The sequence below is a fragment of the Elephas maximus genome, chromosome 25 (genome assembly GCF_024166365.1).
Source record: "Elephas maximus indicus isolate mEleMax1 chromosome 25, mEleMax1 primary haplotype, whole genome shotgun sequence".
Taxonomy (NCBI): Eukaryota; Metazoa; Chordata; class Mammalia; order Proboscidea; family Elephantidae; genus Elephas; species Elephas maximus.
The window spans coordinates 65,255,378-65,327,466 of record NC_064843.1 but is presented as its reverse complement, the minus strand read 5'-3'; positions in this window follow the sequence as shown (position 1 = coordinate 65,327,466).

The window sequence follows — 72,089 nt, the reverse complement described above, 5'->3', positions numbered from 1 at the left end:
GTGAAAGTGACAAGGTGAGAGGCTAGCCCAATCAATCACTTCTTCACTGTGTTTGACATGCCTCTTAGACACAGTTCAGTGGTGTCATGAACCTGAGGCCATGGGGGAAAAAAATGTCCTGTGTATCTCTGTGGATTCTTGGAGTTCAATTTGCCTTTATGGAAAAGACCAGTGATTCCCTCCATGTATGCACCATTTTATGGTCTGCCAAGCACTATTAAATGTTGTTCCTATTTGATCTTCACAGTAAGCAAGGAATGTAAGTGACATTATTCCCATTTGCTAGAAGAGGCAACCAGGCTCAGGATGCAGATAAGACCTGCTCACAGGCCAAGACGAGGAACTGGGCCAAAATATTCTCTTGAGCGTCAGCAACCAGACATTGCTTGGCAGGTGATCAGTGCCAAGTAAATGTCTAAATGGCTCTTGGACTGAGCTGTTGTTTAATCTAGGCTTTTCCACCAGGGAAGATCGTGGGTTGGTGTTAGGAGATGAAACCTGACAGGCAACAGGAGGAGACTGCATCTGAAAGCTCATCAGATGCACTTTAGGGCTTTTTCCTCATCATTTAGGATGTCTTGGGAAACGTTTCTGGCAAAAATCAGACGAAAGTAGATCCAAGAGTTATAACAGCAAACCTAACATTTGTGCCATATTTTAAGTGTCCACAAATGCTCCCATCCACAGACTTCATTTGTTTAGTGAAGGAGCTAAAATTCACAAAAAATGGTCATTTCTTAGATGTACAAAACAGTGACTTACTCCAGGACTGTACAACAGGTCTGAGGGCATAGAGCTGGGCTTAAATCCAATTACCTAACTCTAGGGGATGGTGATAGTTCAGAAGTAGAGCTCTCGCTTTTCACATAGGAGACCCGGGTTCAATTCCTGGCCAAGGCACCTCATATGCAGCCCCCATCTGTCAATGGGGCTTGTGTGTTGCTATGGTGTTGGCTTTCCTATGGTAGGTGGTGGAATTTTGCTCTAGTTCTAAATTTTGCATTTCTACAAACATCTGCCCAAATAACATCTTTCATAACCAAAGTGGAAAAAAAAGAACTGTTTGACCTATCTTCGTTATCATGGTCATAATGCCAAGCCACAGTAAGATAAATCTTGACTTTCTAATTTTGGAAACTGCCAGAAATGCTATTTGGATTAATTTTTATTTGGGAGTTGGCTAGAACTGACCACATTCTCTTATACCTCAGGATAAAACCGTAGAATTGTCATATAAATCTGTATTCCCCAAATTAGGTTAAAATAAACCTTTTTGGGAGGGGAGGTTTTTTTTTGCAGATTACTCCCCAAATATATTCAGACACAACAGTTCAACCTTTCTTTCTTCCATATTCAATGTCAATTAAACTAAATTTCTACATTTTTGGTATCATATCAACATTCTTTAGTTACATATAAAATTCAATTAGTATTTATTTATAGAGCTTTTAATATCATACATAAGTTAAAAAAAAACCCAAAAAACAAAAAAACCCATTGCTGTCAAATCAATTCTGACTAATAGCGACCCTATAGGACAGAGTAGAACTGCCCTATAGGGTTTTCAAGGAGTGGCTGGTAGATTCAAACTGTCAGCCTTTTGGTTAGCTGCCGGTCTTTTACCACTGTGCCACCAGGAGCCCTGGTTAAAGAAAAGAATATTTAAAATGAAATTTTTATGCTGTGTTTCATTTTAGTTGGATCACAATCAAAGCCCATGGAAGGAGCAGTGAAGAATCGAAAGATATATTGTGTTGAGCAAGTCTGCTGCAAAAGATCTCTTTCAAGTGTTAAAAAGCAAAAATGTCACTTTGAGGACTAAGGTACACCTGACCGAAGGCATGGTATTTTCAATTGCCTCATATGAATGTGAAAGCTGGACAAGGAATAAGGGAGACCAAAGAAGAATTGATGCCTTTGAACTATGGTCGTGAAGAATATTGAATATACCATGGACTGCCAGAAGAATGAACAAATCTGTCTTGGAAGAAGTACAGCCAGAATGCTCCTTAGAAGCAAGGATGATGAGACTTGATCTCACACACTTTGGCCATGTTATCAGGAGGGACCAGTCCCTAGAGAAAGACATCATACTTGGTAAGGTAGAGGGTCAGCAAAAAATAGAAAGACCCTCAAGGAGATGGATTGACACAGTGGCTGCAACAATGTGCTCAAATATAGCAATGATCGTGAGTATGGCACAGGACCAGGCAGTGCTTCCATCTGTTGTATATAGGGTTGCTAAGAGTCAGAACTGACTTGATGACACCTAACAACAACATACAGTACAAGAAACAACCGACATTCAAGTTTTCAAAACTAACTCCGCAGTATAATCAGGGTACATCCATAATGTCTTCTCCTAACAAAATACGTTCCAATGCAAATTACCAAACCAAGCCTGTTGCCTTCGAATCGATTCTGACTTATAATGATCCTATAGCACAGAGTAGGAATGCAAATATAAGTAAGCCTTATGCTCTATAGTAGATTGACCCTCAGAAGTTCTGTATACAGTCTTCTTCCATGGCAATTTTGGGGTGGTCACAAGAATGAGTGTCCTGAGATGGCTGCTGGGGCATCTGGAAAAGTTTTTCTCATTCTTAAGAAGGAGTCACCTGAGGAGATGACCCATTTCTGTCCCTGAAAACCAAAAAAGCAGTGGCATTTGAGTGGATTCCAACTCCTGGCGACCCCAAGTGTATCAGAGTAGAAATGTGCTCCATAGGCTTTTCAATGGCTGATTTTTAGCACCTTGGAAGAAAAGCCTGGTTAAGTTTTTTTTTTTGAGGTAACCAGGCTTTTCTTCCAAGGTGCCTCTCAGTGGACTCAAACCTCCAGCATTTGGGTGAGCAGCTGAGTGCATTAACTGTTTGCACAACCCTGGCACTGGATGTTAAATGTCTGGATTTGATACCTAGAGCTCCTAGAGTGATTTTACATCTAAAAGGGAGCCAGTCTGGGGGAAAATTCAGCCTACAGAAGATGGCATAGCGGATGGGTGGAAATAATTTTTGTCTCTGATGACATTGTTGGCTGCTGAATCAACCATCCCAGAATTCTGCCATAGCCTGAACTTTTATTTGATATAATAAATTGCCTTTTTTGGTGTGCAGTTGAGAAGAGTTTTCTTTTGCCTGCAGTAAAGTAATTCTAGCTGATACAAATGAAATTAGGAAAGTTAAAGATTTCATAAAACCAATATTTTATTTGTTTCCTGTTCATTTTAATTGCACATCTTTTAAATAGGCTTGTGTTGAGTCATTTATAGCAGAAAGATGTTTCTGCTATATTATTAAAAATTCTCCCTAAACCATGAGTTTCCTTGTTTGAAAGGTATTTGTATGCCAGGTTCTTCTAAAATGGGGCACATGTTATCGACTCAACAGCAATGGGTTTGGGTTTTTTTTGGTTTTATGTATTTGCTTAATTGGATATTCAACATGGGCCACATCTTTGCAATTTATTTCTCTTTTCTTAGTGTCCTTTAAAGTGACAAGTGGAAAAGGCAGTAAAAATGCAAGCCTCAATATTAATTCCTACGTATGAATGGATTATTTGTGGTAATTGAGGTCTGATATGCTACACGCTTTGTTAATATGTGTGACACAATCATACTATCACTCTGCCAGAAGAATTTCCTTAATTTGAGCCTGGGGATCTAATCCTAAAACTGGAAACTTGTGCATGTGTGGCTCTTTTGCTCACTGTGACCACTCTTTCCCTGTTTACATGGTGCATAAAGAATGGGTTTCTTTTACCTCCAGTTGTTTTCCATCTTTCCCGTAGTATCAACACTATTTCAAGGAAATGCAGGGTAATTGGTCCTGCAGGAATGTGGGAAAATGCAATAGTAGGGTCTGAATTTTTTTTTAATGTGACGTTTTCAAATCTCTTGTCTTGTTTGGCATGTGCTCCAAATTTGGTGTGTTTATTTATTTATTTATTTAGCTTAGGAACTACAGTCAAGTAAGTGTTGGAGGAGGGACACTCACCTTACCTCATATTTAAACTGGATCACGTTAATGATTTATACTATGGCTGTGGCTGATGACCTCTTAGGGTAGGAATGTCTTTATATTTCACTAGAAGGACTCCCAGGACTCGCTTAAAACAACTATACTCATGGTTACAGTTTATTACAGGGAGAGGATACAGGTTAACATCAGCAAAGGGAAGAGATACACACGGTAGAGTTTGTAAGGTACAAATGCAAAACTCCCCTTGTCCTCTTCTCATGGAGCCAGAACACTGTGCTTTCTCGGCACTGATGTGTGACAGGACAACTGGGGAAGATCCCTTGAGCCTCAGTGTCTTGAGATTTTACTGGAACTCCGTTAAGTAGGCATGATCAATTGATTGATTGCCCAAGTAGTTGAACTCAGTCTCCGGTTGACTGATAAGAAGTGACCCAAAGCCTCCACCCTAAATCACACTGTCAGGCTGTCTTGCATTACCCAAGGCTTCCAGGCAAGCAAAGACACCTTATCAGGCACGACATTCTGAGGGCCTAGACATCATCTCCAAGAAGCTGAGCACAAAGCCCAGATTTTCTCTTGGGGCAAAGCCAAATATTTTACTACACAATTATCTATCCTGCCTTCCTGCTACCATCTGTCCTGCCAGCTGCTCCCAGGGCCTCCAGCATCCTTCACTGTGTTTTGAGCATCCCACCCACACACTTCACCATACAAAAGGAATGGTGTCACTGTCTGGGCCCCTTTCCCTGTGTCTCATTGTCTCATGGGATTACACATCCATTCTGAAACCAAGACTCACAGGGGGATCTCCATGGCAAGGAGACCAGAATGGCTGTCTTGTTAGATGGAAAGCCACCAGACCCATCCCCAAAGCTGCTCCCCAGTGGAGGAGGGGTGGAATGGCTACTGAAAGAGAGGCAGAAAGTGACTCTTCCAGTGGTTTTCTTCAGATCTGTGCCATATAGAGCCACGCCTGCAGTAGAGTTTATTAGAACATAACATTCTCTAAGTTTAAGATAATGTTCGCCTTTGAAATCACTCACTCAGAGGGTTAGTCATATCAATGCCTCTGTATACGCCTTCCCTTGGGTCCACATACTCAGAGCCTCAGACCTTTGCTCCATCCTTGACTGTCCCCAAACTTGGTGGTTTCACAGGATCACTCGAAGCAAATACACAAACTTACAGCACACTTTTCATGCATCACAGCATGAAGACAATGAAGAAATATAAGTAAGACACGGAAGCCACAAGCTGGAATCGTATTATACCATGAAGAATAGAGAGGCACCATGAACACATAGGGACATGAAGACAACACGGGAGAGTTCATGGGAAATAATAATCCTGGGTGATGGTCTGAGGCATGTGAGCATGTGAGGACACATGGCTGACTGTCGCTCCACAGCACAACGTGGGCCACATGCCAGGTGCCAGTCACCGTTTACCCATCCTTGGCCAAAAGGCCATGATGTTTTCGCCCTCACTGAAGCCCTCTGCCTAAACGGTGACTTTGCCCCACTGCTTTGCAGAAGGTATCCTCTCTTGGGCTGGTGGGCCCAGGGCATCTGAACCTAGCAGTGTGAGTCCTCTGCACGTTCTCCTCAGCCAGCCCTGATGCCAGTTTCTTCGCAAGAATCCCCAGAACTTCACAAGAAGCTCAAAGCTGCTGTGGTCACAGGAACTCACACAGGCTACCAGAATCACTGCTGCCGAAAGGCACTTTTTTATTTATTTTTTGCTTCAAAGATAAATTTTATTTTTAGTTTGAAAGTAACACAAATTCACTATGAAAAGCATGGAAAATACAAAAATAAAAAACTCGTCACAGAGAGAAAAGTCCTGCCAACATTTTGTCAACTTGATAAAAATTAATGCTTATTTTTCTTCTCCTACCAGTTTTTTATGCACATTATAGACATAGATAAATCTTTTTATAAGTGCACTTTGTCTTCTGTTTTTCGGTTTGCCTTTAGACTGTGGAGTACAAAACTTCCATAATCCTGGCTTTACTGTCATGTATTATTTTATTGTGTGACTGGGACACCCCTGACTTGGCTGTCCTGTGTGATAAAACAGGTAGGTATTTGCTGTTGTTTCTATTGTATAAGTGTTACTTTCTACTTAGGGAGCCCTGGTGATGCAGTGGTTAAAGTGCTCGCCTGCTAACCTAAAGGGCAGCAGTTTTTATGGTTGGCGCTATTTCTTTTTGGAGGGTCGCACAGAATGAAGAATGGCTTTTGGTGACTTACTTTTTGGTGACTTACTTCAGAGTAGTGGTGGCACTTTCACCATGCCCTTCATTCCACCTCCCCACCTCCCCACATGCTCACATCTCACATGCATATATGCTCATACACTCGTACTCACACACATGCATGTATGCTCGCACATACATGGCCACACAAGCTGACATAGCTCACACACACACTTATATTCAGTAGAGCTGCCTGATAAATTACAGGTACAGAACACCCAGTTAAATTTGAATTTTAGATGAACTGGATAATTTTTTAGTATGAGTGTGTTCCAAATGTAACTGTATTTTCATTTGCTAAGCCTGGCAACCCTAACATTCACACACGCACACATGCTCACGCACACCTCTTTTTCTCCACCATCTACATCCAGTGTATTTGCTTATTTTAATATAAATCAATACCAGAAATCCTCAAATAAGCAAATTTTACAGTAGTAGCTTAATATATCCTTTAAAAAGCTTTTAATAAAACTACAATTAAACCCCATGACTTACAGGCAACCATATTAAAGTGTTGGAGATTGAATCCTTTGTGTCGGGCTTCTAGTGTCAAGATGATTTAAAAAATTCTGGAAGCATCACAATATCCACAAAGGAGAAAGCACATAGGCCACCTTCAGACACCTGACCACTCTACCATGGCTCCAGCCCCTGCCGAGAAGCTTTCACACTGTCCTGTAAACATTTCCCTGTGAACTTCCTAAGTTCTGGACGTATTTATGTTACAGATTTGTTTAGAAGGGAATGCCTCTTGTCTTTCTTTATCAAAATAACTTGGTGTCTTTGTGTAGCTGTTCTGGACTGTCCAATTCAGTGTGTGGCCTCACCCTTTCCTAGGTGTGCTCCTGGAAACAGTTCACAAAGCCTGTCTGGTTAACCTTTTGTGTGCACTGTTCCCCAGCTGTCTCCTGTAAAATTCAGGCTCCACACCACTGCCCCCCTCTTGGTTTTCAGCGTCCTCCAAAGTGCTGGATAAGGATTCAGCCTTAGTCTAACTTTGATGAATAAGTGAGTGAATGAATGAATAAACATGAGACTGGATTCAACTTTTTTGATCTATTTGTAGCTTATAAGTCTCAACATGCAGCAGTAAATGTGATAATTTAGTACCAAGCATCTCTTCAAATAAACATGTCCATCATGATCAGAGCATTAGTAAAATCTTAATTTTGTATATAATTCCAGGAATTACTTGAGAACAATTCTACTTACCTGCAATATCAGATGAAGGCTTGTGATATAGTAGTGAGCCAGACCAAGCAGCAAAAAGACTCATTCCCAAATATTTGCAAGCACCAGCTTGCTTCAATGAAGTGAAGGCAATGGAAATAAAGGAATCTCAGGCTGTTAAGGGCAGAGGTGGTTAGTAAATCCATGACTTCCAGAGGGTACCGGGAAGGGTGAATACAGTCTAGCATTGCTGAGAGGAGATGGGGCTAAGCACAGTGTTACAGTTTCTCTAAGGGCTTTTTATACCCACAAAGGTAGTGTAATTAACTCCTTTACTTGGACCTCCCCATTTCCCTCCCACTGAGCTGAAGAAATTGAGGACCGTAGTTGTGGTGCACAGTGAAGGATTGGTATCACACAAACAACACTTTTTCAGCCCAGGGCTTTTCTTTCCTCCAAGGAGTACAAAGAACTTTCTAAACACTTATTTCATTAGTCCCAAGAAGAGCCTGGTGAGATAAGGACATACCAAAAATGCTATTTACACACCCCTTTCAATGGGAAACAGAGATCTGCAGTGGCTGAGTCAGTGGACTAAGATCCATGCAAAGAAAACCGTGACCTGAGAGAAGAACCTGATGCTCCCACCCGGCGCACAACTCCAAGTCTCAAATTTGTCCTTCTCAGGCTTTCAATGCCCGAATAGGTGGTTTAGCTCAAATAAACACATTCGAGCATCTAATAACATTCTGATATCCACATCTAAGTGTAAGTCTGACTTTTATGACCATGGGGGCACCCTAACACATTACTTTCTTGTAGAAAAAGCATTGCCATGATATCATAGACTTTTTTTCTGTGAAGAGACAATTGTTTTATCTTAGAAGGAAGAGTGTTGGGAGTATCAAGGAAGACAATTTGACTTTTGTCTTTAAGTGGTGACATACATACAGAGCAACATCTACTCATCTATGGATAGATAGCAAACTCAGCCATCTAAATCAGTAGTAAGTGTGTAAAAATAAAAACAAAAAAATAAAAAAAGAGGGAAAGCCTCAAGGAGATGAAGCCTAACTCTTGAGTGTGAGTTGTACTTTGTGATTTTCTTTCAAAAAGTAGAATATAGAAAAGGAGAACAATAGCTTCAGAGTGGATTTACCTGGCAAACACTCAGCCAGGGTGTCAAGGTCAACATCAACAGGGATAAGTTATGATGATAGCATCTACTGCCAGTATGATGGAATGGAAAGTACACTTCCCTTGTGGTCTTCCTCCCTAAAACCTATGTTGTTGTTTGTCTTAGTTATCTAGTGCTTCTATAACAGAGACACCAAAAGTGGATGACTTTAACAAAAAGAAGTTGATTCAGAATTCAAGGCATCAGCTCCAAAGGAAGGCTTTCTCTGTCTGTTGGCTCTGGGGGAAGGTCCTTGTCATCAATATTCCCCAGGGTGTAGGAATTTCTCAGCACAGGGACCCAGGGCCCAAAGGACACACTCCACTCCTGGCTCTTCTTTCTTAGTGGTATGAGAGCCCCTGTCTCTCTGTTCACTTCTCTCTTTTATATCTCAAAAGAGATTTACTCAAGATACAACCTAATTCTGTGGATTGTGTCCTGCCTTATTAACATAACTGACAGCTCACTCCCAAATACAGTCATAACCACAGGCATAGAAGCCAGAATTTACAATACCCAGGACAATTACATCAGATCACAAAATGGAGAACAACTGCACAATACTGGCAATCATGGCTTAGCCAAATTGACATATATTTTTGTTGGACATAGTTCAATCCATTACATTGTTGTTAGTTGCCATCTAATCAGCTCCAACTCATTAGCAGCCTCATGTATAACAGTAAAACCTTGCCTGGTTCTGTGCCATCTTGGTGATCATTGGTATTTTTTAGTCCATTGTTTCAAATCTTGTGTCAATCCATCTCACTGAGGGTTTCATGAGAAAAACATTAGACAGACCCCATCTGAGGGACATTCTACAAAATGTGTGTCCAGAGCTCTTCAAGACTGCCAAGCTCATCAAAACCAAGGAAAGTCTGAGGAATTATCACATACCAGAGAAGGGTAAGGAGACATGATGATTAAATGTAATGTGTCCTGGACGGGATCCTGGAACAGAAAAAGACATTAGGAAAAAACTAGTGAAATCTAAATAAGTGTAAATTTAGTTAATAGTACTGTACTTAGTTGTAAATGTAAAATAATTATAGTGAAGAAACTTGGTGAGGAGTACACAGGAAGTTTCTGTACTATCTTTGCAACTTTTCTATATATCTACAACTATTCTAAAGTAAAAATATTTTTAAATAAAAATAATAAAAAAGTATGGTCTTGGCTCAGGAGGTCTCAAAAGATCTGTTAAGAAACACATTCACTTGATTTTTAGAATTTGGAATAAAATTAAGGTTCTTGAGCTTTTTCTAAGTTAAAGTAGACACGAAAGTTTTGAGTGAAGTTGGTGATAAAATTTCTCAGGGAAAAAATAATCACTTCATGCTAAGAAACACAAACAGAAATACCCAATACCAAAAGATCTGAACTCCAAACCCTTGTTATAATTTGTTTTATAGGTTTGGATCCTCGTGAGTCAGTGTCACTTTTTAATATCTGGTGGAATATTTATTGAGACTGTGCAGAGTTAACTACAAAGATTCCATGTGAGTGGATTGGCCACAAGCTTTCATCTTTACTCCCTACCAAATTTACCAAGGTATAATAAACTTATAAGGACTTACGTCTCCCCCTTACCCAGCAGTAACAAGTGGTGCTCTTCCCTCTTCCCTTACCTGAGCTAAAACAGAAATAGAAAGATGATCCAGAATCCTGTAACATTTAATTTAAAATGTAAAGCTTTCGAATGAAAATTACTTGTCATACTAACCATGAAAACCTCAGTTTGAATGAAAGAAGACAATTAAGAGATGTCAATATCAAGATGACAGAAATGTTAAAATTGTATGACAAATATTTTAAAATAGGGATCATAAAAATGCCTTACTGACTTGAAACAAATGAAAAATGGAAAATCTCAGCAGAGAAATAGAGAATCTTAGCAAAGAAATAGAAAATATTAAGAGCCAAATGGAAATTTTGTAAACGAGAAATTTCAATAACATAAAAAAGCAAACAAACAAAAACCTTAATGCCTGGACTCAACAACACAATGGAAGAGACAGAGGAAAAGTCAGTAACTGAAAGATACAACAATAGGAATTACCCAATCTGAATAACATGGAGAAAATAGATTGAAAAAAACAATAAAGAATAGAGCCTCTGAGATATGTGAGGCTATAAAATAAGACGTAACCTTCATGTCATTGGAGTCTAAGAATGGGAGGAGGAAAAAGGTGGCACTAAAAATGTACTTAAAGAAATATGGCTGAAAGATTTCTATATTTGGCAAAAGATACAAACTTAAAGATTCAAGAAACTGAGTAGACCCCAAACAGGATAAATCCAAAAAAAAAAAAAAAAAAAGCACACCAAGGCATATCATAGTCAAACTAAAGGCAAACAAACAAACAAACAAAAAAACAAAGAAGCAGGAAAGAGACAGAATTTTACTTAAGGGGAAAAACAAACAAATGACAGTGGATTCCTTATCAGAAACCAGGAAGGCTAGAAGGAAGCGTCAGGATATTTTTCAAGTACTGAAAGAAAAGAACTATAAACCAAGAAGCCTATATTCAGGAAAATATTCTGTAGTAATGAAGGAAAAATAAAGACATTTTCAGATGAAGGAAAACTAAGAGAATTTGTCAACACCAGTCCTAACCTAATGGCCAGAAGATGTTCTCTCAACCAAAAAAAAAAAAAAAAAGATAAAAGAAGGAATCTTGGGACATCAAGAAGGAAGAAAGAACACGTTAAGCAAATAAGTGTAAATACAATAATTTTATTTCTATTGAGTTTTTTTTTATTGTTTGATGGTGGAATTAAAACTTATAACACTGCTAGATGTGAATGTAAATGTATGTAGAGGAAATATGTAAGACAATTAGATTATAAATGAGAGAGGATAAAGGGAGGCAAGATTTCTACACTTCACTCAAACTGATAAAATTATGATACTAACAGACTGTGATAAGTTAGGTATATATAATACATATAGTAAGTGCTAAAGAAGCTATACAAAGACATACACTCGAAAATAGTACAGATAAATCAAAATGGAACTCTAAAATATGTTCAAGGAATGCACCCAAAACCAGAAAAAAGAAAACAGAACCCCCCAAAATAGAGAAAGATGGCAAACTTAAGCTTTAACATATCACTAAATTGACCTGTTGCTGTCTAGTTGATTCCAACTCCTAGAGACCCTATAGGACAGAGTAGAACTGTCCCATAAGGTTTCCAAGGAGTAACTGGTGGATTCAAACTCCTGACCTTTTGGTTAATAGCCAAGCTCTTAGCCATTGCCCCATTGGAGCTAAACATATCACTAATTACATTAAATGTAAATGGTTTAAATACGCCAAGTAAATGACAGAAATTGGTAGAGTTGATTAAAAAAAAAAAAAGAAATGACCCAACTAGATGCTATCTATAAGAAATTCATTTCAAATATAGTGATACACTTAGGTAGAAAGTAAACAGATTGAAAAAAAGTATACAGACATCAATTTAAAAAAGCAGGAGTGGCTATATCAATATCAGATAAAGTAGACTTCAGAACAAAGTACCAGAAACAGAGAAGGACATTATATAATGATAAAAGGATCAATCAACCAAGAAAACATAGTAATCCTAAATGTGTGTGCAACAAATAATAGATCCTCAAAATATATGAAGTAAAAATTGATAAACCAAAAAGAAATAGAAAAATCCACAGTTACAGTTCGAGATTTCAACTCTCCTCTCTCAATAACTGCTAAAACTACACAGAACATCAGCAATAATTTAATTAATAATTTAATACCATCAACCAAAAGGATTAAACTGGCATTTATAGAACATTCCACTGAAAAATAGCAAAATACACATTCTTTTTAAGTTTCTATAGGACATACACCATATGTATGGGTCATAAAACAAACCTCAACATATTTAAAAGACTTTAAATCATGCCAAGTTTGTTCTTTGACTGCAGTGAAATCGAATTAGAAATTGTTAATAGAAGAATAACATGAAAAAACCTGAACACTTGGAAACTAAGCTACATACTTTTAAACAATCTGTGCATCAAAGAGAAATTTTCAAAGGCTATGAAAGATACATTGAACTGAATGAAAATGAAAATACAACATATCAAAATTGGTGGGACATAGCCAAAGCAGTGCTGAGAGGGAAATTTCTAGCACCAAATGAATGGATTAGAAAACAGAAAATGTCTTAAACCAATAATCTAAGCTCTCACCTCAAGATTCTAGTAAAAGGCGGAGCCAAGATGGCGGACTAGGCAGACGCTACCTCGGATCCCTCTTACAACAAAGACACGGAAAAACAAGTGAATCGATCACATACATAACAATCTACGAACCCTGAACAACAAACACAGATTTAGAGACGGAGAACGAACTAATACGGGGAAGCAGCGATTGTTTCCAGAGCCTGGAGCCAGCGTACCAGTCAGGTACGGCACAAGCACAGAGACCTGCTCCACCCTCCTGAACTAACCCCGGGAGGGGGACCAGCCGGTTCCACGGGCGGCGTGGGATGCAGCCGGTAGGAGAAGTCCCCGGGAGGCAGTGACTGGTCTTGGAGCAGAAAGAGCAGCGTCTGAGCTGGGGAACCGTCCCGCAGGGATTTGGACTGGACGCAGATTTTCTGGAAAAACTAGTTTCCCAGTGATGGCTCGGAGACAACAATCCATATCAAACCACTTAAAGAAGCAGACCGTGACAGCTTCTCCAACCCCCCAAACAAAAGAATCAAAATCTTTCCCAAATGAAGATACAATCTTGGAATTATCAGATACAGAATATAAAAAACTAATTTACAGAATGCTTAATGATATCACAAATGAAATTAGGATAACTGCAGGAAAAGCCAAGGAACACACTGATAAAACTGTTGAAGAACTCAAAAAGATTATTCAAGAACATAGTGGAAAAATTAATAAGTTGCAAGAATCCATAGACAACATGTAGAAATCCAAAAGATTAACAATAAAATAACAGAATTAGACAACGCACTAGGAAGTCAGAGGAGCAGACTCGAGCAATTAGAATGCAGACTGGGACATCTGGAGGACCAGGGAATCAACACCAACATAGCTGAAAAAAAATCGGATAAAAGAATTAAAAAAAATGAAGAAACCCTAAGAATTATGTGGGACTCTATCAAGAAGGATAACCTGCGGGTGATTGGAGTCCCAGAACAGGGAGGGGGAACAGAAAACACAGAGAAAATAGTTGAAGAACTCCTGACAGAAAACTTCCCTGACATCATGAAAGACGAAAGGATAGCTATCCAAGATGCTCATCGAACCCCATTTAAGATTGATCCAAAAAGAAAAACACCAAGACATATTATCATCAAACTCACCAAAACCAAAGATAAACAGAAAATTTTAAAAGCAGCCAGGGAGAAAAGAAAGGTTTCCTTCAAGGGAGAATCAATAAGAATAAGTTCTGACTACTCAGCAGAAACCATGCAGGCAAGAAGGGAATGGGACGACATATACAGAACACTGAAGGAGAAAAACGGCCAGCCAAGGATCATATATCCAGCAAAACTCTCTCTGAAATATGAAGGCGAAATTAAGATATTTACAGACAAACACAAGTTTAGAGAATTTGCAAAAACCAAACCAAAGCTACAAGAAATACTAAAGGATATTGTTTGGTCAGAGAACCAATAATATCAGATATCAGCACAACACAAGGTCACAAAACAGAACGTCCTGATATCAACTCAAATAGGGAAATCACAAAAACAAACAAATTAAGATTAATTAAAAAAAATAAATAAAAATACACATAACAGGGAATCATGGAAGTCAATAGGTAAAAGATCACAATAATCAAAAAGAGGGACTAAATACAGGAGACATTGAACTGCCATATGGAGAGTGATACAAGGCGATATAGAACAATACAAGTTAGGTTTTTACTTAGAAAAATAGGGGTAAATAACAAGGTAACCACAAAAAGGTATAACAACTCTATAACTCAAGATAAAAACCAAGAAAAATGTAACGATTCAACTAACATAAAGTCAAGCACTATGAAAATGAGGATCTCACAATTTACTAAGAAAAACGCCTCAGCACAAAAAAGTATGTGGAAAAATGAAATTGTCAACAACACACATAAAAAGGCATCAAAATGACAGCACTAAAAACTTATTTATCTATAATTACCCTGAATGTAAATGGACTAAATGCACCAATAAAGAGACAGAGAGTCACAGACTGGATAAAGAAACACGATCCATCTATATGCTGCCTACAAGAGACACACCTTAGACTTAGAGACACAAACAAACTAAAACTCAAAGGATGGAAAAAAATATATCAAGCAAACAATAAGCAAAAAAGAAGAGGAGTAGCAATATTAATTTCTGACAAAATAGACTTTAGACTTAAATCCGCCACAAAGGATAAAGAAGGACACTATATAATGATAAAAGGGACAATTGATCAGGAAGACATAACCATATTAAATATTTACGCACCCAATGACAGGGCTGCAAGATACATAAATCAAATTTTAACAGAATTGAAAAGCGAGATAGATACCTCCACAATTATAGTAGGAGACTTCAACACACCACTTTCGGAGAAGGACAGGACATCCAGTAAGAAGCTCAACAGAGACACGGAAGATCTAATTACAACAATCAACCAACTTGACCTCATTGACTTATACAGAACTCTCCACCCAACTGCTGCAAAATATACTTTTTTTTCTAGCGCACATGGAACATTCTCTAGAATAGACCACATATTAGGTCATAAAACAAACCTTTGCAGAGTCCAAAACATCGAAATATTACAAAGCATCTTCTCAGACCACAAGGCAATAAAACTAGAGATCAATAACAGAAAAACGAGGGAAAAGAAATCAAATACTTGGAAAATGAACAATACCCTCCTGAAAAAAGACTGGGTTATAGAAGACATCAAGGAGGGAATAAGGAAATTCATAGAAAGCAACGAGAATGAAAACACTTTCTATCAAAACCTCTGGGACACAGCAAAAGCAGTGCTCAGAGGCCAATTTATATCAATAAATGCACACATACAAAAAGAAGAAAGAGCCAAAATCAGAGAACTGTCCCTACAACTTGAACAAATAGAAAGTGAGCAACAAAAGAATCCATCAGGCACCAGAAGAAAACAAATATTAAAAATTAGAGCTGAACTAAATGAATTAGAGAACAGAAAAACAATTGAAAGAATTAACAAAGCCAAAAGCTGGTTCTTTGAAAAAATTAACAAAATCGATAAACCATTGGCTAGACTGACTAAAGAAATACAGGAAAGGAAACAAATAACCCGAATAAGAAATGAGAAGGACCACATCACAACAGAACCAAATGAAATTAAAAGAATCATTTCAGATTAGTATGAAAAATTGTACTCTAACAAATTTGAAGACCTAGAAGAAACGGATTAATTCCTGGAAAAACACTACCTACCTAAACTAACACATTCAGAAGTAGAACAACTAAATAGACCCATAACAAAAAAAGAGATTGAAACGGTAATCAAAAAACTCCCAACAAAAAAAAGCCCTGGCCCGGACGGCTTCACTGCAGAGTTCTACCAAACTTTCAGAGAAGAGTTAACACCACTACTACTAAAGGTATTCCAAAGCATAGAAAATGACGGAATACTACCCAACTCATTCTATGAAACCACCATCTCCCTGATACCAAAACCAGGTAAAGACATTACAAAAAAAGAAAATTATAGACCTATATCCCTCATGAACATTGATGCAAAAATCCTCAACAAAATTCTAGCCAATAGAATCCAACAACACATCAAAAAAATAATTCACCCTGATCAAGTGGGATTTATACCTGGTATGCAAGGCTGGTTTAATATCAGAAAAAACCATTAATGTAATCCATCACATAAATAAAACAAAAGACAAAAACCACATGATCTTATCAATTGATGCAGAAAAGGCATTTGACAAAGTCCAACACCCATTCATGATAAAAACTCTTACCAAAATAGGAATTGAAGGAAAATTCCTCAACATAATAAAGGGCATCTATGCAAAGCCAAGAGCCAATATCACTCTAAATGGAGAGAACCTGAAAGCATTTCCCTTGAGAACGGGAACCAGACAAGGATGCCCTTTATCACCGCTCTTATTCAACATCGTGTTGGAAGTCTTAGCCAGGGCAATTAGGCTAGACAAAGAAATAAAAGGTATCCGGATTGGCAAGGAAGAAGTAAAGTTATCACTATTTGCAGATGACATGATTATATACACAGAAAACCCTAAGGAATCCTCCAGAAAACTACTGAAACTAATAGAAGAGTTTGGCAGAGTCTCAGGTTATAAAATAAACATACTAAAATCACTTGGATTCCTCTACATCAACAAAAAGAACACCGAAGAGGAAATAACCAAATCAATACCATTCACAGTAGCCCCCAAGAAGATAAGATACTTAGGAATAAATCTTACCAAAGATGTAAAAGACCTATACAAAGAAAACTACAAAGCTCTACTACAAGAAATTCAAAAGGACATACTTAAGTGGAAAAACATACCTTGCTCATGGATAGGAAGACTTAACATAGTAAAAATGTCTATTCTACCAAAAGCCATCTATACATTTAACGCACTTCCGATCCAAATTCCAATGTCATATTTTAAGGGGATAGAGAAACAAATCACCAATTTCATATGGAAGGGAAAGAAGCCCCGGATAAGCAAAGCACTACTGAAAAAGAAGAAGAAAGTGGGAGGCCTCACCTTACCTGACTTCAGAACCTATTATACAGCCACAGTAGTCAAAACAGCCTGGTATTGGTACAACAACAGACACATAGACCAATGGAACAGAATTGAGAACCCAGACATAGATCCATCCATGTATGAGCAGCTGATATTTGACAAAGGACCAGTGTCAATTAACTGGGGAAAAGATAGCCTTTTTAACAAATGGTGCTGGCATAACTGGATATCCATTTGCAAAAAAATGAAACAGGACCCATACCTCACACCATGCACAAAAACTAACTCCAAGTGGATCAAAGACCTAAACATAAAGACTAAAACGATAAAGATCATGGAATTAAAAATAGGGACAACCCTAGGAGCCCTAATACAAGGTATAAACAGAATATAAAACTTTACCAAAAATGATCAAGAGAAACCCGATAACTGGGAGCTCCTAAAAATCAAACACCTATGCTCATCTAAAGACTTCACCAAAAGAGTAAAAAGACCACCTACAGATTGGGAAAGAATTTTCAGCTATGACATCTCCGACCAGCGCCTGATCTCTAAAATCTACATGATTCTGTCAAAACTCAACCACAAAAAGACAAACAACCCAATCAAGAAGTGGGCAAAGGATATGAACACACATTTCACTAAAGAAGATATTCAGGCAGCCAACAGATACATGAGAAAATGCTCTCGATCATTAGCCATTAGAGAAATGCAAATTAAAACTACGATGAGATTCCATCTCACACCAGCAAGGCTGGCATTAATCCAAAAAACACAAAATAATAAATGTTGGAGAGGCTGCGGAGAGATTGGAACTCTCATACACTGCCGGTGGGAATGTAAAATGGTACAACCACTTTGGAAATCTATCTGGCGTTATCTTAAACAGTTAGAAATAGAACTACCATACAACCCAGAAATCCCACTCCTAGGAATATACCCTAGAGATACAAGAGCCTTCATACAAACAGATATATGCACACCCATGTTTATTGCAGCTCTGTTTACAATAGCAAAAAGTTGGAAGCAACCAAGGTGTCCATCAACGGATGAATGGGTAAATAAATTGTGGTATATTCACACAATGGAATACTACGCATCGATAAAGAACAGTGACGAACCTCTGAAACATTTCATAACATGGAGGAACCTGGAAGGCATTATGCTGAGCGAAATGAGTCAGAGGCAAAAGGACAAATATTGTGTAAGACCACTATTATAAGATCTTGAGAAATAGTAAACCTGAGAAGAACACATACTTTTGTGGTTACGAGGGGGGGAGGGAGGGAGGGTGGGTGGGTGAGGGTTTTTTATTGATTAATCAGTAGATAAGAACTGCTTTAGGTGAAGGGAAAGACAACACTCAATACATGGAAGGTCAGCTCAATTGGACTGGACCAAAAGCAAAGAAGTTTCCGGGATAAAATGAATGCTTCAAAGGTCAGCGGAGCAAGCGCGGGGGTCTGGGGAACATGGTTTGCGGGGACTTCTAAGTCAATTGGCAAAATAATTCCATTATGAAATCATTCTGCATCCCACTTTGAAATGTGGTGTCTGGGGTCTTAAATGCTAACAAGCGGCCATCTAAGATGCAGCAATTGGTCTCAACCCACCTGGAACAAAGGAAAATGAAGAACACCAAGGCCACACGACAACTAAGAGCCCAAGAGACAGAATGGGCCACATGAACCAGAGACCTACATCATCCTGAGACCAGAAGAACTAGGTGGTGCCCGGCCACAATCGATGACTGCCCTGACAGGGAGCACAGCAGAGGACCCCTGAGGGAGCAGGAGATCAGTGGGATGCAGACCCCAAATTCTCATAAAAAGACCAAACTTAATGGTCTGACTGAGACTAGAGGAATCCCGGCGGCCATGCTCCCCAGACCTTCTGTTGGCACAGGACAGGAACCATCCTCGAAGACAACTCATCAGACATGAAAGGGACTGGTCAGCGGGTGGGAGAGAGATGCTGATGAAGAGTGAGCTAATTATATCAGGTGGACACTTGAGATTGTGTTGGCAACTCTTGTCTGGAGGGGGGATGGGAGGATAGAGAGAGAGGGAAGCAGACAAAATTGTCAAGAAAGGAGAGACTGAAAGGGCTGACTCAAGAGGGGGAGAGTAAGTGGGAGTAGGGAGTGAGATGTATGTAAACGTATATGTGACAGACTGATTGGATTTGTAAACGTTCACTTGAAGTTTAATAAAAGTTATTAAAAAAAAAAAGATTCTAGTAAAAGAAGAGCTAAATAAACCCAAAGTAAACAGAAAAAAGGATAAAACAAGAACAGAAATCAATGAAATAAAAAAACAGAAAAAGCAGCAGAGAAAATCAGTGAAACAAAAGGCTGATTCTTTGGAAAATGATCAATAAAGTTGACAACCCTCTAACAGGACTGACAAACTAAAAAAGAGAGAAGATGCAAATTACCTATATTAGAAATGAAACAGAGATAAAACTACATATCGCACAGGCATTAAAAAGATAATAAGGGAATACTGTAAAAATCTCTACACAAATAAATTTGACAACTAAGATGAAATGGATCAATTCCTTGAAAAACAAAAATGACCATACATTTTCCAGTGAGACTGTGGCGCTTTTCTGACGCTTGAAACTGATTGCACATAGATAATTCTCTAAAAAAGCCAAATGTCTAAGGCAAAACGATCTCTGCTAAGCTGCTTACTAGGCTATTGTTTGTCTTGAAGGTGACTTTAGGAAAACAGTTCCTTAAAGGTTCAAGGTTCAAAAGGACATCTAAAGGCAGATGGTCTGAGTGGGTCACCCCAACTTCATGAACCCAGAAACCTGGATTCCAGGAGCATTAAAAAAGTTTTGTCATTCCCTCTTTTTGATCATGGTTTATCTATAGAATCTTTTCTCACGCATGTTCAATAATGGTATCCAAGTACTATCGGAATTGACTCGATGGCAGTGGGCTAGTGGGTGTAAGTACTAACCATCCAATTCTTCTGGCCCTGTGGCAAAGGAGTCAGCTGTTAATGGAGGTAATCAGACATGGAGTCTAGTCCTTCCACCACCTGGATTTCCTTTCTTCTGCTGTTCCAGATGAACAGAGATCAACTGTTGCACCTTGGATGACTGCCTGCAAGCCTTTAAGACTCCAGACACTACACAATGAACTAGGAGGTAGAAACAGAAAAATTAAGAACAATATTAGGCTAATTGCCTGAAATGGTCCGTAAGGTGTTTGTTTACACATAAGCAGCATCAGTAACTGCTTTTCATGTGTTTCAGCAGCAGCTACATTCTGGAAAACCTCAGATTCCATATTATTAATATAAATATAGCAGTGTTCATCTATTAAGGCACAAACTCATCCTTGGGAGACTAACAGGAAATATTATGCTATTTTGTAAAATCATAACTCGAGCTTCAAATACATAACTAGATAACTAGTGATGGTCTTTACAACTTTGCTAAATTTATCAATATAAACTTCTAACTCAAGAGTTAAACTATTTAAATTCATTTAAAATCTTGACATAACTCTGAACAAACTTGCTGTGTTAAATGTGAAAGTAAAGAGTTTTATTTGAGGAATAGAGCACCTTAAGCTGGGCAACACAGTGTGACAGTGTGGAGTCACAACATATTCCAACATTCTAAGGTAAGCTTTTTTTTTATACAGAAAAGTGGTGGAGTACTTGACCACAATCATAGGGGCTTGGGATTACATATATTTACAAGACAATAGCAAGTTAAAATGCTACAAGGTTAGCTAATCTATTCTTCTAATATAGACTTCCTGGAGCCAACCTAGCAATCAATTTTGTGAAATATCTACATATGCATTTTTCCTGGGGCGTGTTGCACAAGCATTCTCCCAAGTCCATCTTGATAAACTTTTCCTGACAAACATTTCTTCACAAACCACATTCTTAACCTCTCAATTGTTTGCTGAGGGTGGCTAAAGTTGTTCAAGAAGTTACATGCCATAAGGTTCTAAATCACAGGCACTATTCTTGGGAAAGCAGAAAGGAGGACTTAGGACAAACTAAGTTTAACTCAGAAATGGAGCTTTGATTCAGACCTAGGTCAGTTGTTTTCAATCATTCCAAGCACCTCAGTTGTAGAGGGCTCTCACACATTCCCCTTTTTGATTGTATCTCTATAGCGATTCCTTGATCACCATTATAGAAGTGCTTTCTTCTGTATAGACTTCTAGCTGGAGCTTTGGATGGCTGCTCATCAAGCTTTTAAGAACCCACACACTACCTATCATTCCATTCCACCTAGAGGAATGGTTATTATTGGCACCCAGGCACCATAGTTAAGTGGACTCTTCACTATGCCATAGACACTGTGCTTCTGTGAACTTTTGGTTAGGGTATGTGTAGAGTAAGGCCACATTTAGAGGAACAACTTAGCATGAAGAAAAGGCTAACTCAAAGTGTGAGATCAATCTCCTTTGAAAGGTTGGTTCTTTTCTAAATACATGATTTTTTGTATGGCGAGGGGGTTGTTGTAGCAAAGTTGCAAACATTAGATAAGAATTTCATAGCACATTTGATTATGCATACAATGGTTATTATGATAATTAAGGTGACTATTCCAGCTTGTAACATGGAATGCAACCAGGAAAAAACGCTTTTGGGTAACCAGCTAAAATCATCAAAAAGGGGAGAGCCAGACATGGGAGGTATTGAATGTAACCAAACAGTCTTTTGGTGAACTTTTGTAATGTCCTTTTCCACTTCTTCTGTGGTGTTTATCCAAGTACAACAGAAGGTGTTAGCAATAGCACCAACTCCTCCTCGTTGAGCTAAAAGAAAATGAAGAATTATTCTACCGTCTAATACTACTTTAACTAGAGAGTCTAAAGATCTCCATTGACCAGCCATTCCATCTGCAACATCGTCAGTGATTTGAGACATTGTAACAGGTTACAAATGGATTTCTCAAGTTGGGTAATACCATGTTTAGGTAGAAGTGCTCAAAGGAATACCCAACCCATTCCAAGTTTGTCAGCTATTGGATTAGAGGAAGGCATATTGTTCCTTTGATTCCTATTGAGAATTTTCAAATCACTGGTCCAATGCATATTTTCATTATAGGATTGAATATGTAGGGGAACTCCTCAAAGGCCTAACATACATTGACCCTGTACTCTCCAACCATCTAAGCACGGCCAAACATAGGGCTCATCACTAGGGTTAGGCTCTCTTATGGTGCTATAACTGAATCCTTCACATAAAAATATATATCTATGGGGAGTGCAAATCATCCTGTTTCCAGTATAATTATCTGAAAAAGGAATAGTTCTGTTAACCTGCTTGAACCAACTTTCACCAAGAGGATTGTCACAAATGAGTAATTGTCCTAATGCCACTGAGTTCCAGAGCTTAGTATGAAGAAGGGGCATATTATTAGAATCTGTCTGGCTTTCACTTAGGAAATATGGCAATTGAGTCTCATGCAGGGACAAAGTGTTGAAATACGTAGGGGGATCAGCAGCTTGGATTGCGATATCAGTTTGGAAATACTGTGGTAATATACTAAAACTGCGATACAGATCAGGTAAATTTTTACATCTAGAACAATTCGCTATAGAACAATTTAGTCTCCTGCTTACAACATGGCTTAAATTTAAACATGGTGTTTGTTATGGATTAAATCGTGCCTCCCAAAAATGTGTATCAACTTGGCTAGGCCATGATTTCCAGTACTGCGTGATTGTCCATCCTTTTGTGATCTAATGTGATTATCCTATTGTTGCAAATTCTACCTCAATGATGTCAATGATACCTTGAGTCAACCTCTTTTGAAATATAATAGAAAGAAGCCAGCAGAGAGATGGGGAACCTCATACCACAAAGAAAGTAGAGGAAGGAGCAGGCTGCCTCCTTTGGATCCAAGGTCCCTCCACAGAGAATCTCCTAGACCAGGGGAAGATTGATGACCTTTCTCTAGAGCCAACAGAGAGAGAAAGCCTTCCCCTGGAGTTAGCACCCTGAATTCGGACTTCTGGCCTACTAGATTGTGACAGAATGAATTTGTTTGTTAAAACCATCCACTTGTGTGGTATTTATTTATAGCAACACTATATAATGAAGACAGAATTTAGTTCTGAAAGAGTGTGGTGCTGCTCTAACAGATGCCTAAAATGTGGAAGTGGTTTTGAAACTGTAAATGGGTAGAGACTGGAAGAATTCTAAAGTGCCTAACAGTAAAAGCCTAGATTGCCTTCAAAAGACTGTTGGTGACATTACGGACATCAAAGAAAATTCTGGTGAGGACTCGGAAGGAAGTGAGGGGAACTATTACAACAGGAGATGACGCAGATGGTGAGAAGCAGCAGGAGAACCAGGAGACCAGCATGAGACAGTGCTGGAGCCACGGAGTAAGAGAGCCAAGTGCCTTCCATCTGAGGTTTACTGGCAGAGTGGTGCCTCCAGGCACTTACTGGTGGAGCTAAAGAGCTTTGGAACATTTGTTCCAGCAGGTTAGATGTGGACAGTGAGGCCCGAGGCGCTGAGAGGCCAAAGTACCAGGAAGCAGAGGCTGAAGAGACAAGGAACACAGGAAATAAAAGCTGAAGAGACAAGGAACACAGGAAGCAGAGCTGCCTCATCTCAAAGGATAGGGCCACGACCTCTGGGGTCTCAAAGGGTGGAGCCGTGGCCTCTGGGATTTCAAAGTGTGGGGCCATAGCTTCCTAGGTTTCAAAGAGTAAGATTTTCACCAACTCAGTTCTGAAGTGTAGGGCTGCCATTCATGAGTGCCAGCAGGATAGGGCTGGATCTACTGACCAAAGCTGAGGGGACAAGGATGTCATGCCCAAGAGGCAGAAGAATGAGTCCTGCCAGGGCCAATGGCGTAGGGTCTTTAATCAGAAGGACTAGGCGAATGGGGCCACCCAAAGCCAAGGGAACAGAGTTGATGTTCCACTGGGCCTGGAAGGTGGAGCTGAAGCCAAGAGCTGGGATTTCCACCCAGAACCTGGAGAGTGTGGCCAACACCCAGAGACTGTAGAGCAGAACCATTGCCTAAATGGTATCAGAGAACAGAGGATTATTTTCAAGCCTTGAGAGCTAATGTAGCGTGCTCTGATGACTTGCTTGATGCCTGTTATCCCTTCTTTCCCTCCAATTTCTCCCACTTGTAATGGGAATGTCTAACTTACACCTGTTCCATCATTGTACTTTGAAAGCAGATAACTTGTATTCTAAATGAAGAGGAATTTTTTTGATTTGGGGCTTGGAGTTAATTTAAGATTTTTGCTATGATATGATGGGGTGAACATGTTTTACATGTGGCAAGGACATAAATTTTGGGAGGCCCAAATGGTAAAATGTGATGGATTGAATTGTGTTCCCAAAAAATGTGTGTCAAATTAGCTAGGCCATGATTCCCAGTATTGTATGGTTGTCCATCATTTTGTGATCTAATGTGATGATTCTATTGTAAATTATATCTCTGTGATGTTAATGAGGCAGGATTAGAGGCAGTTATATTAATGAGGCAGGAGTCAATGTACAAGATTAAGTTGTACCTTGAGTCAATCTCTTTTGAGATATAAAAGAGAGAAGCCAGCAGAGAGAAAGGGGGACTTCATACCACCAAGAATGAAAAACTAGCAAGGGAGCACATCCTTTGGACCTGGGGTCCCTGCTCTGGGAAGCTCCTAGACCAGGGGAAGATTCATGACAAGGACATTCCTCCAGGGCTGACAGAGACAGAGCTTTCCTCTCGAGCTGGCACCCTGAATTCAGACTTCTAGCCTACTCGACTGTGAGAGAATAAATTTCTGTTTGTTAAAGGCTTCCACTTTTGGTATTTCTGTTATAGCAGAACTAGACAATTAAGACAGTACCTGAGCTTGAGCCAACAACCCAGGGCGATGCCATAGTCTGAAATGTATGGTTCATTTAAGGGTACCATTAATATTACAGTTTCAGCCTCAAGATTATAATTTGATGTTGGAGACACTAGTGGATCTGAATTTTCATGACCTGATCATGAATTGGGGTGACAAATCCAACATTCTGTCAAATCACTGACACTCACTACTGTTTGGACAACTTAACAAAAGCATTTTCATCCCAAGCCTCAGATGGAATCAGTATGAAGAGAAGAACAAAACTTAAACATAATTTCATGTTGTACAAATCTTACCAGGATAGTAAACCAGTCATGTAACAAAACTAGTAGTATTAATACTGACAATTATTAGGCAAAGTCCACAAAATTCAGCAATATGTATGCAGTCTTGTTCCATGATCTTGGAACTAACTGTCTACCTCAGATATTGTCTGTTTCTGGCCACGAGTGCATTTAAGTATGGCCTTCAAGTCCCTGGAGGGTTGACTAGTCCATAGGGGCATTTTAGCCCTTTTCAACTACAATAAAAGAACCCAGGGTTTGACTCCTTCCAGTTTGGCTGCACAAGGGTTAGTGAGGATAACCAAATATGGCCCCTTCCAATGAGGTTCCGAAGAGTTCTTTAATTGATTTTTCTTCTAATACACATGTTCTCCTGGGGAAATATCAGGCAGGATTCAGGTTTCTGAGTTTTGCTTATTAAAGTCTTCCTGCACTTGTGAAAAATATTCTGGAGCCAGCATAGCATCATTAGTTACTGAAATAGCTGAAGCTACATTAAAAAAATGAAAGAAGGAAATGGTTTCTTGTACCTAGATAATAGAACTTTGAACATCATCAATATTCTCATATTAGCCTTATGGTTATCCTTTTAGTTTACCCAGGCCCATGTAGTTAATTTTGGTTCCATGCAATTCTGAATCAACAGCAATCTGAAAACATGGTCAGCTTCTACATAACAGTTCTGGAAATCTTTTTAGCTCAATTATATCACATTTGAAATATAACCCTCTTCACGGGTTAACTGGTTCATAAGTTTGATATAGCACATTTTTGTTGAAGCTTTTTCAGTGAATCAGCAAGATAAAACTTACCTGCAGATGACAACTTAAAAAATTCCATGGTTAACTTATAATAGTAATTCTTAAAAGTGAAAGGCCTGATGGGAATTAATTATATAAGTAATTCAAAGCCAAATAAAGTCAATTAAAAAAATAAAAATTTTAGAACACATCTCTAAACATAATGATTTACCTTATTTACAAATACTAAATAGGATATAAGAGTATACCAAGATTATTAAGTCTCTAAGTATCTGAATAGAAATAAAAACTCCATGGATAAATGATGTGAATTCCCTGGTTAAAACCATTGGCTTTGATGATGCTAGATTCAACGGAAACAAAGTTCCAACTAAGTTAGCAATTGAAATGATAAAATTATGACATATTACGAACTTGTCTAATATCAGACAAACATTACTGACACATAGATTTTTAACTCAAGGGAAATTTGATGCTTCTGATTTAACAACACGTTTCATGTAATTCTAACATATTAAATAAAGCTTTTTTTTTAAATAACTTTTTATAAAACAGAAACAAATCCTTTGTGGCTTTCCACGAAGTTTGAAAATTGTCAGGAGTTTATCATAGGTCACCAAGATACAACACTTATTTAACCAAAGATATTTTATTAAAGGCAAAAAACCTAGCTTTTTTCAAAGCCACGTGCCTTGTTTTTTGACACAGGAATTTATTCTAATGAGACATCGAACCCTTATCTTTGAGGCAGATTACACCAAAAATTAAAATTAACTCATTAACCTAGTAATTAAAGAAAATTTTAACATTAAAATTTTAACTGTTATTTTAACAGTGAGAAACCCAATTACTTGCTTTATATGCTATTTGATACCAAAAAAAAAAACAAAAAAACCAAACCCATTGCTGTTAAATCAATTCTGATTCATAGCAACCCTATAAAACGGAGTAGAACTGCCCCATAAGGTTTCCAAGGAGTGCCTCGTGGATTTGAACTGCCAAACTTTTGGTTAGCAGCTGTAGATCTTAAAAAATCTCATAAATTAAACCATCAAACTTTAGCCAGACAGATAAAAACTTTGACCATATCAAATAAATTCCCTTTTTAATAAACATTTTAAACTTTGTCTTTGTTGCATGTCTGTTATAGTACAATTCTTTAAGTGGCAATAATGAACATACTCATCAGCAGGCCCAAATATATATCTTTTCTCTGTGGCATAAAAAGTAAATTTACTCAGTTTAATATCAGTAAACCCAGTGCTGTGGAGTCGATTCCGACTCACAGTGACCCTGCAGGACAGAGTAGAACTGCCCCATAGAGTTTCCAAGGAGCACCTGGTGGTAAGTTACTTAAAGATCTTGGAAACCATTTTAAGCCTATATATCATTGTCTTAGTCATCTAGTGCTATGACAGAAATAACACAAGTGGATGGCTTGAACAAACAGAAATTTATTTTCTCACAGTCTAGTAGGCTAGAAGTGCAAATTCAGGGCATCAGCTCCAGGGGAAGTCTTTCTCTTTCTCGTCAATCTCCCCCTGGACTACAAGCTTCTCTGTGCAGGAACACCAGGTCCAAAGATACACACTGCTCCTGGTGTTTCTTTCTTGGTGGTATGAAGTTCCCACTCTGCCTCCTTCCCTTTCCTTTTATCTCTTGTAAGATAAAAGGTGGTGCAGACCACAGTCCAGGAAAACTCCCTTTACATTGAATCACGGATGTAACCTTAGTAAGGGTGTTACAATCCTACCCTAATCCTCTTTAACATAAAATTATAATAAAAAAATAGAGGACAGCCACACAATACTGGGAATCATGGCCTAACCAAGTTGACACATATTTTTGGGGTCACAATTCAATCCATGGCAACCACGAAACATAATTACTGTTAGAACAAAATTTGTTTAAATAGTCTATATTTTCATTCAACCCTTTTTCATTTCCATATTTTTCAATTCAACCTTATGTTTTATTGATTTTTTTCCTCAATGTCCACATTATTTACCTTATTTTCTTTTTCTTAAATGGTCTCCATCTAGTTGGGAAGGTCCTTCAAAAGATTCCCTGGAGCTGCATGGTCTTAGAGGCTGTGGGCTGGGGAGGCCTGATGCTGCCCCACCCTCCCTATCTTTTGGCTAATGGCCAAAGACAAAAATCAATCATCCCAACTCATTTACAATGTTTAAGTTGGCCTAGGTATTTTGAAAGACAAAAGATAACCAAATTATTTCCCTTTTATTCTTTACTATTCTCTTTTTAGTAAGCAGTTTTGACTTCTCTTTATCATAATGTAATACCTAACATAAGTTACTTAAAAAGATTTTGCTTTTAAAATTTTACTTTCGATGTTGACATAAACATAAAAACCTTTGCTAGAATGAATTTATTTTTATTAATTCCTGGAAATATCAAGACCATTTAATTTATGTAAGCACTTGTTTATCATTAAACCAATCAGAGTAAGTTTTTTCAAAAAATATAATCTAAATTTAATAATATCATTGAGGTAGAAAATTATTTTATTTTCATAACTCTGCCTTTTGCATGCTTTATAGGATAATTTAGAGAAGCAATTTAGAATAATTTGTCCTTTTTCAGTGCACTTTTTGAATAAACTCATTTATATCAAAGTTTCTCAGAGTAGCTACTGAGGCCCGGGCACAAGAAATAGTTTTTGTTGGAAGAGGAAAAAAAAAAAAAAAAAGGCCAAAAACAAGGTTTTGGGCAGCCACATGAAAAACATCAACCATGGCCTTCAACCTGATACAAGGCAGAAACTCATACACAATGCTCTAGACTAGAGGCAAGCTCTCAGAGCAAAATGAAACAGAAAAACCACTGAAATTCACTCGTCTATTATGAGGCCAGCTCAAAAACCAGGCTTATACAATACTATATAATACAAACAACCTAGTTTCTTAAAATGTGTACAGTAATTTTCTAGTAAGATTGACTCAATTCAACAGAAAAACCAGTCAGAGGTAAGCTGATTAAAATGTGTACAGTAATTTTCTAGTAAGATTGACTCAATTCAACAGAAAAACCAGTCAGAGGTAAGCTGATTAGCTTGCTAAAATCTCAGATGGAGGGCTATCAGACCCTCTGACAAAACCTGAGTATCAAACAACAGTTTCCCAGAGGAAAGAAAAGACAAGGCAAATGGGAACTCATTTTCCCAAATGGAAGGAAGAAGAACAGATAGAAACTCATTTTCTCAAAGTGGTTATTTCCAGTGTATTCAGTTCATAGCATTTTTGAGCATGGACCTCAAACCAATGTCTCGTAGGGGAGAAATCCAGGCTTATATATCAAGGATGTTAAGAATAGGTTGAAACTTTGGTCTCCCAGAGTCAAATAAAATTCCTAGCAATGAGTCTGCTGTGGGGTTTGGTCTTTGTTTTGTTTTGTTTTACAGTGTACCTCCATTACGTGAGGGGTTTTTTTGCAGCTAGTGGGCAGCTAACGCTCTGGCCCATCTCATGTCCCACTTATCCTTATACAAGTGTCTTACTGTTGGCGGTGAACGTCCTAGAGTCCCTTAAAAGTTCTCTAGCTTGTGCCCACACATTTTTTGGCTTAAAAAAATGCTTGGCTTCCTCTTGTAACATCTATATGAAAGGTAGTTTCATTCTTTCTGAACCTAGTTCATTCTGCCAGCTAGGGACCTTACAATTTACAATCAATTTTTTTTTGAAACAATGTCTTTCAGAGAGGCTATTTTTAGAATCCTGAATACATTTAGAAACCTCAGAATGTTTCTGTTTGGTTTTAGCACCATGGTTTTTTAATTTAGACCTTAAATATACTAGTCTTTCCAGTTGGAAAGTATTCGAAAGTGACCACTGATTCGAAAAACTGTTGTTAGAGAGCTCAAACAAAAACACAAACAAGACCACGACCCATAGTTCTTGGTCGTGTAGTGAACTGGAGTTCTACTAGGAAAATACATTACTTTCTTGGATTTGGCATACCCCATTCTGAGACAATCCTAAAAGCTACAAGATAATAAATTTACCAAACTCATAATAAATATTGGATTCAATCTCAAAACACAACAAGAGCAGGGATTAAGAATCTGTGAGGGCTTACCAAGATGGCCTCCAGATGATCCATGGAAACAGGAGCTGAAACGGTTTTGTGGGTACCACACCTGTGTCCAATGAGAGCTCTAAGAGGAAGTAGTCAGCAGCTATGAATCCCACTTCTGATGCCAGGAATTGTCAAGACCGTAAATGCACAGAGCATAACCAAAAATAAGTGTAACAGAATATATTTATTGTAAGTAGATACAGTTCAAAGTGGCCAGTGAAAATCTGAATGTACCAGGAGGGTGCTCTGAAGAAGGCACAATGAAAACAGGTTCTATAGATCATATAGTCATGTTAATTTCTCAGAAGATTACATCAGAATACATGCAAGGTTCCAAGGTCAGTCAGTTGGAGAAACAGAGTCACTAAGGACATGCCATACATTTTCCAGTTGGACCCTGGGGTTCCTGATCCTTGAAACTGGCTGTACATAGGTTATTCTCTAAAAGAGCCCAATGCCTAAGGCAAAATGATCTCCACTAAACTGCTTACTAGGCTATTGTTTGACTTGAAGGTGACTTTAGGAAAACAGTTTCTTAAAGGCTCAAGGTTTAAAAGGACACCTAAGAGTAGATGGCTTGAGTGGGTCACCCCAGCTCCATGAACCCAGAAACCTGGATTCCAGAAGAATTAAAATGGTTTTGTCAAGGCTGTCGTTTTTTGAAAAAAGAGTGGGAAACTTCCAGAAATCCTGGGTATGGACTCTGATACTTACCAGGAAACTTGTAGAGTTTTTTTGGTAACAAATACTTCTATATTTCCTTCCCTCCTGACCCCACTGAAGTTTATCCCCAGGGGTAAGTTGAGAGGCAGTGTCTTGGTAAGCTGGATAGACATGCCTACGGCAACCCTAGTCCCAGCTTTCTGAGGCTGGCCCAATTTCCTGAACTCTGCTCCTGCATTTCATTAGTGTGCTGGCCAGACCACATGCTCTGATGGTTGATTTAGGGCCTGCAGTGACTATCCTATGGCTCATGCCCTGGTTATGTCGACCCTTTTGCAACCCTGATAAGCTCAACATGATACTTTTGGGATGGTGCTAATGTCTCCCTGTAGCTACAATTCTATTTCTCTGAATTTCTTTTACTAAAAAACTATCTTGAAAAAGTTGCGTGTACTTGTAGTCTTCATGTCCATATTGGGTTGATGTAAAGAAGGAAATTGAGTATAATACTTGCATGCCTGTGTTTTGGACTAAGACTGAACTTTTCTCATTTGTATATGTCTGTCTCAAGGAGATGCTGTGATTTGCTATAATCAATAGCAACATAGTGTCCTCCACATCAGGCTTCTTTGGAACCTTTCACATGGTGGGAGGGGGAAAGGAGATAATGGAAGAGTGTGCAGGATACTTTAACCTATCCATACCACAAGTGGATGGCTTTAACAAACAGAAGTTTATTCTCTCACAGTCTAGTAGGCTAGAAGTCCAAATTCAGGGCGTCGGATCCAGGGGAAGGCTTTCTCTGTTGGCTCTGGAGGAAGGTCCTTATCATCAATCTTCCCCTGGACTAGGAGATTCTCCAAGCAGTAACCCCACCTCCAAAGGACATGCTTTGCTCCAGGGGCTGCTTTTTTGGTGGTAAGAGGTCCCTCTGTTTCTCTCTATATTTCAAAAGTGATTGGCTCAAGACTTGTAGCTTGAGTCCTGCCTCATCAATACAACCATCACCCATCCCACCTCTACCATCATAAAGGTAGGATTCACAACACACAGGAAAAGCACACCAGATGATAAAATGGCGGACAATCACACACTACTTGTAATCATGGCCTAGCCAAACTGATACACATATTTTTGGGGGACACAACACAATCCCTGGCACCATTATAGGAATTTAAGTTTTATTTACCTGCATCACTCTATAGTCGGGTTTCTCAACCCTGGAACTATTGACATTTGGGACAGGATAAATTTTTGCTACGGGAGACTGTCCTGTGCATTGTAGAATGTTTAGCAGTATCCCTGGCCTTTACCCACTAGATGCCAGTAGTGCCCCTCTACCCAATTGTGACAACATAAACTGTCTCCAGGCATTGCCAAATGTCCCCTAAGGAGCAAAATTGGCTTCGTTGAGAACCACCGACCTAGAGACTCTGGATCTGACTGGTTGTCATATTTGCTTCTTTTGAGTTCCACAGAGAGCTAAAAAGGGTCCATAGCAGTGGTTACCTCCCCCAGGACCTTCTGCCGGGGGTACCCAACCAGCAACGGCAAGATATTGTGTGACCTTAGCTCTCTGGCAGCCTGGCCCAGCAGCTGTTTTTAATCTAACTTAGAGCCCCTGGGTCGTGCAAATGGTGAATACCCTACGCTGCTAACTGAAAGGTTGGAGGCTTGAGTCACTCAGCTGTGCCTTGGAAGAAAGGGCTGGTGATATGCTTCGGAAAAATCAGCCACTGAAAACCTTATGGAGCACAGTTCTACACTGACACACATGGGGTTGCCATGAATTAGAATTGACTTCACATCAACTCTTTTTTCTGGTTTTTGTGCAACTCAATCTCTTTGACTTACAATTTAAATTTTCTTCCTTTATTTCCTCCTAAGGTGGTAAAAAATAATTGTGAACCATTTGAATTCAGAATCCAAAGGTAAAGCCTGTAGGCCCAGCTCAGTCTCTAGCTAATTTTACTGGGCAAATAATTACTGTCTGGGGCTTTATTTTCTCATTTCTAAAAAGAGGAGAATTGACAAAAAGGAGTTTGGGGCCTTGTTCGCCATTATGTATTAACTAGGACAACCTTCCATCTTCTGATTTTGCTTCAGCATATTATATAAATTCTAATTCCATCCGTCAACACTTGTCTTCACAGCTCTTCATGGCTTTTTCTGACATTGTCTCAAGTCTTTCAAAAACCTCAACTATTCCAAGTCTGACTTTCAAGATTGCTACCTTACTTAACTAAACCATGTGCTGTCCAGTACAGTAGCCACTGGCCACAGGCAGCTATTAAATTTTAAACTTTTCAATTAAATAAAATTTAAAATGCAAGTTCTCTATTGCACTAGTCAAGTGTTCATTAGCCACATATAACTAGTGGCTACTGCATTGGACAGTGTAGATATTTGCATCATCCTATTTTTTTTTTTTTAGGGAGTTTTAGTGGACAACCACGAAAGATAAGCACGTCAAACACTTTGTCTTCATACACCTATACATATTTGCCTATTTTATTAAGCTGATTGTTTCATACGTCTGTTATTTTTAACTTTTCTTTCTCTCAGCCATGCATTACCCAATAGTGGTTTATTCTTGGATTTTGACTTGTCTTTTTCAGCTTCATGGCATCATTTCTAAATTTAATCCAGTAAACATGGGTGTAAAGGTAATGGACTGAATGCACACTTACTTTTCAGCTGATATGGCACAGGGGCTTCTTCCTGTAGAACAGGAGAAGGCTCTGGGCTGCTTGTTTCTTCTCGGACAGAGCACCCTGCGAGGGCCCAATGTGGATCACTACATCCCTCGTAAGCGCATGGGCAGGTAAAATGCTCTCTCTAGAAGTACTTCTTCCATTGCTTTGTGCCTCTTTGATTGCAAAACTTAAACAAATAATGCTGTAATTCCCAGATTCCAGACAGTATAGAAAGGTTTATTCAATAGTCACCTTTCTGATGTGAGAGCAAATGCACCCAGGATGCCAGGCCATCATCTGGAGGTCATATCTATGTCTTTATAACCCCTCCAATCTGAAACTAAAACTTTATCTTTTTTCACATCCCAATTCAAGTAGCTTTTATTCCGTTAATCAGGATTTTCTTATCTGTTCAGCAGGGATAATAATAATCTCTCACAGGTGATTGTAGGAATCAGTTCGCTGAGGACATTGGTAAAGCTTCTAGCACAGTCTAGATATGAGTCTACACCAAGTGCTCCCTCTAACTCTGGGGCTTCAGGTGGTTATGCTGTGTGTGGTGGTGGCTTTTTTTTAATGCGACCATTCTTCTTCCTGCCTAGGTTACAACCTCATTAAGAAAGGGGAGCAGCTTGTGTGTTTTGATGAGTTTTGTATATTGAGAACATTACCTGTAGGCAAATATTTACTAATAGAATGTAGGAAGATGATTGCATAGTTAATTTCTGGCATCAAATGTGTCTTTATTGAGTAGAGAGGCTGGCTAATAGGCTGAGTATCTTTGGAAGACATGTCACATTAATTGTACAGCTAAATAAGCATTGTGGGAAAGAAAGAAATATAGCTTCATCCCTGCCCATGGAAAGAATAAACTTTCAGCATAAGACACTCTTTAATCTTGGTTTCTCAAGAATGAAACATGGCTAGATTTCACAGGATACTTTTGTGGAATGAAGAACTTGGAAGACGCCCTGGGCCATCAGTGGGGTGTCAGGAGCCTGTTCCCAGACCGTGGTTTGTTGTCTGTAAGGGCTTGTCATGATTGTGCCATGGTTAACCTTGGATCTAAGTTGCACTTGATAAAACAGCTGCATTTTGTGTTGTGTCTTGTTTTTCTTGTAGAATGGAGCAATTGGAAAAATGCTGAACCCACAGTAAGGATGCCTGCGTTCCAGCCTAGGTCTACCATTTAGAGGTCAGACTGGCCAGTAGCTGAGTCTCTCCAGCTGCCACATCTTCCACTAAAAGGAGGAACAACTCATTTTCTTCCTCTCTAGTACAAGAATCACACAAGAAATGAATGTGCTAATGGTTTGAAAGTCATGAGATACTACAGAAACGTATGTATGTAGTTTTTCCTTTGGACAAATAATATCTTTCCTGTTCCATGTGCAAAGTAAGAATCATAGTATTTATTCCTCTCTAAGTGCCTACTTTTAAGAACATAAGTAATAGTTTTAGGAGAAAAGGAAAGAAAACCAATTTGATGCTGGTTAGTATGGGATGGAGTCAGGTTTCTAACACAAATGTGACCAACGATAAAATCTCAAATTCTACCAGCAGAAGCTCAGTAATTCCCATTATCTGTCTTTTGCAGGCAAAATAAGTGAGATTCGTAATGGACCAAGAGTCGGCCAGTTGCTGTCGAGTTGACTCTGGCTCGTAATGACCCCCTGTGTATCAGAGTAGAACTGTGCTCCTTAGGGTTTTCAATGGCTGATTTTTTGTAAGTAAATCACCAGGTCTTTCTTCTTCTTTTTAAATTGTATTTTAGGTGAAGGTTTACAGAGAAAATTAGTTTCTCATTAAACAATTAATACACATATTGTTTTGTGACATTCATCGCCACCTGAAGGATATGTCAACCCTCTCTCCTTCTCTACCTTGGGTTCTCCCATTACCAGCTTTCCTATCCCCTCCCTGTCTTCCTTTCCTTGCCCCTGCTCTGATGTGCCCATTTGGTCTCGTTTTGTTTTATGGGCCTGTCTAATCTTTGGTTGAGGGGTGAACCTGAGGGGTGACTTCAGCACTGAGTTAAAAGGGAGTCCAGGCGCCATACTCTCGGGGTTTCTCCAGTCTCTGTCAGACCAGTAGTCTGGTCTTTTTGTGTGTGTGTGTGTGTGAGTTAGAATTTTGTGCCACATTTTTCTCCAGCTCTGTCCAAGACTCTCTATTGTGATCCCTGTCAGAGCAATTGGTGGTGGTAGATGGGCACAATCTAGTTGTGCTTGATTCATTCTGGTGGAGGCTGTGGTAGATGTGGTTCATTACTCCTTTGGCTAATCTTTCCTGTGTGTCTTTGGTTTTCTTCATTACCTCTTGGTCCAGATGGAGTGAGAACAGTGAAATATCTTAGATGGCTGCTTTCAAGCTTTTATGACTCTAGACTCTACTCACCAAAGTAGGATGTAGAACATTTTCTTTATAAATTATGTTATGCCAATTGAGTTAGATGTTCCCTGACCAGGCCTTTCTTCTGAGGTGTCTTTGTGTAGACTTGAACCTCCAACCTTTTAGCTAGCAGTCAAGCACATTAACTGCTTAGACTACCCAGTGATTCTGCATCAAGAACACTGGCCACTTAATACAGAAAAACAATGTTGAGCATGTAGGAGTCCTACATGATGTTTTTTCTGACTAGAAACGATTTGACACCTTAGGAAAATTTAAGATTTATTTTAGTTCAGAGCTTATTTTTTAAGATTCCTCTGTTGATAACTACCTAGTGCCTAAGAAAGCTTCTTTCTCATGAGGCAATTTTGTGGTTGTGTGTGCATTTTAGAAGTCTGGTTAGTCAATAAATCTATAAAAAAGATGTTCAACCTATTTTCACTAAGTAGATGTAAATCAAAACAATAAAGAGTTCGGATTATTAGATTGATAAAGAGCAAGTTTACAAGAGCAAAAATACTACCTTGAGTATATCACACTTGAATTTAGTGACCATCTTTAAAATAGATGCATTGAACATTAATCATAGAAAAACAGAGAAGTTGTAGAATGACATCAAAGGCATCATACATGAAGAAAGCAGAAGGCCATTAAAAAGACAGGAAAAAAGATCAAAATGGATGTTGGAAGAGACTCTGAAACTTGCTTTCGAGCATAGAGTAGCTAAAGTAAATGGAAGAAATGATGAAATAAAAGAGCTAAACAAGATTTCAAAGGGTGGCTAGAGAAGACAAATTGTTGTATTGTAATGTGCAAGGACCTGGAGTTAGAAAACCAAAAGGGAAGAATACTCTCAGTATTTCTCAAGCTGAAAGAACTGAAGGAACAATTCAAATAATATTGAAAGATCCTACGAGGAAATACCAATCAAAAAAAAAAATCAATAAAGGAAGCATCAAAAGAAGATGGAAGAAATACACAGAATCACTGTGACAAAAAGAATTGATCGATGCTCAACCGTTTTAGGAGATAGTATATGATCAAGAACCAATGACACTGAAGGAAGAAGTCCAAACTGCACTGAAGGAAATGGCAAAAAACAAGGCCCAGAAATACCAACTGAGAAGTTTCAACGAACTGATGCAGTGCTAGAGGTATTCACTCGTCCATGTCAAGAAATTTAGAAGACAGCTTCCTGGCCAAGCAAGTGGAAGAGATGATACTTGTGCCCATTCCAAAGAAAGGTGATCCAGCAGAATGGGGAAGTTATCGATATCACAAGCAATCAAAATTTTGCAGAAGATCATTCAAAAGCAATTGCAGCAGTTCATCGACAGTGAGCGGCCAGGAGTTCATGCCAGACTCAGGAGGAAGTGGCACGAGGAATATCACTGCTGATGCCAGATGGGTCTTCGCTGAAAAAAGAGAATACCAGAAGGATGTTTCCCTATGTTTTACTGACTACACAAAGAGATTCAACTCTGTGGATCGTAACAAATTATGGATAACATTGCAAGCAATGGGAATTACAGAACACTTAAATGTGCTCATGAGGAACCTGTACACAGACAAAAAGGCAGTCAGTTGAACAGAACAAGGGGTTACTGCATAGTTTAAAATCAGGAAAGATGTGTGTGGAGGTTGTATCCATTCTCCATGCTCATTCAGTCTGTATGCTGAGCAAATAATCTGAGAAGCTGGACTACATAAAAAAAACATGATGTCAGGATTGGGGGAAAACTCATTAAAAACTGGCAAAACCGTCATGAAAGGAGAGACTAGAAGGAAGGAGCGGGCTGACTCACTAGGGGGAGAGTAAGTGGGAGTATGGAGTAAGGTGTATATAAGCTTATACGTGACAGACTGACTTGACTTGTAAACTTTCACGTAAAGCAAAATAAAAATTATTAAAAAAAAAAAACCTGCAACATGCAGATGACACAACCTTGCTTGCTGAAAGTAAAGTGAACTTGAAGTACTTACTAATGAAGATCAAAGACCACAGCCTTCAGTATGGATTGTACCTCAACAAAAAGATAACAAAAATCCTCACAACTGGACCAATAAGCAACTTCATAATAAATGGAGAAAAGGTTGAAGTTGTCAAGAGTTTCATTTTACTTGGATCCACAATCGATATCCATGGAAGCAGCAGTCAAGAAATCAAAAGAAACATTGCACTGGGCAATCTGCTGCAAAAGACCTCTTTAAACTGTTAAAATGTAAAAATGTCACTTTGGGGACTAAGGTACGCCTGACCCAAGCCATGGTATTTTCAATTGCCTCATATGCATGTGAAAGCTGGACAATGAATAAGGAAGACTGAAGAAGAATTGATGCCTTTGAATTATGGTGTTAGCAAGGAATATTGAATATACCATAGACTGCCAGAAGAACAAACAAACCTGTCTTAGAAAAAGTACAGCCAGAATATCTCTTAGAAGCAAGGATGGTGAGACTTCGTCTCAGGCACTTTCGACATGTTATCAGGCAGGATTGGCCTCTGTAGAGGGACATCATGTTTGGTAAAATAGAGTCATTGAAAAAGAGGAAGACCCTCAAGAAGATGGATTGATATGGTGGTTGCAACAATGGGCTCAAGCATAACAACAATTGTGAGGATGGAATAGGACTGGACATTGTTTCATTCTGTTGTACATAGGATCACTATGAGTCGGAATCAACAGGAAGGTACCTAACAACAACAAAGATCACAAAGATTAATAAACTCACAGCTGACGTTGGCATGGACATGTAGGTACAACTCGCAGAGCTGATGGAAGTGAGAAGGACTGTGACCTCCCTGAAAGCCAAATGTGATCATCAGAAAGGCACCTCCATAGAATTTATAGTGAAAAACTGGAAGCAATTTAAACACTTATCACTATGGGGTGGGTTGTTGAAGCAAATTATTTTACATGAGTTACTACGTGTCATGGATTGAATTGTGTCCTCCCAAAATATCTGTTAACTTAGCTGGGCCACGATTTTCAGTATTGTGTGATTGTCTACCATTTTATGTGATTATCCTATATGTTGTAAATCCTATCACTATGACGTAATAAAATGGATTAGCAGCAATTATACTGATGAGGTTTATAAGATTAGGCAGTGTCTTAAGCCAATCTCTTTTGAGATATAAAAGAGAGAAGCAAGCAGAGAGACATGGGAGCCTCATACCACCAAGAAAGAAGCACCAGGATCAGTGCACATCCTTTGGACCCAGGGTTCCTGTGCAGAGATGCTCCCAGACCAAGGAAAGATTGATGACAAAGACCTTCCTCTAGAACCAATAGAGAGAGAAGGACATCTTCTGGAGCTGATGCCCTGAATTTGGACTTGTAGCCTACCAGATTGTGATAGAATAAGCTTCTCTTTGTTAAAGCCATCCACTTGTGGTTTGTCTGTTATAGCAGCACTAGATGACCAAGATACTACGAATCCCATAATGACGGCTTAGCCATCAAAGATTTGGAGCTTAAAAAACAATATAAGGTGGAGTAAAGATCATGTTTTAAAAAAAAAAAAACCCAAACCCATTGCCTTTGAGTTGATTCCAACCCCTAGCAATCCTATAAGACAGAGTTCAAGCAACATGTTTTGCTTAAAATGTCCCTACACACATGCAGGCACGTGTATGTACAGAGATGTCTAGAAAGGATGGTACCTGGCTATCTCTGGGCAGAGGGATTTCAAGTGACTTTTATTTCCTTCTTTCTGAGTTTATTATGTTTTACAATCTTAAAACAAATACTTATGTTTATATTATCTAAAAAAGAAATTAAGTTTTTTTCATTTTGGAAACTGTAAATATATTTGGTAATTTGTAGCACAAAGTAGAAAGAAACACATCTTTCTCAGAAATACTGCCTTCCGGTAAAATGTGTATTAATGAAGGCTTAATTAATATATTGGGGCCGTGGTGGTGCAGTGGTTAAGAGCTCAGCTGCTAAGCTAAACGTCGGCAGTTAGAATCCACCAGCCATTCCTTGGAAACCTTATAGCGAAGTTCTACTCTGTCCTATGGGGTCACTATGAGTCGGAATTGACGGCAACAGGTTTGGTTTGGTTTGATAATTAATACGTTAATGAGACTTAATGGATCTTCACTGAAGATGTTTAAAGTATGAGGTCCAGGCTTCCTCCCCCACACCCAGGACTGCCCAGATGGTTGAGGCGCCATCTAGTTTGAGGCGCCATCTGGTTTGAGGGTTGGACCAGATGTGGAAGGAGAGTCCTGTGGATTCTTGGCTAGGACCTCTGCAGTCACAGCCACTATGTTTCCTCTTAGAGGAAGCAAGGGCTCAAAAACATTTTAAGGGGGGGAGAAATGTGTTTCTTTTTCCAGCTTTACGCTGGCTGTTAAATTGCTGCTATCCCAGCCTCCATTCATCCTTGCTGAGAAGACCTGAACTACAATGTAATACAATAATTAGATGCCTTGCTCCAGACCCAAAAATGTCACCAGCTGCAATTTTATGACACAACTCAAGTATCTCTCCTGTAGCAGCACTAGGTAACGAAGACAGAATTTGGTACAGGAAGAGTGGAGTGCTTCTTTAATAGACACCTAAAGTGTAGAAGTACTTTTGTAAGTGTGAATGGGTGTTGTTGCTGTTGTAAGGTGCCATCTTGTTGGTTCCAATTCATAGTGACCCTATGCACAACAGAACAAAACACTGCCCAGCCCTGCACCATCCTCACAATCATAGTTATGTTTGAGCTTATTGTTGCAGTCACTGTGTCAATCCACCTAGTTGAGGGCCTTCCTCTTTTCCACCTACCCTATACTTTGCCAGGCATGAAGTCCTTCTCCAAGGACTGATCCCTCCTGACAACATGTCCAAAGTATGTAAGATGCAGTCTCACCATCCTTGCTTCTAAGGAGCATTCTGGTTGTACTTCTTCTAAGACAGGTTTGTTCGTCCTTTTGGCGGTCCATGGTATATTCAATATTCTTCTCCAACACCACAATTCAAAGGCGTTAATTCTTCTTCGGTCTTCCTTATTCATTGTCCAGCCTTCACATGCATATGAAATGATTGAAAATACCATGGCTTGGGCCAGGTGTACCTTAGTATTCAAGGTGACATCTTTACTTTTCAACACTTTGAAGAGGTCCTTTGCAGCAGATTTGCCCAATGCAATATATTGTTTGATTTCTTGACTGCTGCTTCCATGGGTGTTGATTGTGAATCCAAGTAAAATGAAATCCTTGACAGCTTCAATCAATCTTTTCTCCATTTATCATGATGTTGCTCATTGGTCCAGTTGTGAGGATTTTTTTTTTTCTTTATGTTCAGGTGAAATCCATACTGAAGGCTGTGGTCTTTGATCTTCATTAGTAAGTGCTTCAAGTCCTTTTCACTTTCAGCAAGCAAGGTTGTGTCGTCTGCATAATGCAGGTTGTTAATGAGTCTTCCTCTAATTCTGATGCCCCATTCTTCTTCATGTAGTCCAGCTTCTTGGATTATTTGCTCAGCATTCAGATTGAATAGGTATGGTGAAAGGATACAGCCCTGACACACACCTTTCCTGACTTTAAACCACTCAGTATCTCCTTGCTCTGTCCAAAGAACTGCCTCTTGATCTATGTAAAGGTTCCTCATGAGCACAATTAAGTGTTCTGGAATTCCCTTTCTTCTCAATGTTATCCGTAATTTGCTATGATCCACACAGTTGAATGCCTTTGCACAGTCAATAAAACACAGGTAAACATCCTTCTGGTATTCTCTGCATTCAGCCAGGATCCATTTGACATCAGCGATATCCCTTCTTCCACATCCTCTTCTGAAACTGGCCTGAATTTTTGGTAGTTCCCTGTCGATATACTGCTAAAGCTGTTTTTGAATGATCTTCAGCAAAATTTTGCTTGTGTGTGATATTGATAGTTCTGTAATTTCCACATTTGGTTGGATCACCTTTCTTGGGAATAGGCATAAATATGGATCTCTTCCAGTTAGTTGGCCAGGAAGCTGTCTTCCATATTTCTTGGCATAGACAGGTGAACGCCTCCAGTGCTGCATCTGTTTGTTGAGACATCTCAACTGATATTCCGTCAATTCCTGGAAACTTGTTTTTTGCCAATGCCTTCAGTGCAGCTTGGACCTCTTCCTTCAGTACCACAGGTTCCTGATGATATGCTATCTTTTGAAATGGCTGGTCATCAACTAATTCTTTTTGGTAAAATGGCTCTGTGTATTCCTTCCATCTTCTCTTTATGCTTCCTGCATCATTTAATATTTTCCCCATAGAATCCTTCACTGTTGCAATCTGGACTTGAATTTTTTTTTCAGTTCTTTCAGCTTGAGAAATGCCCAGTGTGTTCTTCCCTTTTGGTTTTCTATCTCCAGCTCTTTGCACATGTGTCTGTCAGTTTGTCGTACCGTGAGAGCTTGTGTGTTGCTGAGATGCTGGAAGCTATGCCACTGGTATTCAGGTACCAGCAGGGTCACACATGGAGGACAGGTTTCAGCTGATCTTCCAGACTAAGACAGACGAGGAAGAAGGACTCGGCAGTCTACTTATGAAAAGAATCAAGCAGTGAAAACCTTATGAATAGCAGCAAAACATTGTCTGATATAGGGCTGGAAGATGAGCCCGCCAGGTTGGAAGGCACTCAAAAGACGACTGGGGAAGAGCTGCGTCCTCACAGTAGAGTCAGCTTTAATGACATGGATGGAGTAAAGCTTTTGGGACCTTCATTTGCTGATGTCTCATGACTCAAAATGAGATGAAACAGCTGCAAACATCCGTTAATAATTGGAACCTGGAAAGTATGAAGTATGAATCTAGGACAATTGGAAATTGTCAAAAATGAAATGGAATGCATAAACATCGATATCCCAAGCATTAGTGAGCTGAAATTAACTGGTATTGGCCATTTTGAATTGGACAATCATATAGTATACTATGCCAGGAATGACAACTTGAAGAGGAATGGTGTTGCATTCCTCGTCAAAAAGAGCATCTCCAGATCTATCCTGAAGTACAATGCTGTCAGTGGTAGGATAATATCCATACACCTACAAGGAAGATCAGTTAATACGACTATTACTCAAATTTGTGCACCAACCACTAAGGCCAAAGATGAAGAAACTGAAGACTTTTATCAGCTTCTGCAGTCTGAAATCGATCGAACATGCAATCAAGATGCATTGATAATTAATGGTGAATGGAATGCGAAAGTTGGAAACAGAAGGATTGATAGTTGGAAAATATGGCCTTGGTGATAGAAACAATGCTGGAGACTGAATGATAGAATTTTGCAAGGCCAATGACTTCTTCATTGCAAATACCTTCTTTCACCAACATAAACGATGACTATGCACATGGACCTTGCCAGATGGAACACACAGAAATCAAATTGACTACATCTGTGGAAAGAGATGATGGTAAAGCTCAATGTCATCAGTCAGAACAAGACCAGGGGCCGACTGTGAAACAGACCACCAATTGCTCATATGCAAGTTCAAGTTGAAACTGAAGAAAATTAGAGCAAGTCCACGAGAGCCAAAATATGACCTTGAGTGTATCCCACCTGAATTTAGAGACCATCTCAAGAATAGAGTTGATGCGTTAAACACTAGTGACTGAAGACTAGAGGAGTTGTGGAATGACATCAAGGACATCATACATGAAGAAAGCAAGAGGTCATTAAAAAGACAGGAAAGAAAGAAAAGACCAAGATGCATGTCAGAGGAGACTCTGAAACTTGCTCATGAATGTCTAGCATCTAAAGCAAAAAGAGGAAGTGATGAAGTAAAAGAACTGAATAAAAGCTTTCAAATGGTGGCTCGAGAAGACAAAGTAAAGTATTATAACGACATGGGAATGGCTAGAGGCTGGAAAAATTTTAAAGTGCCTCAGCCTAGGTTGCCTTGAAGACACTGTTGGTGGAATTATGGACATTAGACAGTTCTGGTGAGGACTCAGAAGGTAGTGAGGAGTGCTGTTATACTAGAGAAGGTGCAAATAGCAAAAAGCAGCAGCAGGGAAACTGCAGCAGCCGAACCAGGAGACCAGCACGAGACGGCACTGGAGTTGACCCACCGAGCGAGAGAGCTGAGTGCCTTTGTGCAGGAGGCTTCCTGGTGGAATAGGGTGCCTCCAGGCACTTACTGATGGAGCTAGGCTTGCTGACTTACAGAGCAAGAGAGCTGAGTGCCTTCCAGCTGAAGTTTACTAGTGGAGTGGGGTGCATCTAGGCACTTATCAGTGGAGCTAAAGAGCTTTGGAACACTTGCCCCAGCAGGGCAGATGTGTGCAGTGAGGTCTGAGGAGCTGAGAGGCCAAGGAACCAGGAAGCAGAAGCTGAAGAGACAAGGAACACAGGAAGCAGAGCTGCCTCAGTCTCAAAGTGTAGGGCCATGGCCTCTGGGGTCTCAAAGGGTAGAGTCATCACTCATATAGACTAGAACAATGGGGCCACCCAAATTTGAGGGAACAGAGTTGGCATTCCCATGGGCCTGGAAGGTGGAGCTGAAGCTCAGGGCTGAGGGACTTCCACCCAGAATCTGGAGAGTGTACCCAACATCTGTCTGAAGGGCAGGGTCCATTGCCTAAGTGGTCTCAGAGAACAGAGGATTATTTTCAAGCCTCAAGAGTTATGTAATGTATTCTGCTCACTTGCTTGGTTCCTGTTATCTCTTTCCATCCAATTTCTCCCATTGGTAATGAAAATGTCTACCTTGTGCCTGTTCCATCATTGTACTTTGGAAGCAGATAACTTGTATTCTACATGAAGAGGAATTTTTCAGATTTTGGGCTTGGAGTTGATTTAAGACTTTTGCCATGATATGATGCGGTGAACATGTTTTACATGTGGTAAGGACATGAATTTTGGGGCTCCAAATGATGAATGTTATAGATTGAATTGTGACTCCCAAAAATGTGTGTCAACTTGGCTAGGCCATGAGTCCCAATATTATGTGATTGTCTACTATCTTGTGATCCGATGTGATTCTCCTATGTTTTGTAAATCCTGCCTTTATGATGTTAATGAGCCAGGATTAGAGGTAGTTATGTTAATGAGGCAAGAGTAAATATGCAAGATCAGGTTGTATCTTGCGTCAGTCTCTTTTGAGATATAAAAGAGAGAAGCCAGCAGAGGACAGGGAGAGCTCATACCACCAAGAAAGTAGTGCCAGGAGCAGAGTGTGTCCCTAACACCCAGGGTGCCTGCTCTGCAAAACTCTTAGACCACGCAAAGATTAGTGACAAGGACCTTCCCCAAAACCAACACAGAGAGAAAACCTTCCCCTGGAGTTGACACTCTGAATTTGGACTTCTACTGTGAGAGAATAAATTTCTATTTTTTAAAGCTATCCACTTGTGGTATTTCTATTATAGTGGCACTAGATAACTAAGACAATTGCCATGCCTTTCTTCCCAGGCAACTTTGTGTGGACCCAAATGATACCTTTTCCTTGGTGTGCTCTTCTTCTTTCTAAAAATTTTACGTAGAAATTGTCCTTTTAAATCTAATCTACACCATTTCTCCCCAAATCGCATGCTACTGTAGAGGCTTGTTGTCATAGAACAAGGTTCTGAATTTGTGGGATCATAACCTTGTGTGAAGAGAAAAACTGTACTGTTTTTCTTAGTCAGGGTTCTCTCAAGAAATAGAAATATATATAAATGGTGGTACAGTGGTTAAAGCACTCAGCTGCTAACCAAAAAGTTGGTGGTTAGAACACACCAGCTGCTCCATGGGAGGAAGATATGACTGCCTGCTTCCATAAAGATTTATAGCCTTGGAAACTCTATGGGGCAGTTCTACTAAGTCCTATAGAGTGTGTATGAGTCAGGATTGACGCTATATATATATATATATATATACATACATATATATATATATATATATATACACTTTAAAGTGTTAGAAAGCAAAGATGTCACCTTGAAGACTAAGGTGAACCTGATCTGAGCCATGGTTTTTTCAATCACCTCATATGCATGCGCAAGCTGGACAATGAATAAGGAAGACCGAAGAATTGACACCTTTGAATTGTGGTGTTGGAGAAGAATATTGAATATACCATGGACTGCCAAAAGAATGAACAAACCTGTCTTCAAAGAAGTACAACCAGAATGCTCCTTAGAAGCAAGGATGGCGAGACTGCATCTTACATACTTTGGACATGTTGTCAGTTGGGATCAGTCCCTGGAGAAGGCCATCATGCCTGGTAAAATACAGCGTCAGCTGAAAAGAGGGAGACCATCAATGAGGTGGATTGGCATAGTGGCTGCAACGATGAGCTCAAGCATAACAACAATTGTGAGCATGGCACAGGACCAGGCAGTGTTTCGTTCTGTGGTACATAGGGTAGCTATGAGTTGGAACCAACTCGATGGCACCTAACACCAACAAATATATATATATATATACACACACACACACACAAACAGAGAGAGAGAGAGAGAGATTAATTTACTTCAAGGGCTTGGCTTACCTGATTGTGGGGACTGGCAAGTCCAAAATCCATAGGTTAGTTTGTGACAAGAGTGCAAAATGAAGAGACAGCAAGCAAGTTCTGCCACAATACAGGGTCTTATTTATGATCCAGAGGCAGAATGCACCCTAAAGAAACGGCCTTTTCAACTGATTGATCACATTGCATTACAGAAAGTGATTACATTAAAATGCATTAAATTACATTTTGAAACAGCAACTAGTCTAGTGCTTGGTGAAACCACTAGGAACCATGGCCTGGCCAAGTGGATACATAAAATTAAGCATCACCCCTTCCGTTCATTTACTCTAGAAACTCAGCATGTGCATCCATCGTGAATCAGCAAGCCTCAGCAATGTTAGCAAAACCTGTGCTTTTGTCACCCATAAAACCACAGATATTTTCGTATCACATTACAGATATCATGAATTATCATTTACACTCATCAATACTTTGAAATCACAGTCATTATTAGATTCACCACTAGATTTAATTTTTAATGTGTTAATAAAGAGCAGCATTATTATAATACACAATTTAAAAAACATTTTGATAAGTGTAATTTAATGTATTTGTATTTTAATATAATCCTGTGTATCTTATACATTTAAAAGCAGTATTCTGAGGAGGGGGTCTGTAGGCTTAACTACACTACTCAGGGTTAACTACACTACCCAAGTGTTGGTGGCACAAAGAAGACTAGGTGCTAAAGTAGAAACAGTATGGGCTCCTTGAAGTCCTGTGGTGCTGGGTAGGTAAGATTCTGAAAGGATAGTTTATCTGATGAGAGAGGTCTGTGCTCAGAGTGGGTCCACACTAAATATTTTCTGATGCATGAATAGGCTTGTGTGCATTGCTTTCCTTAACTTCCTTCCTTGGCTCCCCCAACCCCCAGTTTCCTTTGTTTTCCAAAGGTGATGTCCTCTGTGAAGGTTTTCATATAAAGAACTGAGTGGTTAAGAGTGTGGATTTGCCATCAGACAGACCTGGTTTAGAATCAGGGTGCTGCCACCTATGATCCATGTGGCCTAGGACCAATCAGTTCATGTGCAATTTAAACCGTAGTCAGCAACACTTTCCCTGCTGGGCTGGGCCCCGCTACCCACCAGCACCCACCTTTTGGGTGCTGGGGGATTTCGAACCTATTGGGTACTGGGGGATTCCTCTAATCGTCCACTTTGATGTTTTCTTCTGTTTTCTTCCACACAGATGGTGACATCATCTAAGACTTGTGGTAGACAAAAGGTCAGTTGTCCTTATCAGCTATATTTTGTGGTTTATAGAGTTCCTTTGCCACTTGGTAGATCCCTGGGGTACAAATGGTTTGTGCTCAGCTGCTAACCAAAGGATTGGCGGTTCTAATCCACCAAGCAACACAGCAGAAGACAAACCTGGTGATTTACTTGTGAAAGATTATACTAAGATCATTGAAAACCCTGTAAAGCACAGTTCAACTCACCATGAGCTGGAATTGCCTCGATGGCAATAGGTTTGTCACTTAGCGTAAATATTGCTGCCAGGTTTTATGTGGGGATTTGGAGAGAATTAAAGGCTATGTCAACATCTCTGCCATCTTCTCAGAATCCTCTTTTGCTCAAGCCACTTTGAGTTGGTTTCCTTGGAACTGGAAGATGCCTGGACTGAAACAAAAGCACTTGATTTAGTGACCACACTATGAAGATGAGAAAAATTATGTCCAAGGACACCATGGCTTGACGGGGGCCCACAGGGTGCTATCTGCTGAGCTGTGATGTCTGGATTTTGGTTCAGGGCTTTCTCCCCACCATGATCTCCTTAAGTCAGGAGGCAATAAACTAATGAGATCTCAGGCAAGTACAAGCTGTCATGTCTCCAGGCTCAGAAAAGCCATTTCCCTCCTTTTATATTTTACAATTTGACAACACCTTCCTAGAGCTATTGACACATCTTTTTATTGTTTCAGCATGGTCTGAGTATAATAGTTTTCCTTTTTATTTGTACATCTTTCAGAACAGTGATTCTTGAACAATTTTGGGGGGGCATAAAAATAATGAGGAATGATTTATAGACTGTCACACAGATGAGAATAATGGTTTGTGATAGTTCCGTATTTAAAAAGACAATGCGATAAATGATTTTGCTTAAAAAGTGATGTATAAAAATGCATATTGCCTTAAAAGGCTGAGGAGGAAGGGAGCATTTCCTTTACAAGTGTGCTTTTCTCCTGGTTCTCTGGTAGAAAGATTTTCAAACTGTGTTCCAGGGAGCATTGGGAACCCACCGAGATGTGAGAGTCTTCTCTGGGTATAAGGCGAAGGGGGCGTAGAGTCTGTTGGGCTTCAGGCTTGTTCTTGTTAGTTGCCATCCAGTCAGCTCCAGGTCACGGAGACCTTATGGATAACAGAGTGAAATTGCCCAGTCCTACACTATCTCCCTGACTGTGGGTAGGTTTTGAATCCATTGTGGTAGCTATCGTGCCAACCCGTCTCGTTAAGGGTTTCCCTCTTTTTCAGTGGCCCTCTATTTTATCAAACTTGGTGTTCCAGTTACTGATGGATGCTTGTGGCTGTTACTTCTCATTCTGAGTTGTGATGCATCAGCTAATGGAGGTCCCAAAGGCTTTACCCTGTTCGTGCAATTAAGGTCAGCTTTACTTTGAGAAGGCAGCTATTCCCCAGTCACATACTGAGTGCTTTACAGCCTAGGGGGCTCATCTTCCAGCACTATATTGGATAATATTCTATTGCCATACATAGGGTTTTCTGAAGTAGATCATCAGGCTTTTCTTCCTAGCCTGTCGTAGTCTGGAAGCTTCACTGAAACCTGTCCACCATGGTGACACTGCGGATATTTTATTTGAATACTGGTGGCATGTCTTCCAGCATCATAGCAATAGGAAGCCACCACAGTACAACAAACTGAATACAAACCGTACACAAAGTCATTGAAAGAGGCTTTCCTCTGCTAAAAGACAAACCAAGGTGAAAAAAATGCCTCTGCCTAGTAAACTTAATATGAATAAGATTTATAAATTTTTAAAAAAGCATTTATTAAGTGCAAGACTTCCATTTCTGGTTATTTTGTTTCAGGAATTTAAATATGTCTTTAATATAATATCTATTGGCACTGAGCCATAAGCTGGAATTGACTAGAGATAGGAAGAACTCTGAAAATACTCAAAATTCCTGGAAACACTATATCTATATATATGTTTTTTATTTTGAAATAATCTCAGACTTACTGAAAAGTTATAAGAATAATGTCAGGATTTCCTGTATATCCTTCAACCATATTCCTCAAAAGTTAAAAATTTTCCACATTTACTTTATCATTTTCTCTATGTATATACATAAAGAAAACAAAAATCCTCACAACAGGACCAATAAGCCACATCATGATAAACGGAGAAAAGATTGAAGTTGTCAAGGATTTCATTTTGCTTGGATCCCCAGTCAATACCCATGGAAGCAGCAGCCAAGAAATCAAAAGATGCATTGCATTGAGCAAATCTGTAGCAAAAGACCTCTTTAAAGAGTTGAAAAGCAAAGATGTCACCTTGAAGACTAAGGTGTGCCTGACCCAAGCCACGGTATTTTCAACCACTTCATACACATGCAAAAACTATATGATGAATAAGGAAATCCAAAGAAGAATTGATGCCTTTGAATTGTGGTGTCGGTGAGGAATATTGAATATACCCTGGACTGCAAAAAAATGCACAATTTTGTCTTGGAAGAAGTGCAACCAGAATACTCCTTAGAAGCAAAGATGGCGAGACTACATCTCACATATTTTGGACATATTATCAGAAGGAATCAGTCCCTGGAGAAGGACATCATGCCTGGTAAAGTACAGGGTCAGCTGAAAAGACGAAGACCCTCAAGCAGATGGTCTGACACAGTGGCTGCAACAATGGGCTCCAGCAGTGCAATGACGGTGAGGGTGCAGCAGGACTGGGTGTCGTTTTGTTCGGCTGCGCGTGGGGCCGTTATGAGTCAGAATTGACCAGACAGCACCTAACAACAACAGCACGTGTATATATGTTTTTAGTGTTTATCCTGAATAATCTGGCAACAAGTTTCAAACATGCAGATATGTAATGTAATTTTTTTCTTTTTATCCTTAAATACTTCAGAGCGTATTTCCTAAAAAGGATATTCTTTTACTTACTTAACCATAGTATGATTATCAAAATTAGCACATTAACATTGATACAGTGCTATTTTTAATCTACAGACCTAATTTATATTTTACTAGTTGTTCCAATAGTGCCATCTATGGCAACAACAACAACAACAACAACAAAAGTGGTTTATGATCCTATTGAGAAACTTTAGTCTCTTTTAATCAGAAACAGCTTCTCAGTTTTCTTTTTGTATTTTTTAATATGGGCAAGGTATTTTTTAGAATGCTTTTGAATTTAGGTTTGTCTGATGTTTCCTCATGTTAACATGCAAGGAACTATGGGCAACATGGCACTGGCATCCTTTGTTTCAACCGAAGTTTAGAATCAAAGACCTCTTGCCTTGCTCAAAGGACTTAAGAGAGAAGTCAGCACAAGGTTAGGGGTAAAGGACTGGAAGAAAGTTAAAACTTGGTTTGGTTCTGCAATTCCAAAATCCGCCAAGGATAAATAAGCAAATATTTCCTTATTAAAAAGCAAATGCTCTATTTAATATATGGAACACTTATGCATAGAACTGCATGTTTTCATATTTAAAAATTGCAATAGTTTCTTAACTGTAATATCTTTTCAACCTCATAGCTCATTTCATTTTGCCACAAAATAACACTGAAAGTCTTACGCTCGATGGAGGCCCATCAAAGCTGGAGTTTGAGTATGACAGCAATGGACAGAGCCTCAGTATTAATCTCTAACAGGCTCTCAGTCTTCAGAAAGAGTCAGAGACTAAAGAAACATTCTACCTCTGTGAATCTCAGTAAATGTAGCAAAAGCCAGGGTTTATATGTGTTTTTTTCACCTAGGCTTTGCATGATAAGGACCAGGTGAGATCATGCTTAACCAAGACTAGAGTATTGTATCTTTTCTTCATTGTTGGCCAGGTGGTATAATGTTGCATCTTTTTTCAAGATTAGAGATTAAGGGGAGTTCTAGTAAGATGGCAGAATAAACAGATAATTGCTCCAACTCTCCTCCTCCCATACAAATATACCAAGAAATACAAGAAAATGGTACTTGGCCCTGACGGATTCTGAACCCAGGAGCAGAGGACAGCAGCTGGGAAATGCAGACAGGCAAGAGTCAATGATTCAAGGATGGGTCACATAGTAGGAAAATCATTTCTCCCACTGTCTCTGTCCCTTCCCTCAGCCACATGGCCAGCAGCTGCTATGAACTGCCAGCCACCACACTTTAATATTTATAACTTGAGGATTTTTATTTTTTATCAAGAAATGGTGTTGGATTTTATCAAATGCCTTTTCTACATCAATAGAAATGATCATGGGGTTCTTTTCCTTTGTTTTATTAATGTGGTGTATTATATCGATTGAGTTTCTAATGTTGAACCATCCTCGCATTCCTGGAATAAAGCTCACTTGGCCATGGTGTATCACTCTTTTAATATGCTGTTGTGTTCTTTTTCCTGGTATTTTGTTGAGGATTTTTCCGTCTATGTTCATAAGGGATATTGGCCTGTAGTGTTCTTTTCTTGTAGTGTCTTTCTCTGGTTTTGATGTCAAGATGATCTTGGCTTCATAGAATGAGTTAGGGAGTATTCCTTTCTTCTCTATCTTTTGGAAGAGTTTAAACAGGATTGGTGTCCATTCTTCTCTAAATATTTGATAGAATTCCCCATGAAGCCGTGTGGTCCAGGGCTTTTTGCTGTTCTTGAAAAGTTTTTTATTACTGATTCGATCTCTTCACTTGTTATATGTCTGTTGAGATTTACTATTTCCTCTTGAGTCAGTTTAGGTAAGTTGTGTGCTTCTAAGAATTTGTCCGTTTTATCCAGGTTATCCAGTTCATTGGCATACAGTTGTTCATACTATTCTGTCATAATTCTTTTTATTTCTGTAGGGTCAGTTATAATGTCTCCACTTTCGTCTTTTGCTTATTTGCATTATTTCTCTTTTTTCTTTTTGACCTAACTAAAGCCTTGTTAATTTTATTGATCTGCTCCGATCTTTGTTATTTTCTTTCTTCTTAGGCTTTGTTTGCTCTTCATTTGTCAGTTTCTCAAGCTGTAGAGTTAGGCCCCTGATTTGAGATCTTTTTTCTTTTTTCATGCAGTCATTTATCTCTATAAATTACCCTCTAAATACTGCATCCCATAAGTTTTGGTATGTTGTGTCTTCATTTTCATTTTACTCTAAATATTTTCTAATTTTCTCTTTTGATTTGTTTCTTGATCCATTGGTAGTTTAATAGTGTGTTGTTTAATTCTCATCTGTTTGTGTATTTTCCAGGTTTTTTTTTTTTTTTTTTCTGTTACTGGTTTCTAGTTTTACTCCACTGTGGTCAGAAAAAATGATTTCAATCTTTTGTATGAGTTTAATATTTATAAATTTACCAAGACTTGCTATATGACCTGATATGTGGCCTATCCTGGAGAATGATCCACCTACACTGAAGTAGGTGTGTGTTGTGCTTTTCTTGGGTGCAGTGTTCTGTATATGTCTATTAAGTTTAGTTGGTTTATAGTGTCATTCAGGTCCTCTGTTTCTTTGCTGATCTTTCTAGATCCAGTAATGAAAGTGGTATATTAAATAACATAACCAAAAATGGGCAAAAGACTCAAACATTTCACCAAAGTGGAGATTCAAATAGCCAACAAACACACAAAAAGTTGTTCAATGTCATTAGTCATCAGAGAAATGAAAACAAAAATCACAGTGAGATACCATTTCGCTCTCACTAAGATGACTAAAATTAAAAAAAGGAAAATAACAAATGTTGGCAAGGATGTCAGGAAATTGGAACCCTTATATATTGCTGGTGAGAATGCAAAATGGTACAGCCTTTGTGGAAAACAGTGTGGTGTTTTCTCAAAAAACTAAAAATAGTACTAACATATGACCCAACAATTCCATTCCTAGGTATATACCCAAGGGACTTGAAAGCAGCGTTATTCAGAATAGCCAAAATGTAGAAACAACCCAATGGTCCATCAACAGATGAATGGATAAACAAAATGTGGTATATCCATACAACGGAATACAATTCCACCATAAAGAGAAATGAAGTTCTGATACATGCTATGACATGGATGAGCCTCGAATATACTGAGTGAAATAAGTCAGTCAAAAAGTACAAATACTGTGTGACCTCATTTCTATAAAATGAGAATATGCAAGTATATAGAGATCAAAGTTTAGTGGTTACCAAAGGTGGGGGGGGGGAATGGGAGTAGTCAGTGTTTACTGGGCACTGAGTTTATGTTTAAAACAGATCAATTTGGCCTTGATCAAGGGTAATTGTTGCACAGCCAATTAATGTAATTGAGGTCACTAAACTGTACTCCTACAAAAAGTTGAATTGGAAAATATTGTGTGAAATATATTTCTGCAAAAACAACAATAAAAAGAAGAGCAGCTTCTGAAGCTGCTTTTATATTACCAAACACCTCATAGTCAGTTACATAGTGTCTGGGGTCCCAAAAGCTTGAAAGTGGCCATCCAGGGTACATCAATTGGCCTCTATCCACCTAGAGCAACAAAGAAAGAACAAGAATTAGGAATAGGAAGAAGAAATGGAATGCACGGCTAATTGCTTCCATGAACAATTGCCTCCTTTGCCATGAGACTAGAACTGGGTGGTGCCAGGCTACCATTACTAAATGCTTTAATCAAAGATTCTATAGAAGAATCCTGATCAAAAGAAAGGAAATGTGGAACAGAATTTCAACTTCTCCAGCCTTTCTGGAGCCATTGAGGCTGAATGATCCCCCAAAAGTATTGTCCTGAGATGATCTTTATTTTCTTTTCTTTTTTAATTGTACCTTAGATGAAAGTATATAGAATGAACTAGTTTCTTATCGACGGCACTGGGTCTGGGTAGTTTCTTATCAAACAGTATACACATTGTTCCATGACATTGGTTAACAACCCCGCAACATATCAACACCCTGTCTCTCAACCCTGGGTTCCCTATTACCAACTTTCCTGTTCCCTCCTGCCTTCCAGTCCCTGCTCCAGGGCTGGTGCACCTCTTTAGTCTTGTTTTGTTCCATGGACCTGTTCAATCTTTGGCTGAAGGGTGAACCTCAGGAGTCACCTCATTACTGAGTTGAAAGAGGGTCCGGGAGCCATAATCTCAGGGTTTCTTCTGTCTCTGTCAGGCCAGCAAGTCTGGTCTTTCTTTTTGAGTAAGAATTTTGTTCTACATTTTTCTCCAGTTCTACCCAGGATCCTCTATTGTGATCCCTGCCAGAAGCAGTCAGCGGTGGTAACTGGGCACCATCTAGTTGTACTGGGCTCAGTCTGGTGGAGGCCGTGTAGATGTGGTCCATTAGTCCGTTGGACTAATCTTTCCCTTGTATCTTAAGTTTTCTTCTTTCTTCCTTGTTCCCAAAGGGGAGAGACCAGTGGAGTATCCTAGATGGCCGCTCACAGGCTTTTAAGACCCCAGGAACTATCAAGATAATCTTTGAACCTTAAACTAAAAATACCCCTTGAAGACTTCTTTAACCAAAGAATAGCTTAATTAGCAAAGAATGGTTGCCTTGAGCATTGTGCTCTTTTAAAGAACTATCTAAATGGAATCAAATTGACAATAGCAACTCGAAAGTTCAGATAGGAAGCTCAGAGGCAGTGAGTTAAGGAAAATTTAGAAAAGGAGGATGAGATTGGTTGTACAACTTGAAGAATGTAATCAATGTCACTGAATAGTACATGTAGAAAGTGTTGAATTGGTGTAAATTTTGCTCTGTACATTTTTAACAATAGCAACAACAACAAACAAAAAGAAAGTACTGAAGAAAAAAAAGATGAAAAATTAAGAAGGTTGTTTATGATGTACTTATGTCTCAAGGCCAACTTATAGAAATTTAATTATATGTTACATTTTCTTTTTGAGAAAAATATTTTATTGTGTTTTTGGTGGATGTTTATAGAGCAAATTAGTTTCTCATTCAACGAATTGCACACAAAGTGTTCCATGACATTGGTTGCAATCCCCACACCGCGTCGGCACTCTTCTCATTTCTGCCTTGGCTTCTCCATTTCTTTTCTTATGGTTTTCCCACCCCTTTCTGCCTTCTCATTTTTACTTTTGGGTAACTGTTGTCCTTTTGGTCTCATATGCTTGTTTGTTCTATGGAGCACGTTTTTTTCAGGTGATATTGTTTATTTTATAGGCCTGTCTATTGTTTGCCTGGAAGGTGGTTCCCAGGAGTGACTGCAGTTCCACGTCAGAGGGGTGCCTTAGGGCCATAGTTTCAGGGGTTCTTCCAGTCTCTATCAGGCCAGTAAGTATCCTAGATGGCCACTCACAGACTTTTAAGACCCTAGATGCTACTGAGATAATCTTTAAACCTTAAACTAAAAATATCCCCTGAAGACTTCTTTAACCAAGGAATAGCTTAATTAGAAAAGAATGTCTGCCTTGAGCATTGTGCTTTTTTAAAGAACTGTCTGAATGGAATCAAATTGACAACAGTAACTAGAAAGCTCAGATAGGAAGCTTAGGGGCAGTAAGCCTGGTGTTTTTTTATGAAATTTGATTTATTTTGTTCTACATTTTTCTTCCACTCTGTCTGGGACCCTCTATTGTGATCCTAGTCCGAGTGGTTGGTAGTGGTAGGAGGGTACCATCTAGTTCTTCTGGTCTTGGGGTGGGGTAGGTTGTGGTGCACGTGGTTCATTAGTCCTTTGGAGTAGTTGCTTCCTTGAGTCTTTGGTTTTCTTCACTCTCCTTTACTCTGGATGGGAAGAGACCACTATATGTTACATTTTCTTTATCACGACATGAATGTACATAGCTATCTTATCACCCTTTGCTGTCAAGTTGATTTTGACTCACGGTAACCCTATAGTACAGAGTAGAACTACCCCAAAAGGTTTCCAAGGAGCACCTGGTGGATTCAAATTGCCAACCTCCTGATTAGCAGCCGAACTCTTAACCACTATGCCACCAGGGTTTCCACAGCTTAGAGTCATTGTTTGCTACATACCTCACATCATCTGTGTTTCTCTTTCTAAATTCAGAAATTTTCTGTTTCGAACGTCACATTATAAATGACTTATACATATGTGGTTTAACATATGTAGTTTGAGAAAACACACATACTGTTACTTGGAACTTTATGTAGACCTCAAGTCTATCTGATGAGAATAATTGAGCAATGCTATGAAATGAGGGCTTTACACATTTTTTAAAGAGTTTTGTCAACATTAGTACAAATACAGTGCTTACAGTTTTCTATCAATTTCATTCATCCTAAGAAAATGAGGGAAAAAATCTTTTGTGCCTTATTGTTAACAAAATAGACTGTGTGCCCTTGCAGCCTGGACGTCTGCCTCCTATGCTCCTGCTGCATTCTTTGGGGTCCACCCACGTCTGGGCCCACTCTGCTCCCTGTTTAATATTGTCTTCTTGTTTGTTTCTGGAATCTGCCTACATTTTGCCTAAAGGTCTAAGTCTTTGTTCATGTGCTTGCTCTAAGATATTACTTCTCTTCTCTATTATATACAAAATAAGGCATTCTTGCTTTACTTTTCTCAAAAATGGCGGCTGGATGCAACAGCTTTGCATGTGGAAGGCCGGGGACGGAGCTCACTGAATACACTTGGAGTCTTGCCCCATCAGTGGCAGGAATCCTTTCTTGATTTTAGTGCCCAGGCTGAAAACACACGACCTCCAGAGCAGAGACACAGACACCACGGTCATTTTAGGAAGTACCACGAAACCCACTCAGCCCTTCAGGGCCCCCTTGTGCGAGCTCAGTCCCTGCTCCCCTGTCTTTCTTTTGAATTCTAGAGCACTAAAGGGAAGCCTGTGAGGACAGTGGTGATTTAGTGGTAGGATTCTTGCCTTGTGTGCAGGAGACCTGGGTTCAATTCTTGGCCAATGCTCATTAACAGCAGCCATCACCTATCTGTCAGTGGAGGCTTGTGTGTTGCTGTGATGCTGAACAGGTTTCAGTGGAGCTTCTAGACCAAGACAGACTAGGAAGAAAGGCCTGGTGATCTATTTCTGAAAAATCAGACAAAAATCCTATGGATCACAATGTATGATCTCTTTGGGCATGGAGTCACCATGAGTGGGGTCAACTAATCAGCAACTAACAACAACAAAGGGAAACCTAGTTCATGTTTCATTATTTGCCACAGTGTATTTTTTCTCTAATCTCTTAACTAGATGCAAGCCCCTTGAGGGGCAGAGCCATCTCTTGTACCCGTTTGTCTCCTCTCATATCTAGATCAGTGTTAAGTATCCAGGAGAGTTAATGGATGTCTGCTGCTTGCCAGATAAGCCTTGCATTTCTGAAAAGAAACAGCCCACTGAGCCTTCCCCCAGCAAACATATATGGTCCTACAGATGATACAATGAATTAATGGAATTATGAATCCCACAAAAGTCAAGGTCAAAAAAAAAAAAAAAAGAAAGACATAGAAATTAAAGTGAGCAGAAAATATCAAAAAAGGCAGAAGGTATAAAACCTTAAATACTGATAATCAAAATCAATTTAGATGGATTTGAAGTCACCCTATTAAAATTCACAGATGCTCAGACTGGATTTAAAAAACAAAGTCTAATGCTATTTATAAGATAAATGTTTTGTGTTTTTAATATGAAGTGGAAGAACAGTGATAAAATCAGTCACAGGTAAAATTTATGGGGGCCTAGCTGCATGCCAAAGAGCACTGGTGGCATAGTGGTTAACTGCTTGGCTGCTAACTGAAAGGTCGATGGTACAAACTCACCAGCTGCCCCATGGGATAAAGATGTGGCAGTCTGCTTCCATAAAGATTACAGCCTTGAAACCCTATGGGGCAGTTATACATAGTTATATATGGTCGCTATGAGTTAGAATCAACTTGATAGCACAAAACAACAACAAACTGCATGCTGGGATTTTCCCAGCACTTTAACATACATATCTCAGCAAAAAGGCTGAAAGACAACCTGATGAGTACTTAAGTGGCCACAGGTATACCCATGCAGTCAGGACAAGAATCAGATGATCAGACTACAGAGACCACTCTCTTAACCATTATACTATTTAAAAAAGATTGAAAATTGAACAAAAGAAAATAAATAAATGAATAAACAAAGTAGCACCAAAGAGGTGGGCAGCAACGCCAATACAAACACCTGATGAGGTGTGCAATGCAGTAAATTGCTTTAACGTGGCCCTTCTAGCCAAGATCTTGTAACCCCTCAAAATGATTGTATGAGGTTATGCAAATAAGATGCTTGAGGCCCACCAAGGGCATTGGACAGATTTTATAATGTAAATAAGATATATGGAACCTTGGCAGGTGTGGGACCATGCAAATAAAGTATATGAAACCCCAATGAGGGGATTGGTCAGTTTTGCCACCCCACTAGGCTTAAAGGGAGCCAATCCCAGAGCCTGAAGGGGGACCTCACTACCATCAAGAAGAGCCACGAGCCAAGGGCGTCTTTTGGACCCAGCGTCCCTGTGCTGAGAACCCCCTAGACCCAGGAGACAGAGGTAAGTGTAACACCAGAGATGGAGCAAGACAGTGCAAGACAGAACAGCAGTGAGCACGGCACAGTCCAACTGTTACCAGGACCTCTACACCTTTAATTAAATAAAGTTCTTGTCTCTCACTGGTCAAGAATGAACAGGTAAGAGATGGAGAGTTTTCCACATGAGCAAAGCTTTATTAACAGAGGCTTGCAAACAGAGACGAGAAGGGTCTAGGCAAAGTTTACCCCATCTCTCAGAACAAAGGATTTGCATAGGTTTTTAAAAATTCTTGAGTGGGAAAAAGATTCATGTTTATTCCGAGGCATAGGCAGGGTTTTCCCGGAGGTGGCCCATCTGGGCAGAGATATGTTAACTACGGTGCAGGTGCAGCAGCTTTCTAAGATGGTTTTAAGATGGCTCCTGTCCTGGAGACCTTTGGGATACATAGCAGGACTTATTGTGGGGTGTCACACCTGCGCAGTCTCTCGCTCCCTAAGTTCGATTCCCCAGCTGAGGCTACAGCCCCCTCACTGCCCCTGGTGGAAGGTCACACAGCGGTCACAGGTGGATGCTCTGCGCATGTCCCTGGGGCTGGTTTCATCTGGCCGCTTCTGAAAGACAACTTCAAGGAAGTTTCTGGGCTGTTTTCTGATAACCTACCCCATTGTTCTGGGGGAATGGCTTTGTTTCTGAGCCCTGGCCCATTTCTGGTTACTTTGTTAATTCAATTTGTTTATGTGAATTGCAGATTTGGGGGCACCTCTGTTCCCTGTCTTACAGCGGCAGAAAAACCGCAGTAGCAGAACCAGGAGACCAGCACGAGACAGCATGGTAGAATTCTTGAACCATCAAGTGAGGCAGTTACAGCGGGCATGCTGACCCACGAAGTAAGAGAGCTGAGTATCTTTGGGCAGGATGCTTCCTGGCAGAGTGGGGTGCCTCTGGTCACTTATTGGAAGGGCTAAAGAAAGAGCTGTAACACCTGCCCTAGGAGGAAATAGGCCAGGGGTTTGGGGGAGTCCTCAGGGGGGCCGAAAGGAGCCTGTTCTCAAGGGGCTGAGAGAAAAGCCTGCCTGTGGGCTTGGCTGAGAAGGAGCTGTCCTGGTTGAAGGACTGTATCCTGATTTGTTCCTGTTAATTCCTGATCCCGAGTTGTACAGTTTGTACCGTTACTTCCTTAATGAGCCACTCACTGGTAAGTATGGTCTGTGAATTCCATGTGGCCATGGCAATGAATTATCGAAGCCAGCAGAGAAGTAGGGAGTGCCATGGGAGGGGTGGTTGGTGTCAGAATTGGTAAAAAGTTTGGCAAGTGGAGGTATGTCTGACCTCCACCTCATAGGAATTAGCTTTGGGCTGATGCTAATGGTGATTCTCTCTCTTTCTCCTGAAGTTAGGTGAGGAGGTTTGATGCTATGCCATTTTTACAAGGTGTCATTAAAGTCAAAGAGGACATTTTATGTTAATAAAAGGCAAAATCCACAGAAAAGATGGAATGCTCTGAACATTTATGAGTATGCACAAGTATAAATGTCTGTGAAGTATCTGCAGCAATTACAAAGGATATTAGACAAGGTGGCTCTGTTAATAATCTAGACAATGCTGTACTCCCTCTTTCTGAAACAGTACAGATAAAGATAATTACATTATAAAATAGCTCTTGATTATTCACCCGCTTCCCAAGGACGAGTTTGTACTTTGGTAAAAGAGAATTGTTTTGGACATATTACTGACACATAAGGGGAAGTATGTTGAAATACGGTTTCAGCAGAAGTTCATGACTAGAGATGTAACGCATGCTGTAGAGGCTCCCCTTGAATCTCCTTGGGATTTGTGGTCATGGCTAGGAAATTTGGGCTCATGGGCCAGACAAGTCTTTCAGGCCATTGGCTTACACATTTGCTTCATTCTGATCTTTCACATTGTGATCAAGCTACTAAGCTACTTGGCACCTGTGGTCTTAAAAGCTTTTGAGAGGCCATCTGATGTACGGCAAACGGTCTCATGCCGACTAGAGGAACAATAAAAAGAAGAAGCTAAAGGACCAACAAAAGTAACATATATTTCTTAAAAAGGTGCCCTATAAAGCCATACCTATGACACCAGAAAAGCCTAAATTGGTGCCACACCAAGGTTTAGGGATCAAAGATTTTAATAGAATCGTGATCAGGAGGGAGGAGATGTCAAGGAAGAGATTGATAGTAGATATCTTGGGGCTTTCTTACTCATGAAACCAAATACTTAGTTTAAAGAAATTCCTGACAAAAATTAATTCTACCAGCAGTTTTTCTCTCACCGAAAGTGGCAAATCTTTTCTTTCCTGTTCAAAGCCTGGCTAGCTGAATTTGAATTTCTAAAGATACGGCTGGGTGGAAGACCAAAGACCATCTTGTGACCTGATACTAGTTGATCTCAGTAAAAGGGAGCAGGCAGGGTTTAATCAATCATGTTAAGATTAGCCAATGGTTGACTTGTATTTCTCCCTCCTCTTCTTTTCATAAGCCTCATTGTAGGTAGCTTCTTCTGCAACTTGTTTTTTCTGGAATCAAAATCATCTCCCTATATGCATATATAGGATAACTGCTCAGGATAAACCTTATGTTCAAATTTTGTTGAGTTTGATCATTTTTAAATCTATATCTATAGATATGTGTGTATATACATATATAAAACTGTTGCCATTGAGTTGATTCCAACTCATAGTGACCCTATAGGGCATAGAACTGCCCCACAGGGTTTCCAAGAAGCCCCTGGTAGATTTGAACTGCCGACTTTTTTTGGTTAGCACCTGAACCCTTAACCACTACGCCACCAGGGTTTCCATATACATATATTTAAGAAAAGAAACCCATTGCTGCTGAGCCCATTCCGACTCACAGCAACTCTAAGGACAGAGTAGAACTGCCGCACAGAGTTTCCAAGGAGTGTCTGATGGGTTCAAATTGCCGACCTTTTGGTTATCAGCCTTAGCATTTAACCACTATGCCACCAGGGTTTCCATATACATATATATAGTTAAAAATAGTATGTATATATGTATGTAATTTCTAAGTCCTGAATAAATTACTACTTTCACAGAGTAAAATTAGAAATTTACCATCTCTTCTCACCATTCTGTATTAGTGAAGATATTACTTTGGGTAAACATTTTGCACAGACCTTCAGAGAAGAATTTCTTCTTCTAACTAGATGGTGCCCGGCTACAACTGATGACTGCCCTGACAGGGAACACAACAGAGAACCCCAGATGAAGCAGGAGAGCAGTGGGATGCAGACCCCAAATTCTCATAAGACCAGACTTAATGGTCTGACTGAGACTGGAAGGACCCAGGTGGTCATGGCCCCTAGATCTTCTGTTGGTCCAGGACAGGAACCATTCCCAAAGCCAACTCTTCAGACATGGATTGGACTGGACAATGGGTTGGAGAGGGATGCTGGTGAGGAGTGAGCTTCTTGGATCAGGTGAACACTTGAGACTATGTTGGCATCTCCTGCCTGGAAGGGAGATTAGAGGGTAGAGGGGGTTAGAAGCTGGCTAAATGGACACGAAAATAGAGAGTGGAGGGAGAGAGCGGGCTGTCTCATTAGGGGGAGAGTAATTGGGAGTGTGTAGCAAGATGTATATGGGTTTTTGTGTGAGAGACTGACTTGATTTGTAGACTTTCACTTAAAGCACAATAAAAATTATATATAAAAAAGAATTTCTTCTGAAACTCAGGTAACAAATGAAAAGTTTCTCTCTAATTTTTATAGGAGATACAAGTTTGCAGAGTAATTTTCATTCAAGTTCAGAGAATGCTGGTTTGTTAATATCCTTCAGAAATAATTTCCAAAATATTCTGTCAACAACATTCATTCATTGTTTTCAAAAGTCAACTGTGTCACTGATCCGCTTTACTTCCTACCTCCAAGATTAATTAGATTGATCTGTCTATCTATCTATCTACCTGTCTAACACCTATCTATCTACCTATGTTATCTACTTCTGGAAAAGATTAGGGGCAGCTTAGCAAAATAATGTGCACAATAAATACTATAAAAATAAATTTTAAAAATGAACAGGAATCCCTGGTGGTGGTGATTAGGGGAGAGGGCAAAGGTGAGAATAATTGTATCCAAAAAAGATTGCTCAAGTCGGTTGTTCCATTTGAGCATGAAATGTAGCTCCAAATATCATAGAACACAAAGAAGAAAAGGAAAAACCAATTTTTATTGTAATAAAAGAAATCAGACTACTTTATCAAGAGAGACAAACTTTTCCCCTAGCATTAAGCTCTTAGAAGTTATCTTTTCCTCACATCTTTAAAGAAATGGACCTACATAATAGATAATATCTTCAGTAGCCATTTCCAAATCCAAGCTCCATGAAATACGAGAGCATACCAGTAAATCCCAATTCCACAGGCATGTTTCTATTGAGATCTGAAATAATGCAGCTCAGGGTGAAGTTATCTCCAGGTCTGATGTGACATGGACAGAGTGTAGAGAATCCAAGGTCAAAGGAAGGTGAAACGGGAGGTGGACCAGCTGTGTAAAATGCCCATGGCTGTTGCTGAGGTTTGTTCAGGAGGAAAAATACAGATGGTTTGGAATTGAACAGTAACCATAAAGAATCAAGGTTTTCCGGAAATTATGAATCACATTTCCTTAAGTAAACACAGATACTAGAAACACATCATGCCCAAGATTCCCTGGTGACTCTTTGCCTTCCCCACAACCATCTTGCTCATGCAGGCAATCAGTAAATATTTATTGAATAGATAACTCACATTCTATCAATAGGTCATTTTGATAATGACCCATTTTCTCTCATCACTTTCCTTTCTGCATAAAAATCCTTGCCGACAAGATAAAAATTAAGGAGGCAACTTTTAAGTGAGAGAGGGTCTTCATCGCATGGCACTTATTCATCGGGGGTTGAGACGAAGAGTTCAGGCTTTCTGTTCTTAATATATTTCCAGTTTTTTGCACGTTATATGCACAGTCAGTCGTCAAATGCAATGACTGATGAAAGGCCTGCTTCTCCCAAGAAATATTAATTTAGCAGGGTGCTGTGTCTATTCTTTACCTTGAGGAAGCATGTTGGTAGATATAAGCTGAAGTGATTGAATTCAGGGCACTAAAATATTGGGCCCAAGAACATTTTCTGGCTTTAAGTTTTGTTCAAATCATTTGGAATTCACTTAACTTCCATTCACTGAAGGCCTCCTCTGTCGGTATTTTATTCTTCGGAAAGAGGCAGTTACAGGATGTTGAATTCTACGCACGCAAAGTTTATGTTGAAATCCTGACCCCTGGTATCTGTGACCAAGAACTTGTTTGGAAATAAGGCCTTTGAAGATGTTAGGAATTAAGTCAACTTGAGGCCATACTGGGGTAGAGTGAGCCCTGATCCAATTTGAGTGGTTTCCTGTATAATAGAAGAGAAGAGGCACAGAGATGGGCAGAGGGAGACAGTCATGTGACAACGAAGTTACAAGCTGCAGCTACAAGCCAAGGAAAACCTGGGGCTAATGGAAGCTGGGAGAGACAAGAAAGAATCTTCCCCTAGAGCATTTGGAGAGAACATGGTACTATCTATACCCTGAATACAGACTTCTAACCTCCAAGACTGTAAGACCATAAATTTCTGTTCTTATAATTCACCCAATGTTATAGCAGTCCTAAGGAACAAAATAGAAGGCAATTGCTATCTTGGCCTTTTGGATACTTTTCCCTTCCTTGAATCATCTTGTTCAGCTCTAAAGTTTCCTGTTGAAAAGTTTTTGTTTTTCAAAGTTGTCTAAAATTTTAACTACTTTTTTTTCTTTTGCTTCATCCTTCCTTCCTTCCCTCCTTTCTTTCAGTGACTTGACCTATACCTTTTGACTGTCAAGGTGCTGTGTACTACTGAGACCTGATGCGAAAAATTCAGTGGTTCCTCTCAATGGCACTGTGGTAGGTAGAGTGTGGACAAGTAGTCTGTCAACTCATGAGGAGTGACAGAGTGCCATGGGGGCACTGAGGAGAAAAAATTTTATCAAGTGTGGGTAAGTCAAATACGACTCCATAAAATTTCAGACTAACATGCACTGTGAGACATTGTACAAAATAATCAGTGCTCATCAAGTGTCAAGTCATGAAAGAAAGACTGCGGAGCCATCCCAGTGTGCAGGAGACTAAGGAAACACAGCAATTAAATGCAAAGTAGAATCCCAGATCCTGCTGACATGTGCCTGTAAGCAGGTGGCTTTTTTCTGATGACAGCCTCTGCCTTACATCCCTGACCCAAACGGAAAAAGGCACATGTGTAGAGGTACCAGTGAGGTTCCAATTATGTCTTAATTTAGTTAATAATGTCCTTGGTTTTGATAATTGAATATGGTTATGTAAGATTTTGGCATTAGGGAAGTTCAGTGAAGGATACACAGAGATTCTGTGTACTATTTTAATATCTTTTCTGTTAAGTCTAAAATTAAAAGTACCAATGAAAAAAATGACTGCTTCACAGAAGAGGTATGATTTAAACAGTATTTAAAAAAATAGAATTTTAAAGGGATCAGTGAGGGAACAAGAGGCCAGCAAGAAGACTGAGAGAGTATGTTTTCTAAAGAGCTGGATTAGCAGTGGCTGCCCAGAAAGTGTACAGAGACGGTATCTAAAGTAGCATTGTAGGATTATGCAGACACGGTAAGGCTTGCAGACCAGCCAGAAAAAACCAGACCAGTTGCTGTGAAGTCAGCTCTGACTCATGGCAATCCCATGAGCAGCAGGGTAGAAACATAGTCCATAGGATTTTTAATGACTGATTTTCCAGAAGTAGACTGCCAAGTGTTTCTTCTGAGGTACCTCCGGGTGGGCTTGAACTGCCAGCATTTCAGTGTGCTTTACCATTTGTGCCACCCAGGGACTCCTTTGCAAGACATTGAAAGGTAATAAATTGTTCCTGAGTAGAAAAACAGCATGATTAGCAATACCATTCAGAAATGGAGAGACTGTGTGTGGGATAAATTAAAGGATGGCAAAAGTAGTCTGATATGACGATCAGGGAAAAATTTAAAGTCCCTTATCCAGGACTGTGGTGGAAAGCAAGGCAAGTTAAGATTTGAGAGCCATTTTTTAAGGGTGTGGTGGATGGGCAAGAAGGTTTGCTGACCCAGTGCCCACCCTACTCAATGCCACTGTCTTCTGGTCACTATCTGTGCTTTATTGGTGATGGAGAGGGGCAAGAGCCTTGCCAATGACAAGTGTCGAGCCAGGCAAGGAGCCTAGTGTCCACAATCTCCTCTCCCTTTCTTTGGGTAGGCAACCTGGAGAAGTCCTTAGGGTATCTCCAATAAGCCTTTAAATCAATGTGCTCTTTGTCAGGCTTCACATTAATTAAGCGCGGATGAGTCAGCTCATACGGAGACGGTTTCTCTTACTTTGACATGTGGGTTTAATATTTTAGAGGGGAAAGGGCTTTATGAAAAGTGTTTGATGTTTTGCTCAACAGAAAACATTTTAGAAATCGTTGGGAAATTAATGGAATGTCCTTGAGTGCTTCACCCCATTTGTTTTGGTATCTTGATTTCTGGGGCCATCTTTTTAGAGGCTAGAGAATTTCCAGCCCTTAGGGTTGAATCCAATGACAGCTTCTCAGTGGACACTGGTGAGCTTCAGGCTGTCTACCAAGGGGGGGACTCCTGGAGATCACACCTCACCTCACTTGACTGCTCTGAGAATGCTGGCATGAGGCTCTGCTTTGGATAGCTTGGGCTGATACATCCTTCTTGCAGGTGCTTCTGGTCAGTAAGTCAGACAGACAACGATGGCAGCAAGTCACCTTCAAAACTCTGGGAGTTATCGAATCAATTTTGCAAGTTAGAATGTACCTGAAAGGCAAATGAGTTATGGGTTATAGAATTGGGAAGAGTTAGAGTCTTGACTCGGGCCTAGAAAGCTGCCATTAGGGGAGATTTTCAAAGCTACGAACCAGGCCCCAAGGCATGGCAGGCCATCTGAGGACAGCCTAGCATAAGGGATATCGTGGCTGTGAGCAGCTGGCTTTTCTCTGGTGACAGCCACTGCTTTCCATCCCAGACCAAACTTCAGGGAAAGGGGCAGTTTAGCCAGATGGTGGAATGTGATGACGGAAGACTACTTGATTGAGACTTCTGTAAACATGACTGTTTCCTGGGAAAGAATGGAAAAAAAAAAAAAAAAAAGCCTGGCCAGCCCCATCCTTCTCTTCTGGGAGAAAGGCAAATAGCAAAGGAAAAGTTAGTAGAGAATAAGGAAAAGGACAGGGAAGAGGTGGGGAGAAGAAGTCTCATATAACTCTTGAAAACATGGATGTTGAGGTCAAGACAGCAGGACCCCAGCCCCTCTTTACCACTCACTGCTTCATTAGAATGTGGTAACTGACCTCCTAACCTTGGAGCCCTTATCCATAGAAGGGATGCACCTCACAGGGCTGCTCAATAAGAGAATGAGCGCGAAGAACTCGGTGCATTGCTGAACGCAGAGTAAATACAAAAAGGGTTAATGTGGGCAGAATTGAAGTCACATCCTGAGGAAATTTTTACCACTTCTGAAGTGGAGGAGATGCAAGAACACCAAGAAAGGATGCAGACCAAGAGAGAACATGAGACCCTTTCCCCCTGTTCTCCCAGTTGTGACGGAGTGTGCCTGTGTTTTGGAAATAGACTTGGGTCAAATTTTCTCCCCTCCTGCTGTACAGATTTAGGGCAGTTGTGTCCCTTCCCTGAGCATTCTGCATGCTGCTTTCACACTGGGGCTAATGGGAATTCAAGGCTCTGTGGCAACTCCCTTTGGGAGTTCACTTTGGGTTCTCCTTAGAAGAGGTGGGGCTGATGGAACCATGGGCCTATACCTGGAGATTCTGCTACCAGTCCTTGGCTGAGTCATACTTGTCTTTCCAATTCAATACCTTTTGGAGAAGCCCTTTCCATGTATATAGTTTCTACCTGGATAGTTTTCATTTTGACACTTACCATGTTGTAAATAACAGATTCTGGAGTTGAGTTATAAAAGTTTTAACAGAGATTTTTATTTGAGAGTAAACCAAATTGCTGCAGCAAGGAAGCCTGGCATTTAATAGGAGATTTCAAAGACTTCAATTTGAGAAAAAAGGGATAGGTCATAGAAAGTTATCATTTAAGCAAGTGTGGTCCCTTTCAAAGAGGGGGGCGGTGTTTATGATTGGGCCACATGTCCTTTCTTTCATTTGTAGTGAGTACCGTGGTTCTTGGCTGAAGTCTCAAGAGAATGAGGGTTTGGAAAATATCAGTTAGGTAAGGTTTTTAAGGTGGAAGTACCTACAGCTAGCCCAGACTGGTTAGGGTTCTTCCTGGTTGACACGTGGCTCTTTTCTAACGGTACTTCCTTCTCCCTCTTCCTTTTGTTCTTTATTTTTTTCCGTCTTCTGCCCATTCCCACTGCATGCTGAATATGCAAAGAGCACATTATTGGCATTTTGAACTGTTAGCCTGAGCTGAAACCAGTGTTGGAGCTGCCCAGCCAGCTGGCTCCCAGAGTTAGCTTTTCCTTGAAAAATCAACTTTGACCCAATGAGAAGGCAGCCTGCAGCCCATGGGAAACAGGGCACCGGCAGAGGCCAAAGCTGGTTCATGAGAAACCAGCTGTGTCTCAGGCCCAATTAGCTCCACAGCATAAGTTACACCCATTTTTATCATGTGAACTAGAAATATTGAATTGCTAAGATACTTCCGATATTCTAGTTTTCCTCAAAGCCAAATTAAAAAAGATGGTTATAAAGTAAATAATTTCTTTATTTTCGGAAATTAACACTTAATGCAGGAATATTGAAGAAAAAAAAGGAAACTAATACAATTCTATCCCTGAAATGTACCTCGCTGACATAAGTTTTAGGAAGTTGTATGCATGGGTAATCAGGGAATTCAGACAGGATGGAGAGGTGCAGAGTGAAAGGTAAAGCTCTACACCCTAAGCCTGGTTCCTCTCCTGCAAAAAATACTATATATCAAATTTTACATATCACACACACACACGCTGTCTTTCTTTTTATTTTAATGCCTTTGGTTACATGTTCAGTTCTTTATATTCTGTTGATACATGTAGACCTGGGTTTGATTCTCAGCCAATGCACCTGAAGCACAGCTACCACCTGTCTGTCAGGGAGGCTTGCACGTCACTATGATGCTCAACAGGTTCAGTGGAGCTTCCAGACTAAGACAGACTGGGAAGAAAGCCCTGGAAATCTACTTCTGAAAATCAGCCAGTGAAAACCCTATGGATCACAATGGTCCAATCCACAACTGATCATAGGGATGGCGCAGGACCAGACAGCCTTGTGCTTGAGGTCAACAAGAATCGGGGCTAATTCCAAAGCAGCTGAAACAACAACAAACATACGTGTAGATACGGAGTACAGTCCTACTCTGACGCACATGGAGTTGCCATGAGTCTGAATCTACTCAACAGCAACTTGTTCCCGGGGGCTCCTGGTGCTGCCCAAGTGTGAGAGCCACTGCTCTACTTCCTTGACCAATCTGTGAATTTGTGTCTGCTTGACCAGTCATCATTCATAGAGATTAGCTAGTCTATACTACTCTTGACTTTTGTTGATTTACTCTAGAAATATTGGGAGTTTCTGCTTTATCTTTATTTTCTGTTGTTGTTGTTGTTATTTGGTGAAAAATATAGTTGCATCACCACCGTAGATCATACCATGTGGTATTATCTGCTTTGCCTTTTGGTATTGTTTCTTGCTGTCTTTTTAATTGTATTCCTGCCTGATGTTATATGTGATCTCTAGCTTTCTTTTTGTTAGCATCTTCCTGGTAAGTCTTCGCCCATCCAGTTTTAATTAGTATATCTTTTATGTAACTCATTCTGGGCGTCACTTTTTAGGCATGTGTAATCTGAAGACCACGTGGCAGAACCCTTAATCGTTCAGCAGCTAACCAAAAGCTTGGCAGTTAGAATCCACCAGCCACGCCTTGGAAACCCTATGGGGAAATTCTGTGTCCTATAGGGTCACTATGAGTCAGGATCAACTCGACAACAATGGGTGTTTTTTTTTTTTCTTAATGTATATTTTAGTTCATCTCCACATATTAGCATTGTTTCATCTGAATGTAGGGATCAAACACTGAATTTTACCTTTTATGTGTTACCAGCTCCGTTTTGGGGATCTGTGTTTTCAATATACTCTTTATTTTCCCTCATTTCCTTTAACCTGTTGCTGTTGAGTCAGTTCCGACTCGTGGTGACCCTATTTTTGTCAGAGTAGAACTGTGCTCCATAGAGTTTCCAATGGCTGGTTTTTCAGGAGTAGACGACCAGGGTAACACCCCTGGGTGGACTCTAACCTCCAGCCTTTCAGTTAGCAGCTGAGTGCTTTGACTGTTTGCACCACCCAGAGACTCCTTTCATTTACTCTAGGGATCATCTTTTCTCTCCTCTTCTCCTGTTTTTTCTTTCTCTTTGCTTTGTTTGCTTTATGTATGTGTTGGCTTTCTCATATTTGGAAATGCAAATAGTATTCATAGATTCACCTCACTGATTTGTTGGCTATAATATTGTTTTCATTTCTTTTTGTGCTTTCCTTTACTATATTAATATACTCAAAACTTTCTTCAACTTAGGTAGTATGAGGAAATGATTCTATCTTTTTTCAGTTCTTTGGTGGCAGAAAAAGGGCTGGAATAGAGTTTTCTAACCTGCCACAATGGTCAGGCCCACTGGCCCCCACACCCTGACTTGAGACCTGCCTCAGCCTCATCTACCTTGTGAAGTCCCACAGCTTCCTGTAAAGAACAGCTCCAGGAACAGCTCCATGCCACCACTGGATAAGCAAACTGAATTTGTTTAGATAGAATTTTCTTTATCAATTTGATCTGTTCTTTGGCATGCATGGTAAGTAAACAGCTTTTATTCCCAAATGATAAATATGGGGCGAGGGGAGGAATCAGAGGCTCTTGTAGTGACTTCAATTAAGTCTTTAGAGAAAAGAGAGATTCATGCCAGAGTTAACTGAAAAAATGTCATGTGGTTAGACTCGTTTACGCATTCCAGCTACGAAATGCCAGCACACTTTATTTAGAGGTTTGTTACCATGTAATGGCTAAAGAATGAGTCTTAAAACCACCCAGAACTATTTACTTTCTTATACAGCTGTCTAGCATTTATAGATCTCTTTTTCCCTCTTAAAGGTTTAAATTTAATTCAGCTTAACTTCTCACTGTGAAACCCGCTATTTCCCCCAATTATCTCACCCCGCTCCCCTGGGTTGTAGTCAACTAGCCAGAACTTTCCTCTCTTTCCTGCCAGTGTGCCATGCTACCAGATCACTTGACAACTTGTTCCAAAGTCTTTGTTACTCTTGGATAAACATCTGTTTCCATTTGCAGACTGCAAACAGAGATCCTATCATTCGCTGGCCCCTGGCATCCTCATCACCTTGTGTAAGGACTGGCCTGTCACAGGTGCATAGTAACTGTTAACGAGATGAAAGAATATGTACCCTTTGCTAGGCTCTGGACACTGTTAGAAAGACAACATAACACATCTTTTTTGCCTTCAAGAGCTCTCTTTATCCCGGATAGAGCAGGAGAAAAACGTAGAACAAAATTCAAATTCACAAAAAAAAAAAAACCAGATTTACTAGTTTGACAGAGACTGGAGGAGCTTCTGAGACTATGGCCCCTGTACAACCTGCTAACTCAGAACTGAAGCTACTCCCAAAGTCCACCTTTCAGCCAAAGGTTAGACAGGCCTATAAAAAACAAACGATAACACATGTGAGGAACGTGCTTCTTAGTTCAATCAAGTATATGCTACCAAATGCGCAAGACCCCTGCCCCAAACAAAAACTAGAAAGCAGGAAGGGACAAGAAAACTGGATGAAAGGACATAGGGAACCCATGGTGGAAAGGAGGAGAATGCTTACATACTGTGGGTATTTCAACCAGTGTCACAAAACAATTTCTGAATGAGAAACTAACTTGCACTGTAAACTTTCACATAAAGCACACACAC